We start from the raw sequence: 72,089 nt of genomic DNA, 5'->3' as shown, positions 1-72,089 counted from the left end.
TTAGAGATACCAAGACCCACCAGAGTTGTGCTGCACTAATACCCGGGGTACAGGACCTTCTACAGTATTCTTAGAGATGAAGAGTCCAATCCGGACTCCAACTGCCCAGGAAGCAAGCACCCATAGAAGGACATTGAGACCCCTGAGACCCACTTTGTGAGGGGCCCAGCTGTCCCAGAATGGCCTCTCCAAGCTGCCTGCTCTTTACCGCGAGGACATCTTGACACACTCCACCCGGCTGACCTATCTGCTCTGCACCCGGCCCGCCCGGCCTTGATAATGACAATCCAGCTGTGCTTCTAGCTCCTGTGCATTTGCAACCTGCTCCCTTGAGTAGGACCTCTCGCACTTACCTCTAAGTCACTTTGTGCAGTGTGTTTTCAAGTGGACTCCTTCTTCATAGCGTACCAGCTACCAGTAACCTCAGCACCCTCCGCCCGGACGAATTTGTGACGCTCCTGAGAATCCGCTGGTGGAACATTGGGTCTGGCATTGCTACGTACTTAAATTCCAAAGGTGAACCTTGAAATCCAACTGTGGGATTTTATATGCATTTTCCTCTTTTCTCCCATTGACTTCAATGGTGTGTGATTGCGCACAAAAGTAATTCATTTTCCGAACTTGAAAAATTCATAACTTAAAAATTACTTACTGTAGAACAAAGTTCTTGGTCTGAATGATTACATAAAAATAAGTGTTATTTTTATAAATTGGTCTCAGATTTATTCTTGAGTGTGTGTCTCATTTATTTCCTCTGCAAGTAAAACAAATGCTTAGCACTAGCCTCTTATAAGCCTAACTGCTCGCCCACACTACCACAAATAGAGCATTAGTATTATCTACTTTTGCCTTTGTAAATGAAATACCAGTATTTGTAAAGCGCACAGCTACCTCCAAAATGGTGTCCCGGCGCTGGGGGCCGTTGGGAAGATTAAAGAGCTATTGCCCTGAGTCACAAGGTGCTGGGCTAACCTGCCGCTGGCACCGGGGATCGAACCGTGAACCCCATAGTCTGGAGTCAGGAACCCTGGCCTCTGCGCCACACCTCTTCCACATCTACCAATCTAGGTCTCACTGGACTCTCTGCACAGTGTACTTCATTTTAGTGCACTATATAGAGAGCCAACACACTACATTGGTGGATCAGAGGGGGTGTCTACAACTTTGCATTTGCTTATACCGCTCTGTCAATAAGTGACAACACAGATAAATACAAAAATTGCCTTTAGCCAGTTGTTTTTTTCGATTGGTCTATTTTTCTAAATTTTAAAATTAAGTATTAGGGCCTTGTACTCAGTTTTGAGAATTTTCAAATATTACTTTTGTTCGGACAAAAGAAAAGTGTTAAGGTTTTTTTAACTTTATAAAATGGTCCCAAATTTAAGTGCAATAATGGATATCCTGCAGGCTCAGGAGCCCAATCTGACACTATACACGAAGTTGTCATACAGCCCGCTATCGGTCTTCTGTAGAGGTTTTGGTGTTAAAGTTGGAGCTTGTGCTACAGAAGAAAAGCTTATGAAGCTTTTGCCAGAACATGAGAGAGATCATTCAGTAAGTGAAAATGATTCCCAGAAGAATCACACAGCAGAAGAAGATGCTGAGGAGGTAGTGGAGACCCCTGCCTCAGAAGTGGACGCTACCTCAGAAAGATTGCCCAGGAGTTCAACTTAGAAGCTCATCTCCTGGACATAGAGAAGCAAAGAAAAGAGATGGGCCTAGGACCTATCTCTAGTGGCAGCAATATCATATTCATAATACCTAAAGAGAGAGAGGAATCTTTTGACCCTAAACTCCCCAAAGGAGTCATCCCTAAATATTCAGAAGGCGATGACATCGCCAAATGGTTTACTTCTTTTGAGAGAGCCTGCATTAGTAGAAGAGCCTTTAAATTTAAGAAAGGAGTTAGTTCCTCTATGAGGCAGATGTACTGTGAGCCACTAACTGCCTACTGTTTGAGTCGCTGGGGGATCTCTATTTCAGATCGTAATGCCCTCACACACCTGTTAGGTTGTCATGCTTCATCATAGGGCGCTCCTCGTCAGACCGGCGCTGCAATGTCTGACGGGCCTGGTGGCATCTTTGGCGGAGTTCTTTTGATCTGAGAATGCTGTATGTGAATGGTGTGTGTGGGCTAAAAATAAGTGAATAGTGGTGTGTGTAAAGTGACTCAGTGATTTAAAATAGGCACCAGACCTATGAACGTTTTAATTCAGGGATAGGCCCGGGACTAAGTAAAAGCAGTGGTGCTACCAGAAGGTCTTGAGGTACCAGGGTAGCTCTTATGTGTATGTGGTCAACATGTTTCGTGCCATTAGGGCTCCAAAATCCAGCGGCACTTCTTCAGGACCAAAAATCTATAAGTGTGGTCCCCAAGATGAGGACCTAGAGTTGAATATGTGAATGCGTGGTCCCAAAATTTAGGAACCCGCAGTGTCTCTCCACCTCACTCGGTGGGTAGTATTACTTCATAGATGTAGGGGAGGAGCCCGACCACTGGAAGGGGCCAATGGGTCGTGGTTGCGGGCAGTGCCGGTATTCCAATGCGTCTCCCCGACGTCTGGATATTTGTAGAAGAGCACCCAAAAAGAATTGTGGTTCTAAGGTGAATGCAGGGATAGACTCCTGACATTGCATGAGTAAAATGCTGAGTTTTATGATCTCATAAAGGGTACCCTGATTGAGGGCTCTGGACTCACCACTGAAGAAAACAGGATAAAATTAAGGGAGGTTCGAAAAATCCAGAGTCTGTCCTGGGTTGAATTCGTAGGCTTTTCAGTGAAAACACAAGGTGGTTGGTTAGCAAGTAACAATGTGCATGACTATGCTGGTTTTTACAATTTAATTATGAAATATGAAAGAACATCTTTTGAGTAATTGTTGCAATGAGAAGTTACATCAGAACATGGTAGACCTAGTTCCAGTTTCTCCTCCAGAGTTGGGGAAGAAGGCAGACCACTGGGTCAAAACAAGGGTAACCAAGACAGCCACTGGTGGAGGTGACCAAATGAAAGAGGCCAAAAAGACCCCCGGGGAAAGATGGCAACCAAAAAGATAAAAATAAAAACGTGTTTTCTACAGGACCCCTAAAATCTGGACAGGAGGGTGAGCCCAGAAACTCTTCACAGCCCAAGTGCTTGTACCAGGGTAAGAACTGGAATCCCAAAAATGCTTGGTGTCATGACTGTAGGGCCCTTGGACACGGAACTGGAGAACCTAGCTTTAAAAACAAAAATAATGCCTCTAGCGCATGTGAAGTAAATGCAGTAGTGAGTGTCCAGATGGGAAATTTCGGAACCATGTTGGTAACACGGTCCTACCCTGCCGATTTTGGTATCAGCGAACCGCAAATGACTAATGCGGTATGTATGAGTGTTTTCTTCATGTTTCACCGATGAATTCACCGTGTATACGATACTACATGTCGAACATTCGGGTTCCATTTTAACCCCTTCAGTGCCCATGACGAGCTGGACTCGTCATGGGCCGCGGTGGCGCTGTGCCCATGACGAGTCCAGCTCGTCATAGACCCCGCCCGCTAATACAACGGCCGGCACAGGGCGGGGAAAGGGGCGGGCACTGAAGGGGTTAAAAGGGTAACCATTTTGTGGTTGCCCTCACATAGGCTGTGCATCGAGGCCATGCCCAGGCCTAAAGGACACGCAATCCTCCTTTTGTTTCTGTGTGACCTATGCAAACTGACACCGCTGCCCGAGGTCAGTCCTGCCCGGCCGGTTCCTTTTACTGCTGCCAAATGGGATTAGCAACAGGGCCCAACACATCATAAAATCGTGTATCCCACGTGACTCCTGACTAATCCCTTTCACACTCTACTCTGTTTCCTACTTTATGGCTTGTTTTACGAGTAGGAGGTGTCCGTTTTATTGGGGTCTGCTGATATCTGATGAGGGTTCTGAGCCTCGCTGGGTAAATAACCATGTGCTGACCGAGCTGAAATGTGGGATTATCAACATGACTGTGCTCTTCCTTTGAAGTGAAAATATGTGAACGACCACTTGTAAAACAGGGGTGGTGTTGCCCAGAGCGTAATATTCTGTATATAAGAAAAGACTGGTTTTTGGTTGGGAGCAGTCTCCTGAGAACATACACTGTGTTGTACTTCTCGGATACCTGTGATTGGTCTGCAGCCAATAAATACGATCTTTGACTTCACCTAGAAGACTGTGTTTCTGTGGTCCGAAACAGGAAGAACTCGAAGTCTTCGGGTGTGTCCCCTGGCACCGCTGGGTTGGTTCTGAAAAACCCAGTACTTCAGTTGGCGCCCAACGTTGTGCGATTTCAGCGGTACCGGTCCAAGCCAGAGGTTCGTGAGGAGCTTCGAGTGAAAATTCTGGAGGAAGGCCGTCACTTCATCGACCCCTGCATGTCGACGTGGTCCGAAAGTCTTTGCTGCGAGGTTCTCCGCGTCCCGACGGCTACAAAGGACTGCTGCCCTGACTATCGCCCTGTTTTGGACCCTTGATGATTTGGTAGAGCGAAACGATTTAACGAGTCTTCTGGTGACGTCATCGATACCTCAGTTAAGTATAAGTGGAGCGTCTCCCAGTCCTTAGTTTGGTTTGGTATCCCTTTGGGATCGCTTTGATTTGGAACTTGCAAGTGCCAAAGCCGAAGGACTCGTGTATTCACGAGGCTATCGTATTCGATAATCCTTTGAAGTTTGAAACTAGACTAGTGAGCAACGATGCCTGGTTCTAGTATATTTGGAAATTTGTTTTGTTTGGGTTGTAATAGGGACTCCCGATTAGAGGATTCGTGTCCGGTTCCTCCAATTGGAACTCCAACGTATGAGCTTTATGTGAAACATGGCGTGGGCCCCATTGTGTATAATGAAGTATGGATCCGATACACCAGGAAGGATGGTGTTTTAAAATGGCCCCAAAATGGTAGTTTCGACACAGAAATCCTAGATAACTTAGAAGTTAAATTATTTAAAAAGAAAGCCCGGCCGGCGATGTTTGATTCTTTCCGCCTATGGCGAAAGGAAGCCAAGCAGAAAGAAATCAAATTAGCCAAGAAAAATAAAAGAGAGAAAGGTATGTCGATAATGCAAGCAGCCTTGCAGTTTAAAGATAATGAAGAAGAGCAAATGAATGAGCAGCTGCACAGGCAACGTAAATTAGTGATTGATAAATGCTACCCAGTTTTGCCGCCCCTTCAGCAAGATGCGTCAGAAGAAAAGGAGAAAGATCCCCTAATGTCACATTTGCTGAGTTCGCCACCCCCGTATGCGCAGAGTGCTACAGCGCCTCCGCAGCCTTTAAATGTACGGCCTCCAGTAAATTTGCCGCAAGCTTTCCCGCAGCCGCCAGCTCCTCCTCACCCGGCTCCTATGCCTACGGCGCAGCCCTCTCAAGGGCCGCCGGTTTCGCTGCCTATCTCTTCTGCGCTCCCTGCGACTTTACCTAGTACATCAGCTGCCTCCCTCGGCGCTCTTCCTGATACGACCCCTGTACCTGTATCTGCACCCGTTTTTCTTCCCTCTGTCTTTCCCCCTGTTCTTGCCTCAACTTCTCCTTCTACACGACAACGAATAGCTAGTGCGGTCAGTAGTTTTATATCGCCTCTCTTTGGGTCATCTAGTACGACCCCTGGTTCACAACGTACGCAGTTGCGTAGTCAGCTGCCAGGTTCTGAAGAGAAAGAAGTATTAGCCTGCATGGCATATAAATGGATTGTTTTTCCTTCAAGATATGATGTAGAGTCTGTTGTAAATGTTTTTCATCAATGGGAAGCACCAAAACAGAGATACGTTTTCGAGAAAACGTGTGTATTCCTCTGTGAGGAATTGGAAGATCATGGTTTGGACTTAAGCCCGCAGAAATTGTGTCATGTACGGTTTGAATTTGGAAAAGGTACGATTGTGGGTCCCGATGTTGAGAAGGCAGTTGCGACATTGTTGTCTTTTAGGATCGAGGGTCCTTCTCAGTCACTGTTTGAACGTGACTCTTCTGATAGGAAGGTTAGACAATACCCCATGAGAGAAGTCCCTCCGGTATGGAAAGACGCGGTTGCGGCTGATGCCGCTAACGGTATTGCTGCTATGCCAGCTCATTTCCAACGTGTTTGGGTACATGTTCCTTGGAAGCGATCAGAAGTTTTAGCCCTTAAGCAGACATTGCCTGACCCCCGTAAAAACCCCGCAGGATATTATAAGGAGTTATCACAGACTGCAGAATCGTGTGTCATGAACCTAGCTGACATAGATATGTTGTTCGGGAATGTCGTTCCGCAGCCTTTATGGGGGTTGATTCGTAATACAGATCATGCTGCAGAATTAGGTGGCACATGGGCTAATATCACTGCTACAGATACTAGACAAGTTGGTGGTGCGAAACCTGAGCCCTTAGTAGCAGAACTCCCTGGTAGAATTATTACCTACATGAAGACTTTAATGCCAGCGATGCGTGTGAATTGGGATAAATTATCCGCATGCAAACAAAAGAAAGACGAAACAGTGTCTGATTTCTTCACCAGGTTTGAAGAAACATTTATCGACCACAGTGGTCAAGACATGAGTACGGAAGGTGGGCAACGGTTATTTGTTGATAAATTTGTGCATAATTTGCTTCCCGAGTTGTGTAAGAAATTAAAAGATTCAGAGAGTTCTTGGGCTGTTTCCTCATCAGCGCAAATACTGGCTACTGCACAGTATTACGAAAATAGGGATAAAGATGAGAAGGGTAGAGCAGACAAGAAAACAAAAGAATTAAAGACGAAGGTTCTTTTACAGCAGGCTTACCCGCCACGTGGAGATCAGAATAACTATAAGCAAGGTCAGAGTAACTATCAACAACCCCAACAGTTTCAGAGTAACTCGCAAAGGTTCAGGTATTCCCAACCGCGTGTTCCTGTGGGTCCCAATCAGTGTTCGTATTGCAAACGAGAAGGTCATTTTAAGTATAGTTGTCCTATATTGTTGCAGCGCACGAATAATGCTTATGGCGCGAGAGGTAGAGGTGGTCAGCAAGCTCCTAGAGGTAGAGGGCGTGGGAATGTTCCCCAGAACGCGCGTCCTCTTCCGCCTCAAAATACGATGAACAGTTGTGATCAGCAGGCCAATGTAACTGGTGGGACAGCTCAGTACTATAATAACGACTATTATGTAGAAGATGGAAATGCGGAAGGTGATGATTACTAGGACAGCCATAGACAGAGAGAGGGAGTTGTTTCAGTACCAGTGGACCAGAGTGGACCGTATGTCAAGGTGACTACAGCGGGTGTATCAGAGCCTTTTCTATTGGATACTGGTGCTGCAAAGAGTTCAATTATGCACTCAAAACTCCCTTGCGCGCCTTTGTCTGGCGAAATGAATGTTTCAGTAGGTTTTTCTGGCGCCCCGGTTAGGAACCCGATCTCTAGTCCTATGCCCCTTTCTGTCGGACCTTGTGAGCTGAAAGCACCCCTTATCCTAACGACAGGTTGTGGTGAAAATCTGTTAGGATTGGATTTGTTAAAGAGATTACATACGACATTATATTGTTCCCCCTCGGGAGTACAACTTACGCTGGGTAGGGAGGTGATTTCTCCAATGTATTTGTCGAAGAATAAACTGCCAGCTGAATTGTCGTCTCTTCCGGATGTCCTTTGGGCTACTGGTCCTAACGATGTGGGTCGCTTGGAAATACCGCCATATGTGGTCACTTTGAAAGCCAGTGTTAAATTGCCACGCATTCCCCAGTACAAGATCTCTAATGAAGGTGAGAAAGCGTTGTTAGCGATCATCTATGACTTGATTGAAAAGGATGTAATTGAAGAGACAAGAGGCAACGTTTGCAATAGTCCTGTTTTGCCTGTTTTAAAACGTACTGACCCTTCTCAGCCACCTGTTTACAGATTTGTGATCGATCTTAGAGAGGTAAATAAGATAGTTGTGCCACAGTTTCCAGTTGTCCCTGATATAACTGCCTTGTTAACTATGATCCCAGCTTCCGCTGCTTGGTTCTCAGTGATTGATTTAAAGAACGCTTTCTTTAGCATTCCGATTGCAGAGGAAAGCAGGGATATTTTTGGTTTTAGTTTAGGAGGTCGCAGCTTCCGCTTTAAACGCGCCCCGCAGGGCTACTGTGAAAGTCCATCAATATACAGTCAGGCTTTAAAAGCGCAGCTTGATACAATTGTCTTACCTAGCGGTGCTACCCTTATTCAGTATGTTGACGATTTACTAATCGCCGCGGATACTGAAGAGATTTGTAGAGAAGCTACATTGTCATTGTTGCGTCATTTGTCGGCCTTTCATCACAAAGTGTCTCTCTCAAAACTGCAATATTGTCGACAAGAAGTGACCTACTTAGGAGGGAAGGAAACTGACCCCAGAAAGAATTCAGGCCATTGCACAATTGAGCGTGCCAAGAACACAGAGAGAAGTGCGTGCTTTCTTGGGGATTACTTCATACTGTAGGCAGTGGATCCCGAGTTTTTCTTTGCTGGCAAAACCTTTGATAGCATTAACATGCAAAGATACACCGAATCCCGTCCCATGGTCTGAAGAGTGTCAGAAAAGTTTTTCAGAATTACGTAAGGCATTATGTTCGGCTCCTGTATTAGGTACCCCCGACTACAGTAAACCTTTTACATTGTATGTTCACGAGAAAGAAGGTTGTGCGTTGTCAGTGCTGACACAGTCTTTTAGAGACAGACAGCGTCCATGCGCGTATTTTTCGTCGACTTTGGATCCGGTAGCCAAGGCATTGCCAAGTTGTTTGAGAGGCACAGCGGCAGCACCTGTTTCTATTCGACAGTCTGCGGGGTTAGTAATGAAAAACACGTTGATTGTGATGGTGCCACACGCAGTGGACACGTTATTAAACAGGACCAAGACACAGCACTTAACTAGTGCTCGATTGTCAGGTTATGAGTTGACACTGCTAGCGAGTCATGTGCACATAAAGAGGTGCAACACGTTGAACCCAGCTACTTTACTGCCGATTTCAGCAGACACAGATGAGATTGAACAGCATGATTGTCTGTTCAGAACAGAAGAAGAAACAAAAGGGAGAGTGGATCTTAAAGATACTCCCCTGGTTGAGTGTGATGGTACCTTATGGGTGGATGGTTCGTGTTTCAAGCTTCCGAATGGTGATACGACTGCTGCATATGCTGTCACGACTTTGCACACGATTGTTGAAACTGCACGTATACCACATAATTCGGCTCAAGCAGCGGAATTAATTGCACTTACAAGAGCATGCGTGTTGTCGAAAGGAATGAAAGTGAACATATATACTGACAGTCAGTATGCCTTTGGCGTGGCCCATAGTTTTGGGCGCTTGTGGAAAGAACGTGGGTTCCTGACTTCGCATGGAACTAAGATTCAGAATGGTCAGTTGGTGAAGGATCTCCTTGAGTCGTTGACCTTGCCATTACAGGTTGCGATTGTGAAATGCAGTGCACACAAGAAGGTTATTGATGATGTTGGTCGTGGTAATGTATTTGCTGACGAAATCGCGAAAGAAACAGCAAAAGATGTGACAAATCGAATGTATGTTACAGGCCCTGCAAGATGGATGGGTGATGTTGGAATGTGTGAAGACACGATAGAGAGTGTGAAGTCCCTTCAAGCTGAAGCCACAGTGAAAGAATTGAGCATGTGGAAAGAAAGTAAGGGTAAATTGGATGAAAATGGTTGTTGGATTGATCTGTCAGAACACCGGCGATGGTTGTTACCTGATGCATATGTGCTTCCAGTGGTCACGATGGCACATGGAATGGCGCATATCAGTGTGAAAGGGATTTGTAAGTTGTTGGCTCCAGTATGGCAGAACGCTGGAATTCTCAAGTGTGCAGAGAATGTGGTCAAAAATTGCATGGTATGTTTGAAATACAATCCTGGTAGGGGAACCCCAACTCCAGCTGGCCATTTTGCGCCTCCAACGTATCCGTTTCAGGTTTTGCAGCTAGATTTCATCCACATGGAAAGGTGCAACAATTTGAAATATGTACTTGTTGTTGTCTGCGCTTTTTCAAGGTGGATAGAAGCATATCCCCTAAAAGACAATACTGCCTTATCCACAGCTAAAGCCCTTGTCAAAGAATTCTTCCCTAGGTTTGGAATGCCAAGAATGGTATGGAGTGATAATGGGAGTGAATTTGTGGGACGAGTGATGAAGAATGTATGTGAGGGACTAGGTATAAAGCAGAAATTCCACTCTGCAAATCACCCCCAATCAGCTGGACTAGTAGAGTGTTACAATGGCACATTGAAGCGCAAATTAGCCAAGATCCAAGTGAGTTCTGGTCTAAAATGGCCTGACGCTCTGCACTTAGCACTCCTATCAACAAGAATGACTGTGCATTCACGGATGGGACTTAGTCCCTATGAAATCGTGTTTGGCCGCCCGGCCAATATATGGGGAGTGCCAAGGCCTACAAAATTCAGCGAGATCGAACACCCAATACTGCTTGATTATTTGTATGAATTGACGGCTAAATTGCGTGTTTTACACCAACAGGTGCATGATACTCTGCCCCAGGTCTCTGAAGCTCCAGGACACCCTATCAATCCTGGATCATGGGTGCTGGTAAATTTTTTTCAAAAGAACAAAGAATGATGAGCCCCGTTGGACCGGCCCCCATCTCGTCCTTCTTTCCGCGAGATCGGCTGTTCGAGTAAAAGGGAAAAAGAACTGGGTACACGGCGTTCACTGCAAAAGGATCCCTTTGCCTTTGCCTTACGACCAGTGGGTCCAGAAAGGAATCGCTGACTCAGAGACTGAGACTGTGCCTCGTTTCCTGCCGTTTAGCGATGCACGAGTAAAAGGAACGCTTTCTGAGAAGGAAAGCGATGACATCTTGCAAGAAACTGTGCCACCGTCAATTCAATTGGACACTACAGAGCCTGAACTCTTGTTTCAAGACCAAACAGTACCTACAAGAAGTCGCTACAATCTGAGGCAGAGAACTATGGACAAATAAAAATTCTTTTTTCCTTTGATATATATATTTTTTTTTGAGAAGTGCAGCTCTCTCTTCCATCTGAAAAACGTTCTTATTTTTGCTTTTTCGAACCGCCATCCGGGTTCAGCTGCAGGGTCGCGGTGCCAAGACTTCGGGGTACAAGCCGGAGACGTTAGGTCAACGGTCTGGTTGGTCTAGGGCGTTCCCTGGACTGACAGGTGTACTCCTTAGCAGAAGACACTCACCCGCCGCGAACAGCACGATTAGAGTATTGAGTTTTTCGAGATGAAGAGACCCGCTGAGGAAATAAATTTTAAGAGCAGAATGTGTAAAGTAATGAATAGCATACGTTTTGTAATATTATGTCTGTTTGTCCTATTTAGCATGATGATGTTTTCTGTAGGTTATGTATTATTGTCTTTTCAAGTGCCGTCTGCACCCACTATACAGCCCATACCTCTTCCTACTGTTTCCTCACACTCTTTCCACCCTCTGCCTGAACACGAACAAGCTAGATGTTCTGAGTTCGTAAACAATCCGTTTATTCAACTTCTGCACCAGCACCAACTAGTTATGAATACGACGAATTGCTGGGTGTGTGGTTTGATGCCGCATACCATTAATAAAGGTATCCCATATCTAGTGCTGCCGTTTAGCTATAATGGGTCATCATGGGCATTCCAGACTATGTTTCTTTTTGCACTTGAGACCTATTCCCCACGACCACCGCGTTCCATTAGACCTAGCATGAACAATAAAGCCTTGATGAGAGGAGTTGCTGACATGAGCAGAGATATCGATGCATATTCATCTATTCCCAAGGATGGGTTGCGAGCTTATGTGGGTTGGAACGCGACGGGGTATAGCATTAGTCTGGGCGAGAAACAGCGTAAAAGTTCATCCCCGATTTGGGTCGTACCCCACATAGGTCGGTTCTGTTTACAAGGTAATGATCAAAATCCAAGAGCTCAGTTAGGGAAGAGTGACTGTGCTGAAACGTACATTTTCCCATCACAGTTTTCCCCTGCGTTTTTGGCAGCCAAGGGTACATATTTTGTTTGTAATGATCAAGTATATACATGGTTGCCCCCTGATTTCTCGGGCACGTGTTATGTTGCAAATTTGCTACCGCCGACATTTACTCCCGCCTCTGATTATCACAAGACCAGAGTTGTGAGAGGCGTTGTTAGTAAGGAGGATACTGCCGGTCAGGAAGCGGGAGACTTTCTCCTGGGTTTCCTGCCATTTTGGGGACCAATGGTCAATAGTAGGAACCTGAGACAACTGACTCGTGTAGTTGAAACCACTGTTAATGTAACGGCTGGTGCCCTTGGTAACTTGACAGCTGAGCTCCAAGCGGATCGCCTCATGACGTTGCAGAACCGTATGGTTCTAGATGCCATACTTGCAGACCGTGGTGGGGTATGCAAGGTTATCCAATCAAGCTGTTGTATTTTCATACCAGATAGCGCTCCGACAGTCTATCAAGCCATCTCCAAACTGCATAAGATTTCCGAATCCATTCATGTGGATAAAGGAGACTGGTCGATGATGGGGTGGTTCTGGGGACTGATATCAGCTTGGGGATGGAAGATTCTAATAGTCATTGGGACGATCTTAGCCATCCTTTTCCTGTTCTGTCTATGTGTACAGTGTGCTCCTGTAGTGTGTAGCCTCTGTGTTACATCATGTGTAAGGAGACCTGTATCAAGGGACGAACTAAGCAATAGGATGATGCTACAGCAACATCTTCATGACTTTATGAATATAGACCTGGACTCAGATTATTATGAGTATAGTTATTGCCTATGTAAGGGCAAAAGGAGGGTCTGTGGTACTGTAAATTTCGGAACCATGTTGGTAACACGGTCCTACCCTGCCGATTTTGGTATCAGCGAACCGCAAATGACTAATGCGGTATGTATGAGTGTTTTTGTCATGTTTCACCGATGAATTCACCGTGTATACGATACTACATGTCGAATCTTCGGGTTCCATTTTAAAAGGGTAACCATTTTGTGGTTGCCCTCACATAGGCTGTGCATCGAGGCCATGCCCAGGCCTAAAGGACACGCAATCCTCCTTTTCTGTGTGACCTATGCAAACTGACACCGCTGCCCGAGGTCAGTCCTGCCCGGCCGGTTCCTTTTACTGCGGCCAAATGGGATTAGCAACAGGGCCCAACACATCATAAAATCGTGTATCCCACGCGACTCCTGACTAATCCCTTTCACACTCTACTCTGTTTCCTACTTTATGGCTTGTTTTACGAGTAGGAGGTGTCCGTTTTATTGGGGTCTGCTGATATCTGATGAGGGTTCTGAGCCTCGCTGGGTAAATAACCATGTGCTGACCGAGCTGAAATGTGGGATTATCATCATGACTGTGCTCTTCCTTTGAAGTGAAAATATGTGAACGACCACTTGTAAAACAGGGGCGGTGTTGCCCAGAGCGTAATATTCTGTATATAAGAAAAGACTGGTTTTTGGTTGGGAGCAGTCTCCTGAGAACATACACTGTGTTGTACTTCTCGGATACCTGTGATTGGTCTGCAGCCAATAAATACGATCTTTGACTTCACCTAGAAGGCTCTGTGTTTCTGTGGTCCGAAACAGGAAGAACTCGAAGTCTTCGGGTGTGTCCCCTGGCACCGCTGGGTTGGTTCTGAAAAACCCAGTACTTCACCTGACCATGTCATTGTGCTCACTGAGGCAACTCTAGTCTCAGAGGGAGAGGTGGATGTAGTTACCCTGGCTGTCTGGCCCAGTAATCTGGAGATACAGGTGAGAGGCAAATATCATTGGGGTTAGAGTGGAAGCCCTGAGAGGCACTGATGCCAGTATCACCATGGTGACTAAGCAGCTAGTGTCCTCAGACCACTATTTGCTTGGAGAGTCCTATACAGTCCTCAGTGCTGACAATCAGGCTAAGATGCATCCAATGGCGTCGGTGTCCATAGATGGGGTAGTGGTTTCTTCTTCTATCCTTATACAGTGTTAACTTGGCAATGATTTGAAGTACTCAGCACTGTTCCAGTCTGCTGCTACCTGCCACGCAGCCTACCTGCTCTCTGTGAGGACGCCCACACCTGCACACTACAGCGTCTCCCTGCCGCCGCCGTATCTCCCACCTACACGGTCGCTGTGCGCAGGGAGACTACTGCTCCCAGCAACCCTTGCGGGAGGAACCCGCCCACGCAAGCAGAGCGCGCTGAAGGCGCATAAAGCCAGCGAGAGCCCCGGCAGAGCGGGGGTCACTGTTCCAGTCTGCTGCTACCTGCCACGCAGCCTACCTGCTCTCTGTGAGGACGCCCACACCTGCACACTACAGCGTCTCCCTGCCGCCGCCGTATCTCCCACCTACACGGTCGCTGTGCGCAGGGAGACTACTGCTCCCAGCAACCCTTGCGGGAGGAACCCGCCCACGCAAGCAGAGCGCGCTGAAGGCGCATAAAGCCAGCGAGAGCCCCGGCAGAGCGGGGGTCACTGTTCCAGTCTGCTGCTACCTGCCACGCAGCCTACCTGCTCTCTGTGAGGACGCCCACACCTGCACACTACAGCGTCTCCCTGCCGCCGCCGTATCTCCCACCTACACGGTCGCTGTGCGCAGGGAGACTACTGCTCCCAGCAACCCTTGCGGGAGGAACCCGCCCACGCAAGCAGAGCGCGCTGAAGGCGCATAAAGCCAGCGAGAGCCCCCGTGACGCGGGATCGCGCGCGGGTCGGCGCCGGGCTAAGCCCGGGCAAAGGGCGGGCCCTCTGAGGCCCTCAGAGGTCAACAGTGGTCGGGCGGGCCATCCATCTAAGCTGCCTTCACGGGGATCACCAGGTGAGAGAAACGAAAAATGCCTATCAGTGGGAGGTGCCCTGTAAATCAAACCGGCAAATCGATAATGACACATCCTATCATACCTTCATCATTAGAAAGCATGCTGGATAATGCCTTTAATATGGTCGCAAATGAAATCGCGAGTACCGAGAGACGGATGTCATTGGGGCTCTTACGTACACACCCGGAACCCGGGGACTCCAGTACAGAACACACCTTACCCCTATCTCCAACTGTGATAGTTACCAAGCCCAACACGTGTCATCCACCGACTATCACCCCCGAGGAGGAAGGTGACACTATCATCCTTGACTCTCAGCTTGACGTTACTGAATATGTCCCTATTCCCCAGGCACCCTCGAAAACTAAACCCACTGGAGGGACAAGGAAAAAAGGCCCAATAAAACAGTCAACTAACAAAAGGAAACCAGCCACATGCAACAAGGATCAACCCACACCACAGAGCATGTGGACTAGAGGGAAACAAAAAACAACAGAGGGTAGTAACGCCAGGACTGAACAAGCACACTTGGCTGAAGGACCATTGAATACTACCCCCCCAGAGATGGTATAAACTGTATTTGCACACAGACTGATCCAGTTAGTGAAAGTTCCACACTTAACAAGTCAAATGCTAATTTTATGGAAACCATTGTGGACACCATTTTTAAACAGCTAGAATCTCAAATGATCAAACAGTTTAATAATGTTTTTAAAAGACTAGATCGTATTGAAACCATGATCAAAAACGAAGATGCAAAAAGGAAGGGGGCTATTAGTCTTGACTTAACAAGGGGTGAGCGCTTCATTAAAGATCTAGAAGCAGCAAATAGGGGCACTCTGATTGAAAGACAAAATGCTCCTAATAAAACGACCACCCCTAGTACCATACCCAGAGGTGTTAACAAAGCTACAGAATCAACACCACATATTAGTCAGGTCAGCAATACGATAAACGATGCTTCCACTTTGTCATCTTTAGGGAGGAAGGCAGAACCAATACGCCATACCAGTCAGGCTAATAATATGCCAAATGATGCCCCCACTTTGTTACCCACTGGGAGGAAGGTATCTGCTCCCATTGGATTAGATAAGGGCCATACACTTACTATTAGGCCAACAACGCATCCTGGGCCTGTCCTTCATCTGCCCCCCGACGCCTGCCCCTATGTAATAATTTTGGCAGGCGTACCACAGTTAAGAGAGGGGCAGAGCGAGTCATGGATGCAACTAAACAACAAATGCACAGACTGGCTATGTAAACACAAAGGAGTAGGCCCCAACATTATGAGAGAAATTCTAACCACCAGACGGGTGAGTTGGGTTGGGCCATCACCCAAGAATATAGAAGGGGACTGTATTGTCATCAACTTCAGAAATCCCTCTATAGTTAAATATATCCTTGGCAGTACTAACATGCGCTTCCCCCTTCCGAGTGACATAATTTCTCTGCAATTGGGCTATTTTTATAGACCGCATCATAGATTACTTAGCCCTTCTTTATCATCTCTTCCCTTACACAATAGGTTTAGTGCATTGTCTGACTTGGGTACTCTGGACTGACCATCAACTATCTCCTTTGACCCACTGGGTAGAAATCAATCCAATATACTTGACCCAGCAGGGGATCTATCCTTGGACCCAACTAAAACGACTGCTAATGCTTCTAAGGCGGTCAAGGACAGGAGTTATGTCCCCCCCTCGGTAACATCTATCAATAACTTGACAATCCTGAGCTGGAATATAGCAGGTTTAAATACTAAAGTAACAAATGGGGATTGGGTGGACTGGGTCTCTAAAATTGATATCCTGATGTTTCAGGAAACCTGGTGCACCACTCCTTTGTTTTTTGATGGATACCGTTGTTTTAACCAAACCGCACCAATTCCTGCGTTAGGCAGACCAAGTGGGGGACTATCCATATGGGTTAAAATAGGCGCAGATATTAAAATTGAACCATTGGCAACACACGACAGGAACTTCCAGGCTTTGCTCCACATCAGTAGCGTTAGAATATGTTTAATAAATTTTTATAACAATGATTTTAAAACACATCCCAATATGAATTTTATTAGGTTGTTTAATTTTATCGACGACATTTTAGAGGGACAAAAATTCGGGAAACTTGATGGGATATGTGTAGGAGGAGATTTTAACGCACACATTCACCGACAAATCCCTCCTTGCAAAAGAGGTAAAGAATTATCTAACCATTTGGCCACAAGGGACTTAATTAATGTTATGGAAAAGGCCAACACTATGGAAAATAAACGTCCCGTGGCTACTTATGTCGGGCATGGGAGTGCATCCACAATTGATTATGTATTCGTGACCTCCGCACTTGTGGACCTTTTATTAGAGGCCAAAGTAGTTAGGTCTGTACACAGTGACCATCACCCGATTCTATCCACTCTGAAACTCCCCCTTAAGAGGGTGAACCGGATAGAAATAGGGGCAAAAAACCTAGTCGCATCGACAGACAAACTTAGGGTGGTCTGGAAGGGGATTGACAACAAGGGGGTGTTAGCCCGAGTCATCAAATCCGAACCAAGATTAGTACTCACCTGTTTATCTTTTGAGTGCCCAGATCATGCGATCATTGAAGCATTCACGGAGCTGTGTAGGACCATAAAAAAGGAGATATCTAAGCCAGTTAAAATCAACTCTGATATTAACCCTAGATGGTTCGATAACTCCTGTTCTAGAGCAAACAGAGATCTGAGAGCTGCCCTAAAAGTCGATCCACCCAACCAAACATTGGTGAGGTCCCTGAGGATCAGTTATAAACGTACTCTAAGAAGACGATCTGAAGAGTTATTAAAAACTCATTGGGAATCACTCGTACGTACTGCAGCAACAAAGGATGCTGCTGGGTTTTGGAAAGAGGTTAAAAACCTGAAAACGTTTGGTTCCAATATTACCCCTACAAATTGCAGTATATCAGGGGACGTATGGGTGAAGCACTTCACTAACATTTATATGGCATCGACTCCTCCCACTGAAAACCGCCAACCTTTTAAGCTTCCAAACATTTTAATAACAGAAGTGGAGGATGCAATCTCTCAGAGCGCAGGAAATAAGGCGCCTGGGCCTGATGGAGTATCCATCGATTTAATAAAATCAGAGCCCGACCTATGGTCCCCATTACTGTGTAATGTTTTTAACAACTTGTCCATTACCTCATTGCCCGATACCTGGTCAAATAGTACAATCGTCCCTATTTTTAAAAAAGGCGATAGACTTGACCCTGGCTGTTATCGCCCAATATCCCTGATTGACAATACATTGAAGATTTTGGGCAGGGTCATTTTTAATAAGATCAGCACTTGGGCCGAGGAAAACAAAATCTTACACCCTTGCCAGCTAGGCTTTAGAAATAACGTAGGGACGGTTGAGCAGTGCTTGAACCTAAACCTAGTTTTAGATAAATATATTAGAGCAAAAAAATCCCCACTTTATCTAGGTTTTATTGATTTAAGCTCTGCTTTCGACTTTGTCAACCGATCTCGCCTATGGACTGCTTTGCTGAGCTATGGTTTAGATGAATCTCTGGTCCAATTTCTGGCTTATCTACACAGAGATTTAAAGGCCCGTGTTCGCATCAATAATGACGGTGAGGTTTCGGACGAGATTTTAATTGGTAGGGGTGTAAGACAGGGTTGCGTCCTGGCTCCCCTACTTTTTATTTTATATATAAATGAATTAAGTTCATCAATAGATAAACTAACCACTGATGTCCCGCTCGTCAATGGCAATCCTTTACCCGTACTTCTTTATGCCGACGATGCGGTACTCATAGGCCGTACACCTAATGCACTTCGCACTTTAATTTCAGGCTTTGTTTCTTTTATGGCCGACCTGGACTTATGTACAAATTTTAAAAAATCTTATATAATGTCCTGTGGGCCAAAGAAACATAAAATTCGACATATAATGGCAGGGAATAATATCCTAGACAGCACTTGCACCTTCCCTTATTTGGGCCTGTTGTTTTCTGATTTTGGATCCTGGCAACCACATGTTGCCAGAGGGAGGAACAAACTGGGTAAAGCCATTAATTCTTTAATTACTTTACGCCAACCAAGGCACGCCGAGGTCACCTTATCTTTACTACAAATCTATAAAACCCAGTGCGTCCCTACAGGAACGTATGGCGCTGAGGTGTGGGGATACTCGAGCTGCACCAATCTTCAGGCAGAAGAAAATAAGTTCTGTAGGAAGGTACTGGGGGGAGTCTTCTCGGCTCCGTCATACGTATGCCACAGAGAATTGAACCTCCCCTACATAGAGGATTTCATAAAATCAAGACCCGCCCTATTCTGGTTAAAAATCTGGCGCAACCAAGCTGCCTCATTGACCCGCGATATAATTTCAGATTGTTTAAAATGTGAGCGGGTAAATTACATCCCTTGGCTTAAAGCGGTACAGGCGAGCTTAGAAAGCGTAGAAATGGGGCATCTTTTCTCAGCACCTGACACAATAAACCCATCACATAAGCTTATAGTGAAAAGGGCCTTATTCGACTTATATCGAACAAATAGAGAAAATATTGAATTTAGAAAGCCAGCCATCCTTGGTTACCTACACATACAAGAACATTGTATTAGGCCATCTACCAAACCCCAAGGTTATTTGTGTAAGGAATTGGGCAGATGGAATAGGAGCCTGTTGTTTAGATTTAGGGACGGGAGCGTGGTAAATTTACTTTGTTTCCCCCTAGGTTACTCCCATAACTTAAGAAACTTACCCTGTCCTTGTAACCAAGGTGGCAAGCAAAGTTTGATGCATTTTACACTGTTTTGTGGCTTTTATAAAAAATATACTAAATATTTTCTCATCCCTTATTTTAAAGTCAATGCCCTGACAGACTTTAAAGAGGCCTTTAGAACTTTGCGGACACTAAGCAATGAGGATGTAATTTATAGAGTCAGTCATTTTCTCCAAACTGCTGTCCGCTCCCGTGCCTCAATGAATACGACTTGAATTATGTCTATTATTTTAGATTTTTGTATAACGGCTTGTATATTATTTGTATGTTGCATTCCTGTCCTTTAGGTGTACGACAATACGTGTTGAACATATATTTTAACTTTTTAAATTATTCATTGGGATGATCTTTTTATAAATTTTAAAGATGTATTTATTGAGCTTCTGATGTGAACAAACTGGACCTGGCCTGTTAGCTTTAGAAGTATCCTTTGCATATTTTACACTTTGACTTTGCACTTTTGTATGAGAACATATGGAATAATTTTTATGTACTTTTATGGATGTTTTTAACATATCCGAATAAAGATCATTTGATTGATTGAGTACTCAGCATGGGCTGAGGTAGCAAAGAAAACCCATGCAGAAATCCTGGGAATGCCTGAATTGGTGTGTGAAAACCACAGCACAGTGCAGAATCCAGGGTGAAAAAGAAGTGCTGGAGCCTGAAATTATAGACCAGACTTCAAGAGAAAGGGCAAGAAGTCTGGGAAACCGACTTCTATTCAGACACCAGATCAAGTCCCCCTCCTCAGGGAAAAGACTTATCAGCCCCAGAGGGAACTGAGCTCCAGGAGCTCTTGCTTTACAATGCAGAGCTTGTGGGCCCGAGGGAACACTTTGGGGAAGATCTGTGCCAGGGGCAGAGAACCTGTCCCACTCTTGAAAGCCTGAGGCAGTAAGCTGCTGACCAGGAAAAGGGAAGTGTCAGTGGTTCCTATTGGGAGGAGGGACTACTTTACACTGAAGCCAGAGAGCCCAAACCTGGTGCCACCAGGCAAGTAGTAGTGCCTCAACCGTTTAGAGAGTTTCTCCTAACATTGACCCATGACATTCCCCCACCTGGGCATCTTGGCCAGACCAAATCTTGGAGTAGTTTGGCGAACCACTTTGACTGGCCAGAAATGTCCCAGAAGGTAAAGGAGGTTTATAACTCCTGTGCCACCTGTCAAGCTAATGACAAGACAGGTAGCCACCTGACGGCCCCCTTAATCATACTCCCACTGGTTGGGGCATCCTTTGAGAGGGTTGAGTTTTACATTGTTGGTCCTCTTAACCCTTAAGCAGCATCAGGAAAATCATTTATACTAGTGGTAGTAGATCATGCCACTAGGTATTCTGAGGCAATTTCCCTGAGGACTGCCACTGCTCCTGCAGTGGCTAAGGCCTTGTTTAGAATTTTTACCAGGGTTGGTTTTCCAAAGGAGGCAGTGTCAGACAGAGGTACAAACTTCAGATCTGCATACTTGAAACACATGTGGACTGAGTGTGGAATGATATAAGTTCACTACACCGTGCCATCCTCAGTCAAATGGACGTGTTGAAAGATTTAACTAAACCCTTAAAGGTATGATTGGGGGACTCCCTAAAAAGCTCAGAAGGAGATGGGATGTCTGACTACCATACCTACATTTTGCTTATAGAGAGATGGCACAAAAGGGAGTAGGGTTTTCCCACTTTGAGCTTTTGTTTGGACACACAATAGGGGGATCGTTGTGTCTTGTGAAGGAAGGATGGGAGAGACCTCTCAAAGAACCTAAGTAGGATATTTTGGATTATGTGCTTGGCCTTTATTCCAGGATGCCTGAGTACATGAAAAAAGCAAATAAAAATGTCGAGACCAGCCAAGAGTTCAAACCGGGGCAGAAGGTATGGGTTTTGGAGCCTGTGGCTCCTAAGGCCCTCCAGGACAAATGGACTGGGCTCTACCCTAGCCTTGAGATAAAAAAGGGAAGTCACTTACTTAGTGGACCTTGGCACTTGCAGGAACCCCAAGAGGGTCATCCATGTGAACCACCGCAAACCCTATAATGACAGGCTGACAGTACCATGCTCATGGTCCCAGATGAGGATCGGGAAGCAGAAAGTGAACCTCTCCCTGACCTCCTCTCAAACAACCCTGAAGATGGTTCAGTTGAAGGAGTGGTTTTGCTAGAAACCCTCACTGCCCAATAGCAGACTGATTGCAGGCAAGTCCTAAATCTCCTTGACCTCTGAGCAGACTAACCTGGATAAATATGATGTGGACACTGGTGACAGCCTACCATAAAAAATAAAATCTACAGGCAGTCTGATCATGTCAAAGAGAACATCAAGGCTGAATTAAGGAAGATGCTGGAATTGGGTGTCATTGAACCCTCAGAGAGTCCCTGGGCCAGCTCAGTTGTGTTAGTCCCCAAATCTCACTCCCAGGGTAGAAAAAAAGAAATGAGATTTTGTGTGGAATACAGAGGCCTAAATGCTATGAAAAAAACGAATGCAGATCCAATTCCTAGGGCTGATGAATTAATTGACAGGTTAAGGGCTGCCAAATATCTCAGTACTTTTGATCTCACATCAGGGTACTGGCAGATACATTTGACCTCTGGAGCCAAAGAGAAATTCGCGTTCTCATCCCCAGATGGGCACTATCAGTTAACTGTGATTCCTTCTGAACTAAAGAATGCCCCTGCCACCTTCCAAAGGCTGGTGAACAAAGTCATTTCTGGGTGAAGTCCATTAGCGCAGCATATCTTGAGGATAGTACCGTCTTGAGCTCCACCTGGCAGGATCACCTAATCCACCATGGGAGATCGTGAAGGCTCCTCAGAGTACAGGCCTCACTATCAAGGCAAGCAAGTGCCAGATAGGGCAGGGCACAGTTGTATACTTGGGCCACCTTGTAGGTGGAGGCCAAGTTTAACCTCTACAACCCAAGATCCAGACCATTCTGGACTGGGTAGCTCCAATCACCCAGACTCAAGTCAGGGCATTCCTTGGCCTGACTGGATACTACAGGAGGTTTGTGAGAGGATATAGGTCCATTGTGGCCCCACTCACAGTAGTAACCTCCAAGAAAATGCCCAAAAGGTTAACTGGACAGGGAGCTGTCAATAAGCCTTTGACACCCTGAAAGAAGTAATGTGCTCAGTACCCATTCTAAAAACTCCAGGTTATATCAAGCAGCTCATAGTGCAGACAGATTCCTCTGAACATGAGATAGAAGCAATCCTCCTCCACATTTCAGCTAACCCCGCATACCCTATGCCCATGGGTTGGAGATACACAACCCCCCCCCTCTCCCCGATACTGGGCCGAATGCGGTCGGAGTCACACTTAGTCAGGGTCCCAAGGAAGAAGGTGGGGGTAGGCAGCAGGACTAATTAGGAAGCAGTTGACAAATGGGGGTTTGGCCACGACCTTTGAGAAGTTCACCCACGGGATCCAAAGCAGAAGCTGGCTGAGGGCGACAGTTGTTCATTTAAAGGATTCCACAATGTGCTTTCCGGCACCAGCCCAATTATGTGGAGAAAGGGGGTCACGCAGTCTCTTGACCTGTATCCGATGCCTCTTGGAAGCGTTCCTCAGCCCAGTGATTTACTCTCACCACTCGGGCCCAATCCGGGCAATACTACTGGGCAACATCTAGTCGTTGGGCCGGGTGAGAAGAGGGCAGTTGATATGCCTCACTGATGGCACAAAAGGAACAACTGATGAAAGAGGGGAATGTGGCAGGGTACCCTCTCAGAAGAAGGAGGTAACCCTTCAGACACACGTCGATCAAAGTAGCACCCGGGCAATCTGGGCACAATGGAACACGAATCCGACGTATGGTGCACGTTGATACCAGTCGCTCCAGACAGTTCTGGTCACACACAATGAAGAGCCGCAAACTAGTACAGTACCTCCCTGGAAATGAGGCACAACATCTGGTGCCCGTTAATCTGAGTCACACCAGACAGTTGCGGTAACATACAACAAAGAGTTGCAAATTCTGTACCTCCCTGTAAATGCGGCAAAACCTCTGGTGTTCAATGATACGGGTCGCACCAGACAATACAGGTCCCACACAACAATGAGTTACAAATTCTGTGCCTCCCTGGAAATGAGGCACAGCGTCTTTGTGCGTTGATACGGGTCACACCAGACAATACCAGTCACACACAATGAAGAGTTGCAAATTCCATACCTCCCTAGAAATGAGGCACAACATCTGGTGCACGTTGATATGGGTCGCACCAGTCAATTCCAGTAACATACAGGCACAAGTTTAGCAGTGCCACGTGAGGTAGAACGAGGCACTACTACGGGTATGCCCTCCCTCCGAGGGTCGCAACCTGTGAATTGGACACCACATATAATGAGCATGTAGTCGGTGTGTCGCACAAGAGAGATGTGGCACCATTGACGTAGTGGGTCACGTTGGATCCGGCAACTGGGGAATCTGCTGTGACTGCTCAGATCCAGAAGACCCTCATTGTGACAATTCCTATTACTATCTTCCCCAAGTTATACCAGTTTGGGAGTGTATACCCTATTATAACAGCCCAGACTGTAACTGTTTCCGCCGTGACTACACAACCACAACAGCTAAGATTCCCATTATTTCAGGTGCGATGGCTGGAGCACCTGTAAACATCTTGGTTCCCATGACTCAAAATTCACAAGTAGTCATATGGAATCCCATCCCGCTAACAGGAGCTATAGCCTCAGAACGTACTCTAGTGAACATAACACCAATTGCTCAGGGTGCTACTGGAGTCTTTGATTAAGGAGCACAACCGTGAAGTGAGGAAGTATCTCCTAAGATGGGGAAACAGAAGAGCTAGATGATAGTCCACTGGCTCAAATTACTTTAAGACCTATAGATGTTCCTGGATTGGTTGTGGATTTGGATTAACTCCTTAAAGGAAATTTGAATACAACATGTCTGGATATGCATCATGAAAATGAGCTCCAATTTTTAAGTAAAGAAATAACCTACCATGCTGTAAAGACACATGAGAAATTGTCAGAATTTGCAAATAAGTATAATATTGATATATCCAAGAGTCCTGCTTTGCAAATAAGTTTCTGTGTTCATGTTGATGAAGAGATAATGATCACTATGAGGACTTCTAGAATGAAGATCCACATTAGAAAGTTGGTGGTAAGCATACATAAATGGAGTAATTTACATAAGATAGGAGACAGGTGGCTTAGAAAGGAACCGAAAAGGAAGAAGAAGGAAACAATTGGGGGGGACAAAGAAAGTGACCCCTACAAGAGGACACCAGTACGGGTGGTACTGAAAACCCCAAAAGAGGAAATATTAGCAATGTTAAGTTGCAGTTTGTTCTTGGGTTATGTCCGGAAATTAGCTTGCACGTTCAGCAGAATGTGATATATTGACAAAGCAAGCCTTTGGGTGAGTTACTTTGCTATGTTAGGTATTGCATTGAGATGAAACAGAAGAAGCTCAAAGAGAAGTTTATGCTGGCACAGAGTACTCTTGCACAGAAGGGATGTCAGAGTGGGCCCTATATAGGAAATGGTGCTGGAATGAGGAATACAGGGAGTTGGATCTCAGGCAGGGTGGAAATGGTATTCTACAAGGTAGAGGTTGTATTGTTCCAAAATACCCAAACCTTGGAATAAATGTGGTGATGTTGAAGCCGTCAAATCCTTGTCATTGGGCCACTGGAAGAAGGAGTGTAGGCTCAACCATAATCAAATGTCTGGTGATGGTCAAATGCAGTGTAAACCCAATGTAAATGCAAAATGTACAGATGCTGAGACCTCAGAATCCGAACATGTCTCAAGTCCCCATGATGCAAGCACCCAAAGCCCCGATGACCCCACAGAATATTGGAAACTCAAGTTTCAATGAAGACTAGGTTCCAAGAGCTAATCCGAATTCCTTTGAGAATCAAGCCAGTTTCCAGCAGTTCCTAATCTTAAATACTTCTGAAGACTATGGGTTTGATCAATCACAATGAGAGAACACAAGAGAGGAGGAAGATTGCATACTTGGTGCAGTCTTGGATGTATACCAAAGTGGCCATTCGTAGAACGAGAGGTGATTAGTCACCAAATGTTCATTTTGGTCCACATCAGCACTACCCGTTTCACTGTCAGATCAGGGGATGTCCAAAACCTACCTCTCTTGGGAAAACAGATCCAAGTTGTAGGAGTTGCAAACAAACAGATTGGAAACACTGTGTCTGAAAAAGTCCTGGTCAAAACCGGTTCCTATGAAGAATACCACCAGTTTGTGGTTTATGATTCTAGTAAGGTAAAATTGTTAGGCAGAGACCTATTATGCAAGTTAAATTGTATAGTTTACAGTACATCGGAGGGTGTGTTGAATTCCAAATGCATGATGAAGATGTGGATTTTAAATTAGGGAAACAAGGGATAGCCATTGGGCTGTTTCCCTTGATGACTGTGGACAATTTGCCTCTTGATCTGAAAAACACTGTAAAGTTGGAAGTCTGGGATTTCTCAGGCAAGGTTATTGGACTCATAACAGGTGTAGAACCTCTGGATTACTGTCATACCAAATGCTGAATATCCCCTAACACCCCAATAAAATCTTCCACCAGAGAGAGAGGCTGGAATTGCCCCTGTGATAGAGTCCATGATACAGCAAGGGATCTTGAAAGAGATTTTGGGAAGTCCACGTAATTCCCCTGTTGTGAACCTGCAGAAGTCCAGTGGCAAAGACTGCATAATGCAGGACCTTAGAAAAGTTAATAATATTGTTGTTCCATGTTGCCATGTGATACCAAATACTGCAGGGATATGTTTCAAATAAACTGTGAAGCTGAGTGGCTCACAGTGATTGAGTTGTGTTAGGCATTCTTTTCCATTCCCTTGCACAAAGAGAGTTCATTTCTCTTCGCGTTCCGGTTCCAAAATAGAATTTTGGCATGGTGCAGAGTTCCACGAAGGAATACAGATAGTCCCTTGATTTTTAACCCGATCTTGAAAAAGAAACTGGAGACTTTGAAGCTACTGTGCAAGTCAGTCCTGGTCCAGTAAACTGACGACCTATTGGTGCGTCAATGTTGAAAGATGCCTGTAAGCAAGACACCATTGCATTGTTAAACCATCTGGCTGAAAATAAACATAAGGCGTCCACGATTAAATTGTAATATCCTCTTATAGCATGCTCCCTCATTCGGTGGAGATACTTCTCATTCTCACAAGATCCCTAGCACTGACCAGTAGCAGATTAACAAAATATGAGCAGATCATACTGCCAGCTGACAATATAGCACTGAGATGCTGCTCCAGTTCAAACACTAAAGACACACAGCTGATGGACAGAATGCAGAGCAAATCAAACACTCTCCCCCAATCAACAGATCTGGGTTAAATCCAGCGTTCTTTAGCTCACCATGCCACCCCAATTTAGACCCAGCAATATGCAAATCAGTCTTGACCCTGTGCGTCATGGGAACAGTCCAGACCGAACTGCCAAGCCAGGTCCTCCCTGGACTGGAAACAAGCATCCTGGTATCGGTTTTGGGCATCACATCAGCGAGGCTAGCTTGAATCCAGTGGCACAGTGAGCCCGGGACCCACATCTGGGCATACCCGACGCACTTAGGACGAGAAAGCAAAAGACACACAATTGATGGACGGAATGCAGAACCAATCAAAACATTCACCCCAGTCAAAAGATCTGGGTTAAATCCATCAATCTTTTGCTCACAATGCCACCCCAGTTTAGACCTGGCCATATGCAAATCAGTCTTGACCCTGTGCCTCATGGGAACAGTCCAGCCCGAACTGCCAAGCCAGGTCCTCCCTGGACCAGAAACAAGCATCCTGGGACTGGTTTCAGGGTATGTCACCCTTCTTCAGCCAGGCTAGCTTGAATCAAGTGGTTTTGGGGTTTCTCCCCTATTCAGCCAGCAAAGCTTGATTCCAGTGGCACAATGAGCCCGGGACCCACATCTGGGCATACCCGGGGCACTTAGGGCGAGAAAGCAAAAGACAAACAATTGATGGACGGAATGCAGAACCAATCAAAACATTCACCCCAGTCAAAATATCTGGGTTAAATCCATCATTCTTTTGCTCACCATACCACCCCAGTTTAGACCTCGCCATATGCAAATCAGTCTTGACCCTGTGCCTCATGGGAACAGTCCAGACCGAACTGCCAAGCCAGGTTCTCCCTGGACCGGAAACAAGCATCCTGGGACTGGTTTTGGGCATCACCCCTCATCAGCCAGTATAGCTTGAATCCAGTGGCACAGTGAGTTGGGGACCCACGTCTTGGCATACCCAGCGCACTTAGGGCGAGAAAGCAAAAGACACACAGATGATGGACGGAACATCAAACACTGTCACGCTGTTGCCGTTGCCTGAAAGTGAGGATGGTGGTGACAGAGTCTGAGCATGGCATTCTTGATGTAACTGAACTATGCACCAAGCCAAGACCTAACAGTAAAGCTGGACCCTTTGCAGAGCCTGATTGTGTATTGTTTGTTGATGACTGATGCCTAAGAGATGAAGGGGGACGTTTGAGACCTTTATGCTGTTTTCACCTTGAAAGGTATAGTAGAAGTCTCCAGGCTCCATGATGTAACTTCTGCCCAAGTGGCTGAATTGGATGTGCTTACTAAAGCTTGCTGTGTCTCAGACCAATTGAACAATGCCATTTTTACCGTTAGTCAGTATGGCTTTGGTGTTGTTCATGACTTCAGACAGCTGTGGTCAGAGAAAGAGTTTATGGCATCTTCTGGGTCTCCCATCCAAAATGGCAGTTATATTTTGAAACTATTGAGGAGCTGGAGATGCCTCTGGAAATGGCTGTTGTTAAATGTGCAGCACACAAGAGCAGCAATGATTATGTAACAGCTGGAAATAGCTACGCCAATGAAATTACCCGGTACTATACTCATGGGTCCTGTGCATTTTTCAGGGAATATAGAATGAACCTGAGAATGAGACAAATTTCAATCTGTTATTGACTGTTGCTAATACTTGAAAAAAAGTCAAGAGATTACAGGAAGAACTGCCAGAGGTTAAACAGGAGCGCAGGGTCAGAGCTGCTTGTGGGAAAATGGAGGTGAGATATAGGTTTCAGCAGATGGAAGACCGGTATTGCCAGACACTTTGTTGTCCCCAATGGTTAGACATGTTCATGTCTCACACACATAGGGAGAGATGCCATGTTGTGATTGATCAGGCAGCACTGGTTTAATCCCTGTTTTAGAGTAATGGCAGAGAACCTTTGCCACTGTTTCATTACCTGCTGGCAAATAAAAGTAGGAAGGAGAACCATAGTGGCTATGAGTCATAGAGTAAGATCAGGAGATCCCTTTAATAAGATGCAGTAGGATTTTATCACAATGCCCATGTAGAAAGGGTTGCAATTTGTCTTGGTTGTGGTGTGTATCTTCTCCCATTGGGTATAACCCTACCCCTACTAGAAGGAATGACAGTCTTACTGTGGTCAAGTTATTACTGTGGGAATTGGTTCCCCACTTTGTATTTCTGGTTTCTCTTGAGTCAGACCATGGAGCACATTTCAATAATGAGATTCTAAGAATTAGCTGTGCTAAGCTTTGCAGGTTGAACAACATATGCACTGTAGTTATTGACTAGAAACATCTGGCATCTTTGAACAAGTGACTCGGACTATGAAGTCCTGCCTGGCTAAAGTGTGCGCTTCTACCTCTTTAGAGTGGCCAGATGTTTTTCTTTTGGTGTTGATGAGTCTCAGACATACTCCTGATCCCAAACTGGATTTTCACCCCATGAGATCTTCATTGGGTGGGACCATGACGTTTCCTGCTCTGCCTGATAACACACATGTGAACATTTGAGATTTTATGGTTCTTTACTACTGCAAAGGACTGGCTGATGTGGTGCATTCTGTCTCTCATCAGGTTTACTTTTTAACTGCGCTTCTGAATCAGGACCAGTGCTACAACCTCAGTCCTGGTGATTGAGTCTTGGTGCAGAAAAATGTCAGAAAGTCGTGCTTGTAGCCAAGTTGGCTTGACCCTTTCCAGGTGATCGTGTTCACCGACACAGCTGTCAATTGTGGTAACCTGCCTAACTGGGTACATGCCTCCCATGCACAGCAAGTGAAAGGTCCTGAGGAAGATGTGGTGACATCAACCACTGAGTCGCAAAGCCAGATACCTGATCATCCTGAAGTTGCATAGGGGGGCGAAGAGAGCACCCATGCACCTCAGAGTCAACCAGTGATTTAAATTCCAGGAGTGACACGGAGTCAAACGGAGACAAATTCTGAGCCTGTGGTAAGGGAGCCAAGGGTAGCCACAGTGAGCCAGTATAATGCACAAGTGAATGATGACTCTGATCCTGGAAAAGGACCGAGTAGTGTGACCTGGAAGGGAAGTGTGGCCAAGAAGTTGTGAGAGACTGAGACCATTTTTTCTGTGGAACACATCCCACAAACTTTAACTGAGGAGACTGAGTTGAGCAGATTAAGTGACAGTGAAGATGAACAGCCAGTAATCAGGAGATCAAAGATAAAGACAGCGCCCAATCGGAGGTACTCAGCTCCAGAGTGGAGATATTTTGTTGACAGTGAACTGGACCCAATCAATTACAAACACAATGACTGATGGACAGTGTCTGCAGAACCACCATTATTAGGAGCTACCATATCAATGGTTGGACAAAATGACAGACCCAGTTTTAATAGAGAGTCCTCCTCAGGTTTTAGGGTTCTGGAGGACAGGTTGACAATAAATCTGTCTTCTGTGGTTATTTGTGCATTAATCCAAGATATCGGTATATATGTATTTCTGCCCCCTCTTCTTGTTATTCTTTGCATTTCTTTGTACCCTTTCTTCTTCCTATTCCTTGTCCTTTGCCTCTTACTCTTCTTCTTGTTGGAGTCTGATTGTGTAAGGCCTGTTCCTTCTATTGTTTCAGTAGTTGGAATTCTTGAATGGAAGTTAGGGTAGTATTCCTAAAGGGATACCTGGGGTCTGTCCTTCTGTGTCTGAACTTAGATCTTAACTGGAATCAGTAGATAGCAGTTCTTGTTGTCTTTGTAGTTGAATCACTTGGAGAACTTGTTGGGCCCAATCAAAGCCTTTGGCATATGTTAAGATTTTACCTTCCGCATAGTCTTTTTTCTCTCTCAAAACTTGCATTGTTTTTTGTGTTTTATTGCATCCTCATAGATTTTCAGGTGGCCATCGAGGGCTTTCAAAAATTCATTTACTATGGTGTCTTCCTTGTATTTTTCCAATTCTTGTCTGACTGCTTGTAAGTCTTGTTGTGTTTTTCCAGATCGATTTTGGCATATTTAACTAAGAGTGTCTTTGCCATATACATTTTGTTTTACCTTTGATTCCAAAAATGTTGTTGTGATGCCCCTTTTTGGTTAGTATTTGACTAGTGTAAGCACAAGTCCTCCGGGCATGCTGGAGGTAGATATGATAAGGATGAGGTATATTTTTTTTATGTATTTTTATTGCCCACAATGTTATACAATGTACTGGTGCCATTGCCGCTGTCATAGCCACTGGCACCAGAAGGCAAGTTGCACGGCGTTTGCCAGTGAAAATCTTGAATTCTCTATGTAATACACCGTTCCACCCACCCCAGCTCTGCCTTTGTCAGGTTTCAAATCTGCTAAGAAGTTACGCATAAGCGGTAAGTGAGGGGTATGTGGGGTTCATGAGTGACCCGTGTTTTTCACAAGTCAGAGAGCTCTGTGGATGTGATTGCCCCCATTACCCGTCCACATTCTCACCATCGCTCCCTGGAAGACATACTTCATTTGTCTAGATTTAGTGCACCATGGCTGTATTGACAAACAGCCTGTGGCTCCTCGGTGCACGTCGCCACGTTATTGTGCTTTAGAAGACATGAGTACATGAGAGACAGAGAGGCAAGCTGCCGCACTCTCCCTGTTTAATGAAGACTTAGATACTAGTCAAATGCCAACCAAAACAGGAATCACAATGATTTTGGAATCAAGAGTGAAACAAAATTTGAATTTGTTAGAAAAATTCGTCAAACTTGAGCTCAACAGGTGGTGGGAGGTGACATCCATAACTAACTACATAGAAGTGGGTCGGGTCCCAAGAGGATTAAGGGTTTCTATTGTACTCACCTACAAAATACTAACCTAGAACTGCTAAAAGACTGTGCCATATATATGGGAAAAACATGTAAGGGCATGCTTGATTTCATAGTTAAATATGCCAAAATCGATCTGTAAAAAACACAATGAGATTTACAAGCAGTCAGACAAGAATTGGAAAAACACAAGGAAAACACCACGATAATTGAATTTTTGAAAGCCCTCAATGGCCAACTGAAAATCTATAAGGACGCAATAAAGCACAAGAAATAACACAAGTTTTTGAGAGATAAAAAAGGACTATGCGGAAGGTAGAATTTTAAGATATGCCAACGCTTTGATTGGGCCCAACGACAACGAGCTCTCAAAGTGATTCAACAACAAAGACAACAAGAACTGCTATCCACTGATTCCAGTTCACATCTAAGTTCAGACACAGAAGAGCAGACCCCAGGGATCCCTTTAGGAATACACCCCCTAACTTTAATTTACAAATTCCAACTACTGAAACAAAAGAAGGGACAGGCCTCAAACAATCAGACCCCAACAAGAGAAAAAGGTAGAGGCAACGGACAAGGAAGAGAAAGGGGTACAAAGAAAAGCAAGAGGAGGGGGCAGAAATAAATATATACCAATATCTAGGATTAATGCACAAATAACCACAGAAGATAAATCTATTGTCAAACTGTCCACCTGAACCTTAACACCCAAGGAGGAATCTCTATTAAAACTGGGTCTGTCATTTTGTCCAACTATTGAAAGGAACTATGTGAATATGAGAATAGATATATTCCTCTATGTAAGAAAAATGAAACTAATGAAGATACACAAAGTGAGGACATATCATGGCAATGTCAGAAGAAAAATGTTATTAAATATGTCAACTAAAAAATCCACTGACATTACTTTGCAGGATATTGATTCCATTCTAACAATCCATGAATTAGAACTGGACCAAGAGGTTGTTGCTAGCAACAATGTGATTGAAATGTTAAGGGCTCTGGGCCTTATGTCTGATATGACACAGAGTAGTGGTTTCATACCCATATTTAGATGTAATCCCTAAGTGTCATTTGACAATATTGAGGCTTTCCATGCCATCATGATATAGGAATTGTTAAAACTACGTAACAAGCACAACTATAAAGTTAGAGATAACTTAACTAAAGAGAAAAGGACCGCTCTTACAAATTTAGTGGATGATCCCACCCTAGTCATAACGCCCTAGAACAAAGGAGGCAACAAATTCCTTATGAATATCAATGATTATAAAATGAATGCTATAAAGCAATTGAATAATTCTGTCTGCTGTGAAGTGATTAATTGAGAAACGTATGAATCATCGATACATAAGTACCATTGAATGTTGAAAGAGTGGTGAAGTGTTGGCATGTTAGATGAAGATGATTATCGATGTCTCAGAACAGACAATCCATGGATACCCTGTCTGTACCTTTTACTGAAGGTACGCAAACTACCCACCAGACCCCCAGGGAGATCGATTGTATCTGCCAATGGTGGTCGATTGTAAAACACATCTATCATTTTTGATCATTTTCTAGCTCAGATTGGCACAAATCTGAGATTGTACTATTGCGACAGCACAGATTCTCTAAGAAGGATATATGATATAAAATAGGAAAGTACATTTTGTATGATATCTCTGGATGTCTGTTATTTTTACACGAGCATTGATCAGAGAAAGGGAGTGGATGCGTGCATGTATTTCTTTCAGAACAGCCCCATATCAATGTTGGATCACACCAACATGTTGAAATCAATGATGAAATACTGTTTGGAACAAAACATTTTCCTCTTTGATAAGACAGTGTATTGACAGATATCTGGAATAGCAATGGGTACCTCCTTCGCCCCTAGGCTGACAAATCTTTTCTTGGGTTGATGGGAGGAGCAGGTGGTCTGGATTGAAGCCAATGAAAAACATACTGAACATATCTCTCAATGGATTCGATACATCAATTTTCTTTTTCTCATTTGGTATAGGCAAGAAAATCTGGCTCTTGAATTTATCCATACTCTACCACATGACCTGAATCTCAATTTTACCCATAAGATCTGTGATACTGTTATATGGTCATTGTCGACATTGCTAAGTTAGCATGAGCTCTGCTGCCATGATGCTGCTTTTGCGCACGTTACTACATGACTTTATATTGCAAGACTCTGTTTTGCCTTTCACATGAGGACTGTCTGCTTTCTGCGTTCTCTGCCTGTTCCTGGAGTTTAGCCAGAACACAATGTGCAAAGTCAATAAACAATGCCCCTTGTTATTCTGTTCTGGTCAGTCCCTAGCACCTAGACAAAACATGCTAACACAGCTGCTGAAGACTCATGCTTTGATATTACGGGGATGCATGTCGTTCTTAAACACACTTGGAGAGGGACCTTTCCAGAGAGAAGAGCTATGATGTTGCTATGAGGTAAAACTACCATCTAGGCACTAAGGTATGGGGTCTACTGACAAAGCCCAGAGATCTTCCTTTATATAATAAAACCTCTTATAATCAAGGGGAGGGTGGTTAGGCCTTATAGTCCTTTATCCACTGTCTGTATACGATGACATCCCCCTTTATGATATAGGGAATTGCAACAATGCTAACTGCTAAGTTTATGCATCTTCCTGCTGGTAGTGGCTCGTATACTGCATTATAGAACACTATAGTTAAAATAAACATTTTTAACTATAACAGTGACTCTGTCAATTCTTATTGTGGACAAGTACGAGTGAGTGAGTGAAAGAAAGTGTCTTGCTACCATGATTCCTGAGAGAGTCAGGAGTGTTGTGTTCTGGGTTGTCTAATCATTTGTAGCTTCATGATTATGTAGGAGAACAAATGAGACACTATAGCTAGTCGGTTTGGGGATTTTGGGTACTGAAGTGGTAGGACGGTTCAGCCCCTATACACTGAGGTCCTGTTTTCCTGCCCATAGTTCTGTGTATGTGCAGAATCCCCGCAACATAGCGCCGCCAACGTTTGGTCTGGTACTTATCTGCGAGACCCCTGAGTAGTGCTTGAGCTTGTCCACAATCTCCTCACATCTGTTTCCGGAGACAGTTGAGACGGTGTAGCCTCCTATATTGTAAAGTTATAGGTTTTTCAAGCTTGAATTCTAAAAGGTCTTTCTCTAACCCAGTGTTGCACTGCCACGAGTAGGTTGTTTCATATTTTTCTTTCATTACGTCACCACTTATTTGACTCAATATGGAGTCCCTAATGGTGGTTCTGATCTTATTTTTGTTGTTGAGGTGGATGCAGTGCTCTGCTTCAAGGTGTTTTATTCTTGGGTAAAGTTACCGGCAGCGGATGGCACAGATAACTTCTTTCACGAGTATACTGCTACCGCGTTAGCGCCGGATTATCAACCTTATCGATCTCTTGAAGTTCCGTTAACAGCTTGACAACACACTATATGGTGTAATGGCCCCCTCCCTCACCCTATGACAGCGGTCCATGTAGGCCCCTTATCGATTGATGGGGCCATGTGGCCTGTTTTGGCTGGGTATACCCCACACACAAATTATCTTAATGCTACAGTCGCAGAGCTACGCATATTGCATACTTCGTTAATACGTGTACATAGAGCTGTTATACAGTTCATGTCGAGCAGCATGCAGGTGGGACCACCTGGAGTTGCTGCACAACCACCGGGACCCGGTGGTGTAGTTATCAGTCCTATCATGATTAATTCAGTGATGTGAAAGCGTCCACAAAATAAGGACGAGCTTCCTTATTGGCTTGCCGAAAAATTTGGGCAACTCAAAGCTGTTTTTCCAAATACCACACCTGTGAAGAAGCACAGGATTCTGACCGTGAGCTTACCTAAAGGCATTGTTCCTGAGTTGGCTGATTGTAACACTTGGGGGTAGAGTGTTTACAGCGGTATATTCGATGTGCTTTGGCACTCCCTCAATGACCGTTCTCCCTTATGTGATAAAACGTGTTCAGGATGAACATGGGGCCGAAGCTGCCCTGGAGTTGGGAATGAGACTTGTGGGAGTGTTCAATATAGTTTGCGATATGATCCTTGCTAATGTGAAGGGTGAAACTGTAAGCTTAAAAGTAGCACAACGCTAGGAGATGTGGTAACACAGGACATACATTCCGATGATTGGGATGTACAATTAGTATATTCATTGTTTTCTAATTTATAGTATTATGGTGCCTTTGATGCAGATTTATATTTAAATTCTGCCAATTATGATGACTTATTCTGTTATCAACATTATGGCCATAATTTCTTACACAAAACAAACACATCAAGACCTGTTTTTAATTACACGCAGTGGGAACATTGTCCAACTCACTTACGGGGCAGTTCTAAAACACTTCGAAATAAGTTCACCTGTTTCACAGATTATAACACGTCCAATCCAGAATCCTATTTCTTTAAATTGACATCGCCATCTCAATCTAAATTTATTCTTACACACACAAAATTGATATATTCAAATTCATTTAGGACTGATTGGGCCACACAGGGTTATGATCACTGGAGAGATACCATTGATTTAAAATCTATTTGGGGCATTAAGGCTTGGCAGGTACAGGGAACTGAATCTCTGCATCATGCATGCCTAATTCCGACTCAAATATTATTTTTAAATGACACGGTGCACCAAACTACTTGTGCTGGACTGGCAACTGCCCAACATTTAAACATACATCCATTCTGTCATTGGCGGAGTATGATAATTGGAGTACACACACAAATTATATGATCAATGTATTACAAGCTCGGTTTCGAAATGACACTTTCAATGTCTCTGATGTTGACCCGTCCGGATGGTTGTTGTGGCAAATCAATTCAAATGCATGTCAACTGCGTTTTTATAATGCAACACCTGGTTTCACACAGACTAGATCAGATCCTCGTTACCCACATTCACATTCGGTCACCACATATTCAGTGGGAAAATGGTGCCAACAGTGGTTGGAACACTCCACTCTGTCGTCAGTAAAACGACAAATGTCTCTCTTGTCGAGCAAAATCAATTTGGCTGATTTTATCTTAGGTCCTAGGATTCCTAGAACAAAGAGATTCATCTATGCAGCTTATAATGAAGTATGGAAACTTTCGCAGATGGAAGCAGCCAAATTGACAAAGCAAATTTAGAAAACGTCCTTGCAGTAGTCGACAATAGCATAAATACACTGTCTTCCCGCATCTATACTTTAGATAATATTGTTTCATCTGTTATTGATATTGTTCAAAGTGATGTATCTGTTTTATATCATGGTCAAAATCAATTACGATCTGTGATGCAGTTTGCATGGACGTTACAGACTGTCAAAATGGAAAAAGTACCTTGGGATTTATTTGAATGCTTCTGCTTTGTTTTTACCATTTAATTTAGCTGATAAACAGAGATTTATGTCCATGAAGTACGCTACATGCACGCTATTACACATTGAACAATTAGAACACTTGCCATTTTCTGTGGCAGAGACAAATTTAGCTGTATGGTTAATTCATGGTGTTATCTCTCTCCATTTTTTGTTGTTTCAGTTTAAATCTTGCATGAAACATTTCCCAGTAGGCCGTTTTGAACCCCTGGGTAGTCCGTTTCTGTTAGACGGACCGGGAGGGTCGGCCGAGGACAAGGGGAGAGGTCTCCGGGGAGAGCCGTCTCCAGCGATCGTACAGATAAATAACTTCCCCCCCACAGACAGACACCACACAAGGAGAAGATTTAGCGTTCTTTATAGGCAATTTCTTACGGTACGATGGAAAGTACAAGGAGGTCTGGACTCAGGGGTCCCCTCGATTCAAGTCTCTCAAGGTGGGGAAAGGGGGTAGCGGGACAGTCTGGTTACCAGTCTTGGTAGTTGAGGTGGTATGGTGGATAGCTCACAATCCTCGAGCTCGGTGTTCTAGCTGGGACGGGCCGCGGCAGCGCCAGCAGGTCCCGGTGAAGATGGTTGATACACGGTCCGCGGCAGCGCCAGCAGGGCCCGGAGAGATGGTCGATGTACGGTCCGCGGCAGCGCCAGCAGGTCCCGGTGAGGATGGTCGTTACAACGGGCCGCGGCAGCGCCAGCAGGTCCCGACGAGGATGGATGTTGCAGAAGGCCGCGGCAGCGCCAGCAGGCAGGACGATAGTTCACAAGATAGGGCTACGGCAGCGCCAGTAGTCCGTCAAGGCTGAGTTCTCTCGGTGTCTCTCGACTCCAGGATACAACTGCCGTCCTGCTCCGGAGCTGCCCTAGTTATAGGTCTGGCGCCCTTTGATGTCCGGACCCTCGCACTTGGAGGTCGGAGGGTCCGGGATGAAGGTGTCCAGACACCCAGCAGGGGGTGGAGCCAGCGCCTGGGGGAGCTGGAGGCGATCGGCACCTGGCGGGGGAGAGCCCTTGACGCTTCGTTCTCCCATTGACCTGCCAAGTGGTCCGCTCACCTCCTGGGTGGAAGGTGGTGCCGGGATGCCGGGGCCGGCCAGGCCCAGGGTTAGGGTCGGGTGGAGGCCACGCGGCCTCGTGGCGCAGGGCCCAAGATGGCGGCTTGATCCGGCCGGGGGAGCCGGTGGTGGCTCGGTCCCGTGATACATGGAGGTCCGGGGGCAGGAGTTCCGTCGGGAGACGGGGTGCAGGCGATTCGTGTGGGTCACGCCTGGCGGGCCGGGGCTTAGGCCCTGTCATGCGGGGAGGGAGCAAGCCCTTCGTGTGGCCTGTCCAACATGCGTCCCCCCCAGCTGAAGGCGGGGAGAGTCACCCATCTTCCTGGGGACTCTCCTCGTCGAGGCGGAAGAAACGTGACAGGCCATCTGCGTTGGCGTGGTCTTGGCCCGGTCGGTGTTCCACGGTGAAGTCCATTCCCTGCAGGGAGATGGACCAGCGCAATAGTTTTGGGTTCTCCCCCCGCATCTGCATCAGCCACTGCAGGGGTCGATGGTCGATTTGTACCCGGAAGTGGGTACCGAAGAGATAGGGCCGGAGCTTTTTGAGGGCCCACACCACTGCGAAGGCCTCCCTCTCGATTGTGCTCCAGCGCTGTTCTCGGGCCAGGAGGCGCCTGCTGATGAAGGCCACCGGCTGGTCATGGCCCTCGGGGTTCAGTTGGGAAAGAACCGCTCCGATGCCGTGGTCGGAGGCGTCTGTCTGTACAATGAATTCCCGACTGTAATCTGGGGCCTGGAGCACAGGGGCGGTGCACAGGGCGGCCTTCAGCTTTTCGAAGGCCGCTTGACAGTCGGTGGTCCAATTAATCCGCTTCGGCTGGTTTTTGGACGTGAGACCCGTGAGGGGCCCCACAATGCTGCCGTAGTCCCTCACGAACCGCCAGTAGTAGCCGGTGAGTCCCAAGAAGGCTCGGACCTCGGTCTGGGTGACGGGGGGCTGCCAGGACTGGATGGCAGCAATTTTAGGTTGCAGCGGGGCCACCAGTCCGCTTCCCACCTGGTGCCCGAGGTAGGTCACGGACCCTTGACCAATTTGGCATTTGCCAGCCTTAATCGTGAGGCCGGCCCGCTGGAGGGCCTGCAGGACCTCTTGGAGGTGGAGGAGGTGGTCGGACCAGTGGCGGCTGTACACCGCGATATCGTCCAGGTAGGCCGCGCTGAACTCCTCGAGCCCCGCCAAGACCTGGTTCACTAGACGTTGAAAAGTAGCGGGGGCATTCTTCATGCCGAAGGGCATGACCTTGAAGTGGTAGTGGCCATCGGGGGTAGAGAAGGCAGACCGTTCCTGAGCCCGGGGTGTGAGACCGATCTGCCAGTATCCCGCTGTTAGGTCGAAGATGCTGAGATAGCGGGCGGCCCCCAGCCGGTCGATCAATTCATCTGCTCGGGGGATAGGATGAGCGTCGGTCCGGGTGACAGCGTTCAAGCCCCGGTAGTCGACGCAGAATCTCAGTTCAGGCGTGGTGCCGGGGGCAGCGGCTTTGGGGACCAGTACAACTGGGCTGGCCCAGGGGCTGTCCGAGGGCTCGATGACCCCGATCGTGAGCATTTTGGCCACTTCCTCTTGGATGCAGGCCCGTACCCGATCTGGCACGCGGTAGGCCCGGTGTCGGACAGGGGGACTGTCCCCGGTGTCCACGTCGTGCAAGCACCACGGGGTGATCCCGGGGGTGAGGGAGAACAGTGTAGCGAACCGCAGTAGGAGGTCCCGGCAGCTCTGGCGTTGCTCTGGGGTGAGGGCATCGGAGAGCCGGACCCCGTCCACGGAACCGTCGTTCTCCTGAGTCCTCAGGAGATCCAGGAGGGGTTCGGAGTCTTCCTCCACCCCACTGTCCGTAGCCATCAGTAGGCTGAGTTCTGAGCGCACAAAGTGTGGTTTGAGTCTGTTGGTGTGGAGGACCCGAAGGGGGTTCCGGGGGGTCCCCATGTCGATGAGGTAAGTGACGGGGCTTTTGCGCTCGACCACTTTGAAGGGCCCCGTCCACTTATCTTGCAAGGCACATGGTTCTGTGGGGGACATCACCCACACTTGTTGACCAGGTTCGAACTCGACGGAGGAGGCATTGTGATCGTACCATTTTTTCATGTCCTCCTGACTGGCCTCGAGGTTCGCCTTTGCCATCTTCCTGAAGCGTCGGGTCTGATTGCGGAGGGCCAGGAGGTACTTGAAGACGTCTGGAGGGGTCTTTAGGGGGGCCATCTCCCAACCTTCTTTGACTAGGCTGAGGGGCCCTCGCACAGGGTGCCCGTACAGGAGTTCGAAAGGGCTGAAGCCGAGGGACTTCTGGGGAACTTCTCGATAGGCGAAGAGGAGGCACGGGAGTAGTACATCCCACTGGCGACGGAGGGGCTCTTCCAATCCCCCAATCATCCCCTTGAGGGTGCGGTTGAATCGCTCCACTAGTCCGTTCCCTTGGGGGTGATAGGGGGTCGTGAATCGGTAGGTGACCCCGCACTGTTGCCAGAGGGACTTCATATATTTCGAGATAAAGTTCGTGCCTCGGTCGCTGACGACTTCTCGGGGGAAGCCTACTCGGGAGAAGATCCCCATTAGGGCCCGGCCAACCACCGGGGCTGTTACAGTTCGTAGGGGCACCGCCTCGGGGTAGCGGGTGGCGTGGTCCACCAGTACCAGGATGAACCTATGTCCTTGTGCCGTGCGGGGGTCCAGGGGCCCCACAATGTCTATTCCTACCCTCTCGAACGGGGTGGTGACCACTGGGAAGGGTTGCAGAGGGGCTTTCAGCTTACGGCCGCTCTTCCCACTGGCTTGGCACGTGGGGCAGGACCGGCAGTGGTGAAGGACGTCGTTCCGCATCTTCGGCCAGAAAAAGTGAGTCACTAGGCGACTGTAGGTTTTGTCCTGGCCCAGGTGTCCAGCCAGGGGGACATCGTGGGCCAGATTTAGTAGGAAGCCTCTGAAGCGGAGAGGCACCACCAGCACTCGACTGGCCCCTAGTTCTGCGATTCTTTGTTCGCTGTATAGCAGGTCGTTATCCCAATAGACCCAATGAGTTCCGGTGGAGTCCCCTGCGCTCTGGGCGCTGGCTTGCTGGCGGAGCCCCTCGAGGGAGGGGCAGGTCTTTTGCTCCTGGCGGAACTGCTCTTGGGTGGGCCCCCCTTCTTGACGCCACTGAGCCAGGCCGGGAAGGTCCTGGGGTTGCGCGACCCCTTCGGCCGTTGGTTCTGGGGGGTTGGTCTCGTCGTGGTCCTCTACTGGGGCGACCGGGGGCGGAGGTGCTGGCCATTCTGGATCTTCTGATCGGGGGACGGCACGGGCGGCCATGGACCGGGTGGTTACGCAGGCCCAGTCCGGGAGGCCCAGCATCCCCAGGTGCTCTCTTCTTTCGACGGTGGCCCACGGGGAACTCTCAAGGTCATTCCCCAGGAGGCAGTCCACGGGTGCATCATCCCGGACTGTCACCTTCAACAGGCCGGAGACCCCTCCCCATTCGAAGGGGACGCAGGCCATTTGACACAGACTCTCGGAATTGTCGGCTGAGCGGACGGGGCAGAGAATGTTCGGCAGGATCTGCTCGGGCTTCACCAGGTGACAGCGGACGGCCGTCACACTGGCGCCTGTGTCCCGTAAGGCCTCGGCCCGACGTCCATTAATGGTCACCCATTGGCCATATTTACGGGTGTTGGCGGGTAGGGGGGCCCGCGGAACCATGTCCTTTCCCCCTAGGCATGCTAGAACCATGGCGGCCGGTTCCCACTCTTGCTGGGCCGGCTCATATTCTTCCTGTTCCTCTGACAGTCGTTCTTCCCCCAGGGCGGCGGCCGCTACCTGGCGGGGCTTTAGTGTTTGGTTCTGCGGGCAGCTCGGGTCATTGGCGTAGTGGCCGACTCGCTGGCATCGGTGGCACGTAACGTTGGCTCGGAACCCCGGGCGCATCGGGGGGTTGCCCCGCCCGGCCGGGGGCGGGGTGCTGGCCACGGGTGTTGCCGGGATGGTGTCTCTCCCTCGCCCCTGGCCTCCTCCTCCTCCCCGGGGACGGTGCTGGCCTTAGTTGTTTCGGTTTTGCTCGTGCGGTCCTCTCCGGCCCACTCGGGTGCTTTCCCATCGGTCAGCTTCGGCGGCGAGTTGCCGGGGGTCAGTCAATTTACTGTCGAGGAGGTGCTGCCTGAGCTCGACGAAACAGTTGTTCGACAGGTGCTCCCATACCATAAGGTTAAACAGTTGCTCGTAGGTCGTTACATGGCTCCCCTTGATCCAACCCTCGAAGGCTCGGCTGAAATAGTTGACGTACTTCACCCAAGTTGTACCCGGGATCCGGGTGCAGTCTCTGAACCTCTGGCGGTTCATCTTGGGCGTGAGGCCGTAGCGGGTGAGGAGGGCAGCCTTCATGTGGTCGTAGGACGACATCTGGTGATCTGGGAGCTGCAATAGGGCATCGCGGCCTTCGTTGACGAACCTCCCCCATAGTCCGGCTCCCCAATCACTCCGGTCGATCCAGTGGGAGGTCATGGCGATCTCGTAGGCTTTGAACCATTGTTGTATGTCGTCCTCTCGGACATATTCTCGGACAACATCCTTGGGGATGTGGACTTTTCTCTCGGTTGCTCCCGGGGTGTGCGGTCGCTCAGGCACCCCCGGTTCTTTGTTCTGTTTCCGGAGTTCTATCTCCGCCAGTTTGCGCTCGTGTTCGAGTGTTATTCTTTTTCCCTCGAGCTCTCTCTGTCTCTGTTTTTCTTCTCGCTCTTCTCGGAGCCGCAGATGTTCTAGATTTAGCTTCTGCTCGGCTAACTTTAGTTCCCCGTCCATCTTGAGTCGTGCCATTTCCAACTCATGTAATCTGGTTCTTTCTCTTTCTTGGATCTCCTCCTGCGAGAGGCCCGTTCCCCGCTCCTCGGGAGCCGTGGCGTTCCCCTCTGGTGCGACACTGTTTTGGTCGGGTGATCCGGTGACCCCAGTTTCTGCCCACGACTCAAGGGCGCGCTTCAAATCGTCTTTGGTACTCAGGCCGGTGGTAGCAATGCCTAGTTCCATGCAGAATTGTTTAAGTTCGCGGTGGCTATATTCTTCCAACTTATCCATTTGGAACTTTTCAGTGGAACCGCTATCTTTGGCTGACATCGTGGTTTTGTCGTGGGGTGAGCTACTCTCTGTACGATTACGCGTTGATTCGGATCGCGCCGCTGGCCACCAATGTTAGACGGACCGGGAGGGTCGGCCGAGGACAAGGGGAGAGGTCTCCGGGGAGAGCCGTCTCCAGCGATCGTACAGATAAATAACTTCCCCCCCACAGACAGACACCACACAAGGAGAAGATTTAGCGTTCTTTATAGGCAATTTCTTACGGTACGATGGAAAGTACAAGGAGGTCTGGACTCAGGGGTCCCCTCGATTCAAGTCTCTCAAGGTGGGGAAAGGGGGTAGCGGGACAGTCTGGTTACCAGTCTTGGTAGTTGAGGTGGTATGGTGGATAGCTCACAATCCTCGAGCTCAGTGTTCTAGCTGGGACGGGCCGCGGCAGCGCCAGCAGGTCCCGGTGAAGATGGTTGATACACGGTCCGCGGCAGCGCCAGCAGGGCCCGGAGAGATGGTCGATGTACGGTCCGCGGCAGCGCCAGCAGGTCCCGGTGAGGATGGTCGTTACAACGGGCTGCGGCAGCGCCAGCAGGTCCCGACGAGGATGGATGTTGCAGAAGGCCGCGGCAGCGCCAGCAGGCAGGACGATAGTTCACAAGATAGGGCTACGGCAGCGCCAGTAGTCCGTCAAGGCTGAGTTCTCTCGGTGTCTCTCGACTCCAGGATACAACTGCCGTCCTGCTCCGGAGCTGCCCTAGTTATAGGTCTGGCGCCCTTTGATGTCCGGACCCTCGCACTTGGAGGTCGGAGGGTCCGGGATGAAGGTGTCCAGACACCCAGCAGGGGGTGGAGCCAGCGCCTGGGGGAGCTGGAGGCGATCGGCACCTGGCGGGGGAGAGCCCTTGACGCTTCGTTCTCCCATTGACCTGCCAAGTGGTCCGCTCACCTCCTGGGTGGAAGGTGGTGCCGGGATGCCGGGGCCGGCCAGGCCCAGGGTTAGGGTCGGGTGGAGGCCACGCGGCCTCGTGGCGCAGGGCCCAAGATGGCGGCTTGATCCGGCCGGGGGAGCCGGTGGTGGCTCGGTCCCGTGATACATGGAGGTCCGGGGGCAGGAGTTCCGTCGGGAGACGGGGTGCAGGCGATTCGTGTGGGTCACGCCTGGCGGGCCGGGGCTTAGGCCCTGTCATGCGGGGAGGGAGCAAGCCCTTCGTGTGGCCTGTCCAACAGTTTCTCCATGAATTATGGTCCCTACCTTTCACCTACAGATGTCAACGGGAGGATAAGGAAGTTTTCCTAACAGGGGTGGACTGCGATTCCACAGTAGGACATTCCCTAGTTTATAAACACGTTAAGTTGCACGGCGCTTGTAATGTGTCCGCGCCTAATCGTGCTTGTTTTATTAAAGGAACTCCCGTCCCAGCAATAACTCCCACTCTAACATTGCTTTCTAATGGCAGTTATCTTATTTTGAATAACCACGACTGCTGTGGTTTATGGGCAGGAATCCTGTATATTTAGTAACAGTTTCACAAAGTGTTACTTGTTGTAGCAATGTGCTTTTTCTGCTCCCACATGGGAATGTAGATAGTTACATCTGGCCTTCCATTCCGACTTTGAAAACAGATTTCAACAAATTAAGCAGACTCAAAGTGCTATTGTTTCAACAAGAAGTGGCTCTCAATTCGGCTCAAGAGACCTTCCAATTTCAGGTGGCTAGAACATCTAGTGAGATTCAGTCACTTCTGAACACGAATCTCCTACTGCATTTTGGGGAACTGATACATCAAAAATTTAATGAGTCTGACACAGAAGGCATTGTTCATTTTTTTGAACTTGTGGGATCCGGCCAAGTGGCTTTGGATTTATGCCTCTCCAATACGTCATGTTTGGACCCGGATTATGACCAGTTGATGGGTCCCCTATTGGCCCATGAGCAGGCCTGTTCTCGGGATGGCGTATGGCGCGTCCGGCTACACTTGGAGTCTTAGCTGAGTGAAATATCTGTGCGGCTGCGCAGAACCTCTTGTGACGGAGTTTCATTGAATATCACGCAAGTTGCCCGGATATGCTCTTGGAAGCATCGGATTATGAGGAGCACATCTGTTCCTTCGGCCTACTTGATTGGATGGCATCCCTTTTTTCTACTAATGATAAGGATGGCCTTTCGGAACAAATTGCATTCCTAAGTTCACATACTTTGATGGATTTTCTATCTCCATATTAATCACGTTTCCTGTGAAACTACAAAATATTTTTGGGAATTTTTCCAATATGTTTTTTTAGTGCGCTTCTGGACTCTGCTTACCTTTAACTCTGTTTGGATTTTTGTCTATATACTACGACCTTACCAAGGGGAGGTAACATTGCTAAGTTCGGATGAGCTCTGCTGCCATGATGTGGCTTTTGCTAAAGTTACTACATGACTTTATTCTGCAAGACTCTGTGCCTTTCACATGAGAACTGTCTGCTTTCTGCGTTCTCTGCCTGTTTCTGGAGTTCAGTCTGAACGAACAAGTTACTTACCTTCGGTACTGATATATCTGTAAGAAACATTAGTTAATTATAGATTCCTTACCTTAGAATTACCCCCAGGCGTCTGATTGGATCCGGAAAGTTTTTTCTCAGCAGTACCGCTGCGAGTTGGAAAGTGGCGTCAGTCGGCTCTGCGTTTGTCGTTGGTGCCGTGTCGCCGGGATGACATCACGGTAGATACTTAGACGCCGCCCTCGCACGCTGACGTCAGTTCTGTTCACAACTTTCCGCACCAGAAACGCAGACCCATGCAAGACACTGATCACTATTGCACAAAACTAGGGCCCTGAAAGGATATCCTTAACCCTAGAAATCAGTTCTCAGAACGGGGAGGATGGGTGGGGGGGTAAGGAATCTATAACTAACCTATGTTTCTTACAGATATATTGTTGCCGAAGGTAAGTAACTTGTTCATCTGAAAGAAACACGTTAGTTATAGATTCTTTACCTTAGAATAGATACCCCAGCAATACCAACCCCGGAGGTGGGTCTGCGAACTAATATTACACCAGAAAATCCTGGAGAACAGAACGGCCAAAGAAGCCGTCTCTCCGGACTTGGCTGTCCAGGCAGTAGTGTTTTGTAAAGGTGTGCAACGATGACCACGTAGCTGCCTGACAGATGTCATTCAGAGGGACTCCTCGCCCTTTAGCAGTAGTGGTTGCCGTCGCCCTGATGGAATGGGCGCGCATCCCCACTGGAGGCTTCTTCTTGGCCAGAGAATAACAGGCCTTGATACACAAAACGACCCATCGAGAAATAGTCAGTTTGTGTACGGCCCGACCTTTTTTGGCATGCACATAGCCAACAAAGAGTTGGTCATCCACCCGGAACTGTTTTGTGCGGTCCAGATAAAAAGACAGCACACTTTTTGGGTCCAGACAGTGGAGCCCATCTTTCTCTTTGGACGGATGTGGAGGCGGAAAGAAGGTGGGCAAATTGATGGTCTGCCAAATGTGAAAGGCAATGACAACCTTTGGAAGAAAGGATGGACGGGTCCTGAGGACAACTTTGTCCGGATGCACAGAAAGAAAAGGAGGTTTTGAAGAAAGAGCCTGAAGCTCGCTCACTCGTCTGGCAGAGGTGATGGCTTCCAGGAAGGTAGTTTTGAGAGTTAAAAGCCTCAAAGGACAGTTGTGAAGCGACTTGAAGGGAGCGCTCATTAAATAAGTTAAAACCAGGTTCAAGTCCCACTGAGGCATAACGAAAGAAATAGGAGGAAAGAGATGAGTTATTCCTTTCAAGGAACGATTAACAACCGGGGACTTGAAAAGACAAGGCTGATCTGGAAGCTGAAGGAAGGTAGAAATGGCTGAGAGATAGCCCTTGATAGTGCCCAGAGCAGAGCCCTGCTGGGCCAAAGAAAGGAGGAACAAGAGAACCTCAGAAAGAGGGGCAGAAAGGGGATCCATAGCCTTTGCTGTGCCCCATGCCACAAATTTGTTCTACCGACAGGCGTATACCGTCTTAGTGGAGGGACGCCTGGCTGCCAAGATTACATTGCAGACTTTGGGAGGCAGGTCAAACGACATCAACTGCCGCCGCTCAATCTCCACGCAAGGAGGTGGAGGCTGGACAGGTTTAGGTGGACGACCGTCCCCTGCTGCTGCGGCAGAAGATCCTCCCGCAGAGGCAGTCGGATCGGAGGATCAATGGCCATGTTGAGCAGCTCGGGATACCAGACTCTTCGTGCCCAATCTGGAGCCAAAATAATGACTTTGGCCCGGTCGCGCCTGATCTCCTTCAGCACTCTGGGCAGAAGTGGCATATAGAAGACCGTAAGTCCACTCGCAACGAAAAGCGTCACCTAGCGAGTGCCGCCTTGGAAATTCCAATGCGTAGAACTACTGACATTGCCCGTTCTCTTCAGTGGCAAATAGATCTAACCAAGGCTCTCCCCACTGATGAAAGAGACTTTGCACCATCTCCGAGTAAAGACGCCATTCATGATCCATCATGCACCTGCGGCTGAGTTCGTCCGCCCTGGCCTTCAGGGAACCTGGCATGAATTGAACCACCAGGAAAATGCCCTGATGTTTCAGCCATGTCCAGAGGGGCAGGGCCTCCCGACAAAGGGTCCACGACCCCACCCGCCCTGTTTGTTGCAGTACCACATGGCGGTGTTGTTGTCCGTTAACACCTGCACTACTCTTCCCCGAAGGAAAGGAATGCCTTCAGTGCAAGACGAATCTCCCAGAGATCCAGAAGTTTGATGTGGAGCCCGGACTCCGCCGTAGACCAGAGGCCTCTGATCTCAGCCTCTCTCATATGGCCGTCCAATCCCAGAAGGGACGCATCCGTCACGGTTTGGTAGGGGAAGGGAGAGGGATCTGCTGTTGACCCAATCCTGGTTCGTGAGCCACCACTGCAATTGACGTGCAGTGCCCTCCGAGATCTGGACACAATCGAACAGATTACCCTGATGCTGCGCCCACTGGAGCTTCAGGTCCCACTGCAGAGCCTGCATATGCCACCTGGCATGATCGACCAGCAGGATGCAGGAGGCCATGAGGCCCAGCAGCCTCAGGGTCATTCTGACCGAAACCCGGGACAGAGGCTGAAAGATCGGAATCATAGCCTGAATATCCCGGACTCGCTGTTCGGGAGGATAGACCCGAAACCGCGTTGTGTCCAGAACCGCTCTGATGAAGAAAAGCTTCTGAGAGGGAATCAGGTGTGACTTCGGGCACATCGATGGTAGCCCCCAGCGAATGCAGGAGGTCTGCCGTAGTCTGGAGGTGGGAGACGACTGCCCAGGGGCGAGCCCACCTTCAACAGCCAGTCATCGAGCTAGGGGAAGACCGAAACTCCTGATCTGCGCAGATGAGCTGCGACCACCGCCATCACTTTTGTGAACGCCCGAGGGGCGCTGGTAAGGCTAAAGGGGAGCACGGTAAACTGAAAATGTTCGTGGTCTACTGTGAACCGTAGGTAACACCAGTGGGCCGGCAGGACGGGGATGTGAAAATAAGCGTGCGGCAAGTCCAACGCTACCATCCAGTCTTCCGGGTCGATAGCAGACAAGACCTGAGCAAGCGTCAACATCTTGAACTTCTCCTTCCGGAGGAAGCAATTGATATCCCTGAGATCCTAGATAGGACGTAGGCCCTTGTCCTTCTTAGGGGCCAGAAAGTAGTGGGAATAATAACCACAACCTACTTCTGGGACAAGAATGCGCTCGATGGCTCCCTTGGCCGTAACTTCCTTTTGGAGAAGGGCCAGATGATCCTCCGACATGCAGTGGTATCGAGGTGAAATGGCTGGAGGGGTAGTCTCGAAGGCGAGGGACTATTTGCACAACCCACCTGTCCGACATGATGGTGCGCCAGTGGAGGAGGTGATGGCGAATCCTGCCACCCACTAGCATTTGGGCCTGAAAGGTCGGACTAGGAGGGTTTGGAGGCTGCTGCAGAGGGGGGGATTGTTGGATTGGCATGCCCGCTGGCCCCCTGAACCACAACGTTCGTTCCCTCGTTCCCAGCCGCATGAAGGTTGGCCAACCTGCTGCAGCCTGTGGCTCTGGGTGGGACGTGGGGGGGGCACCTACGTAGCCACCCGTAGCCACAAAAGGGGCAAAAAGCAGACTGCGCTGGGGGGCTGGAGAGGCCCAAGGAATTGGCCATAGCCCGTGAGTCCTTGAAACACCCTAGAGCGTTTTCCGCTTAGTCGCCAAAAGGGCGACGGCCATCAAAGGGCATGTCCATCAAAGTGTTCTGAACATCCCCTGAAAAGCCAGTCGATCTTATCCAGGCATAGCGGCAAAGTGCTACTGACGTTGAAATTGTCCGGCCCAGAGAGTCTGCGGTATCCAGCCCACAACGGATGGTAGACTTGGCTACATCCCTCCCGGCGGCGACAGCCTGGGAGAGCACTGTCCGGGCCTCACCTGCGCAACCGTATCCCACATAGAGTGGGAATAACGGCCCAAGAGACATGCGGTGTTTACCGACCGCAATCTCAAGCTGGCGGAAGAGAAAATGTTCTTCCCAAGATGGTCCAGCTTCTTGGATTCCCTTTCCGGGGAGCGGTAGAGAATACGTTCTTGGAAGTGGAGGTTTGGACCACCAAGCTCTCCAGGGTGGGGTGTTGGGAGATAACAGTGGGGTCGCCCGGAGCCGGGCGATGGCGTCGGGCAATCATCTTATCCACGGGTGCCCCGGTGTTGGGCCTGGACCACGTGCCCAAAAGGACGTCTGTAAGGGCCTCATTAAACGGCAGCAGGGACTTTCCGGATCTAGTCTGACGCCTGGGGGTAATTCTAGGGTAAGGAATCTATAACTAACGTGTTTCTTTCAGATACAATGTGCAAGGTCCATAAACAATGCCCCTTGCTATTCTGTTCTGGTCAGTCCCTAGCACCTAGACAAAACATGCTAACACAGCTGCTGAAAACTCGTGTTTTGATATTGGGGGGATGCATGTTGTTCTAAAACACACTTGGAGAGGGACCTTTCCAGGGAGAAGAGCTATGCTGTTCCTATGATGTAAAACTACCATCTAGGCACTAAGGTATGGGGTCAGCTGACAAAGCACAGAGATCTTCCTTTATAAAATAAAACTTCTTCTAGCCAAAGGGGGGGGGGGTGGTTAGGCCTTATAGTCCTTCATCCACTGTCTGTATATGATGACATTCCCCTTTATAATCTATGTAATTGCAACAATGCAAACTGTGTCAAGTGTATGCGTTTTGCTGCTAGTAGTGGCTCGTATATCGCATTATAGAGCACTATAGTTAAAATAAATAATTTGAACTATAACAGTGAGTCAATTCATATTGTGGACAAGTACGAGTGAGTGAGCGAAAGGGTGTGTCTTGCTACCGCGATTCCTGAGAGAGTCGGGAGTGTTGTGTTCTGGGTTGTCTAATCATTTGTAGCTTCATGATTATGTAGGAGAACGAATGAGACAATATAGTTAGTTGGTTTTGGGATTCTGGGTACTAAGGTGGTAGGAAGGTTCAGCCCCTATACACCGAGGTCCTGTGCATAGTTCTGTGTATGCGCAGAATCCCCGCACCAATACTTATTACGAATATCTGGATGTTGCGATTACTATCAAAAACAACAAATTGACTACCTCATTGTTTAGCTGCCGGGGCCTATGCAGGTAAGAGCGGTGGGGCTGGGGGGGATTCTGACAGACGATGACAAAGGAAAAGTAAATAAATAATTCATTTTCCCTCGTCATCATTCGTTGAAATGCCCCCCCCCCCCCCCTCCCCCCAGCCGGCTCACCGCTCTTACCTGCACGGGCCACGGCTGTTTAGAAAGGAGACTGTGGGTAATAGCATATTGCATGCCCACAGCCATCTTCCCACCTCACTCACTAACAGCATACCATTTGGTGTGCCTTTGAGAGCACAACGAAATTGCAGTATGGAGTAGGGTTTTGCTGATGAACAGAACGTCATAACGCAGAGGTTCAGGGAAATAGGATATTCTAATAAGGTTCTATCTTTGGCTAAGTGCAAACTGAAAAACACAAAACAGGAGGATGTTCTGTTAAAAAATGTCCTTACCCATATGAATAAACAAACTGACTCAGTACCCAGAGTGATTACTACATATAATAAGAAGTCCTACAAATTAGCAACCCTGGGGTCTAACTAAAGCAGATCCAGTGATAGGCAAAACCATAGGCAATTCACCCTTGGTCACATACAGGAGAGCCAAGTCAATCAAGGATAAGCTTGTTCGTAGTTTTCAGGAGAACCCCCACTCCCACCACTTGGTTGGGATCACATGCAATTCTTGTAAAGCATGCAAACAAAGCCATAGCTGCAAGGATTTTCTGACTTATGATGGCAGAATGAAACATATCAGAACATTTATTACCTGCACCACAGACATTGTGGTATATGTTCTGGAGTCTACACAACAAATCTTTCACATGAAGGGGGGTCCGAGGGATATGTTTAGAGACCACCTACAGTATAAATCCCCGAGTCAACATACAATATACAAACAATACTGTGGGTCTAATGTTCAATGTGAAAAGTAACACTGATGTGACAGAAAAAGTAAAGAGAACCAAAGTAATCGGGTGAAGCCTCCCGGAAGGGTTAAGTTCCCATCACCCACCAGAGGTGGCTTATCATCATCTGGGAACTATGGACAATACCATAAATACCAACCACTATGATGATTGTGGTGGTTCCACGGTAGTCCCAGGCGTGAATGCAAACGGCATTGCAGTCGGTGGGGTGATGGTTGCAGTGCACAAAATAGTGAAAACAGTGCAGTTAAAAATGGCTAACAAGACACTATAAATTTTATTCTGGTGCTGTCTTGGTGCCACCTCCCCTTCCAGCTCAGTTGTCAGAGCGGGGTACCGACGGAGAGAGCGGTGCCTCATGTCCTGAGCGGATGCCAGGTGAGGCGAGGTGCGTACCCGCAGTTTTACGGGTTTCTTTTACCAAGTATTACCTGTAAACAGTTCAACCGGGACACACAGGACCAATCAGGTTGTATTGGATACCAACCTAGTAATCTCTTTATTTATTATTTTTACACATTTATTGCAGTAGCGTCAACATGGTCCTGATGAGAGCTTGGACTCTTATGTCCAGAAGCCGAAACATGTAGACCGACATTCTGACAGTTATTTGTTAAGCTGTCGATACACTGTTTTTAGAGTGGCACCAAGACAGCGCCAGAATAAAATTTATAGTGTCTTGTTAGCCATTTTTAACTGCACTGTTTTCACTATTTTTTGCACTGCAACCATCACCCCACCGACTGCAATGCCGTTTGCATTCACGCCTGGGACTACCGTGGAACCACCACAATCATCATAGTGGTTGGTATTTATGGTATTGTCCATAGTTCCCAGATGATGATAAGCCACCTCTGGTGGGTGATGGGAACTTAACCCTTCCGGGAGGCTTCACACGATTACTTTGGTTCTCTTTACTTTTTCTGTCACATCAGTGTTACTTTTCACATTGAACATTAGACCCACAGTATTGTTTGTATATCTTCTGGAATGCCCTTGTGGCCTCAGATACATAGGCAGTGTAGGACCGGGGGTCACCAGGCCCTATGGGGGTAGCGTGGCGCGAGCAGGTACGCATCCAAAGGCTTACGTGTAAAGTGACCATACAGCACACACATCCACTGAGACAGGAAACGCACGCAATAATTGACACCACAATAGTAGGTTGAATAAAACCAATCAGTTTTATCTAGATCAACATTAGGATCAAAAGCATTTCATTAGGAATAGATTGGCAGTTCATTAAAGCATCAAAACCTGGCATTAAATCAAAGCGCGGCACCTGGCGATCCGGGGGAGCATCACCGCCAGCATTTACGCAGAGCGCTGCACATAGCAATTCAATAGCGCTTTAAAACATGGCATTTAACATAGCGCTGCACATAGCAATTCAATAGCGCTTTAAACAGGGCATTTAACATAGCGCTGCACAGAGCAACTCAAAAGCGCTTCAGATAGGGCCCTCAAGCATAGCGTTGCACTTGGTAAATCAATAGCGCTTCGGATATGGCCCTCAAGCATAGCGTTGCACTTAGTAAATCAATAGCGCTTCAGATATGGCCTTTACTTGGAGCACTACCCCGTCATCCAGGAGTATAAGTTAACCTGTGTCTCCCAAAATATCCTGTCCCTCAGGCAATCCTTAGCCCTTCACCGGGCGCAAGTCAAGTGGGGGCCATGAGCCGGCCCAGTCCCCTCTCCGGGGTAGTTGGAGGGCCAAGCGGGCCCGACGATAGAATTCCCCGGGGGAGGGGCGAGTCTAGGGCCTCTCCTCGGCCTACCGCCCGCCTCCCCCAGGGGTTACCTTGGTCTACGACCCCTCGCGGGTCACTTTCGACGATCCTCGGCTGTGCGGGGGCTCACTTGCTCTAGAGCCTCTCCTGCCAGCCGCGCGCGCCGCCCGGTGGTGTCCGGGCTGAAGGCTGCCTGTGGTTCAGGGAATTCTTCCGCCGGAGGTCAGGGCCCAGCACACCCGCAGCCGCCGATGACAGCGCGGCCTGTGGGGGGCCGGCCCACTCGGTGAATAGCAAAGCTGTGGGGGCGGCATTTGGCAGTCCGCCCCCGTCAGGTGGTGTAGGCCTCGGCTTCAGAGGCTCGCGCCTGCAGCCGCCAATAACAGCGCGGCCTGCTGGGGCACGGGCCACTCGACAAATAGTACAGCGGCGGGGGGGGCGTTTGGCAGTCCGCCCCCATCAGGTGATGCAGGCCTCGGCTTCAGGCCTACGCGGCCTCGATCGAATGGCTCGGCCTCACGAGGCCTTCCCGGGGATTCTGGCGGCTCTCTCCTTGCGGAGGGCCGCGTCGCAGGGTCGGCGACAACAGCGACGGGTCCCCGGTCTTCCCCGCGGGCCCCGGAGATGCCTCAGGCCGCAGCGGTGAGTGTTCCCTTCTCGGGATCCCCGACGGGGGTGGGAGAAATTAAAAGGGGGCCTGCAGCTTGGGGGGTGGCGATGGGTTTGGCGCCCAGCGCCCCGTTTTCCCCCCAGAGATGCCCCAGCTCAGGGCAGGTAGGCTGGGAGGTGGCAGGCCACACGCCAGTGGCAGAACAAGCTAGAGAGGGGCCCAGGTTAAGTCAGGGAGCTCAGGAGGGGCACAGCGCAGGCACCTGGTCGATCCCCCAGCAGTTCTGTGGTAAGTTTCTGTGGTAAGTTCTTTGGTAGTTCTTTGGTAAGTTTCTTGGCGCTGGTTGTATCTGGCGCCCTCAGCAGTTTGGTTCCTTGGGGGGGGGGGGGGGGTAGGATGAGTTGGTGACTGAAGGGAGTTCTCAGTCAGGCTTGGTAGATTGTCCCTGGGTTCCCTCCCGCTGAGCCAGATCAGTGGGCTAGTTCAGGATCCCTCACTCAACTTAAAAGGCAGCACCTAAGCCCTGTCACTTTCAGTGGCATAGGTCCCTGACTAGGCCCTACCGCCTAAAACTCCTGCGTAGGTTCCCCCAGGTCTGCGTCTCCCCAAATGACTAAAAATGTTCCCTCCTTTCCTTAAGTATCCCTTGGTCAGGTGACCACCCTCTAAGGCGGCAAAAGTAAAGCCCACCCTTCTTCTAGAAGGTTCCAGCAAGTTCCAGGAGCTTCCCCACTCTAGCTATAGGACAAAAAGGCGGGCTGGTGTCGCAACAATGTTGTAGGGTCCCAGCCAGCTCCTGGCAACTAGGGTGCTACTAAAAAGGCCACTCCGCAGTAGCAGGGGCCTGTGGCAGCCATATTGGGGGAAGAGAGCACCTGCACCTTAACACTGATTAACAATGGAAAGGCGCTCGGAGACCTAAGGCCAACGAAAAAGAGGGTGGAAAAAAATGAGGCAAGGGCAAAAATACAGGGAAAGACCACCCTAGGGCTGACAGGTCTAACAGGCAGTACCAAACTACCACTAAAGAGAAGAATCCTTGAGCATCAATGGTCTATTACCAATCGGGGCTTTAATATCCTGTGGCAAGACGCTTTCATAGCACACACAGTTGCAACAATAAACTAATGAAGTTTTTGGCATAGATCATATTATGAAGCACACCAGGGGAGATGACAGGGAAAAGCAATTGTGCATCCTTGAGTCACTCTACATAATTGACTTGAAAACCAAGATACTTAAAGGAATGAACAGTGAAGAAGAATTAACACACACCAGGGTATAGCATCACCTACCCTCTTAAGTCATTGTCCTTTTAACCATTTACTACCACATATATTTAAATCTCACTGTACATTTTAATTTTCACAGATTGTCACAATTGGGAGTATACAAATGATGGAGATTTATGAGGGAGGCTTTATGGCACATATTGTTCAGGGTATTGAATATTTATGAATGGGCCATTGCCCTTCTATTAATACGGCTTGAAACCATGAATATTTTGTGTCCATTTGGCCTAGACCAGGATAAAGGTGTTTTGCGTATGATAAATATAGAGAAGGTTTTCTTATTGTATAGAAAACAAAGTGTTTCAATCACTATATGGAGAGCCACTTCTATTTCCTCCCGCTTTCTCAATGACATGATGTATTACACCCCTTTGAAATGATGGAAGGATTAGATAGTTAATGAATGGGCACTTGCACACAATGTTATAAAATATAAATCCTCCTTATCATATGTACCGCCTTCATGCGGGTGGATTTGTGCTTATGCTTACCTTTAATTAAAATCATGTGGTTTTCTTAAACATCTCACATAGATTGCACTTTTATATTGGGGTGATGAAGATGGAATGGAAGTTGCTCCCATTTGCAGCACTTAATCAATTATGTGGATTATATAGGATTTAAAGTTCTCCATGTGATGATCAAAATGACTACCAAAGTTTACAAAGATATAATGAATTAGAATTTCTAATCACGGCCTAGATAGTGTGTCTACTATGTTCTTTGGAAAATAATTTAATTCAAACTGATTCTTGCCTCTAAAATTATGAAGAATGTATTATCTATTTAGATGCATTTATCTCTTAAAAGAGAATTGTTTGAAATCTTTTCAATTTGAAGGAATACTTCTTTCTATGATATTTGCATTGAATTTCCAGAGTGCGTGAATCACTTCATGTAACTTGACAAAGGCTGTCTCGGCCGAAACACATTGTTTTATCAATAAACACTCATGTATCTGCTTGGCTGTGCTGCTTCCTTATGCTCTTTGGACTGGATTCTTGTTTGAATATATATATATACACATGTGTATATAAACACTCACACACATATATACTTACATTATCAATACTCACCAAGCGTGATATAGACGTCTATGTGGTACAGGCATGCACGGTATAGGCATCTGTGTGGTACAGGCATGTGTTGTATAGGCATTGCTTGGTGAAGGCTTTGTTGTACAGGCTATTTCCTGTTATGTGCCTGGGTTAGGCCCAAGTAACGGAGGTACACATTTTTCTTACATTGTCCTAATTTTGCACAATAACATTTCTGCGATTACCTTTTGCACATATTTGGGTGCGTGACAATGTTGGATTAGTTTCTCTGAAACTACTTTGTTTACACATCTAGCTTCGCATTACATTATCATTATGCCTTGAACATCATGTACAAGGCCTCTTGATGCACTATGTACAAATGTCGTTCTATTTTCATCCACGGGGTGACTGCTATCTACATATCCATAACAACGAAAATCTATACGCACATAGACAAGGATGTTTTCTATTATAAATAATGAGTATCCGAAAAGATTAGCAAGGGAGGCACTTCATCTGACACCGAGGGTCCCTGCATGCTGAGACTTCACCACGCAGCAGTCTAACATCTCTGTGAGGGGGTGTCTAGTTCTTGACCAAGACGGGCTCTTGCACTCTCTCCTGCCAGGTAATCGGGTAGATCGTCCATTGTGGGATTCTTGGCTGCACACCTACACATTTTCTAGGTACACGTAGAGTAGGGCTTGCATAGTAGGAGTACCCCTGATTACTGCCTTGTTTATATGTCTGCATATATACACTGTTTTAGTACCGTGGTAGAACTATATCTACTATTCACTTATTTGGTGCTTGTAATCACTTTCATCTGCTTCTATTTACTGACTATACTTAAACAGAAATGGGGTGATCCTGTGTCCCTCAGAACCTGGGTATAGATTAGTAAACAAGAAGTGGTTCTGTCGGGTATGAGTCAATTTCTTTTCAGCGCACCTAATGTCACACGCAAATGTTGATTGTATGTTTGTTGGACAACATAAACTTTGAGTGAGGTGCCTAGACTGATTCTAAGCACCCTCGCAGGATATGTTGGCCTAGAGACCAGCTAGCTCACAGTGCCACCAAAAGCCCCCTAACCTTACCAGAGAGCGAATGGGTTCTGGGTTGTCCAACAAACATGCAGGTCCTATGGATTAGTGGTTACTACACAACACGCCCTTTGAAATATTAGCTATGGGACTGAGACCCTTGAAAAAATATACAAGCTCTCATATAACAGAATATCTAATTCACAACACAATGTTACCAACTAGACATGACAACCTTAGGGTATAATGAACAGATTACTCCCGGGTAACTGGTAACCTTTGTTACTCTGAGTTTGGCCCTCCTCATCACCATCCTTAGGCTTGAGGTGAATTCTCAACTAGGAAATATGCAAGTCACTTGGTTCTGCACAAACTTTTATTTTTTTATACTCCACCCGCTTCACTCAGGTATAATGACATGCAGGCCTAAGATTACACCCTATAGCCCCTAAGCAAGTGACCCAAGGAGGCAACAGCTGAGAAGGAGAGTAATGAACAGAAATTGACGAGGCAGGCTAGACTCTAGGTATTGAAGATTATTTGTAAGTAATTAGGATAGCATCACCTTGTCCAATTCCTTGTCACAAACGTGGCGCAGAATCCAAAGTAATGAAATATACCAAGCCATACCCAAAGACCCAAGAGCAGCAACCATCTCCTCAAAACCACAGATTACCCCATAAGGAGAAAGGAATAACCCATGGAGACATACAACAAAACCCATAAAATCCATTAGACCACAAGTGGACCACTGTATGAAAAGGTCAGGAGAAAACCCCTGAAACAAAGGAAGGTACCAACGTGGGGGTAAAAGAGAATAGACAGAGTCTTAGCTTATTTGTTGGCTAGCAGAGTGTGTAAAGTTTTGTACAAACAGCATTGCTGCATGTGTGCAATGATTGGTGGTTGCATCTGGTGTTTCTATTGGATTAGGGTTATTGTTCTCATTGGTTGGCTATTTGAGGGTTGGTTCCTGGGTCAGTGATTCTATTTATGTAGGGCTTAGGGCTAGTGATCTGATTGGTGGATAGGTTTAGGGTTTCGGATTGGTTCGTGGGGCTGGGCTTTTTTCTATTGGACATGGGGTTTAGGGTTTCCTGTATGATTGGCTGCTCGTACTAGGGCTGGGGTTACGCTTTCTATTGGACGTAGGATTTAGGGTTTCCTGTATGGCTGCTGGGACTAGGGTTGGGACTATGCCTGGGGTTAGGATTTTTATTGGATGTAAGGTTTATAGTTTCCTGTATGATAGGCTACTGGGAATAGGGTTGGGATTAGGGCTGGGGTTAGTTTTTCTATTGGACGTAGGGTTTAGGGTTCATGCCTGATTGTATGCTGGGACTAGAGCTGTGATTGGCTGTAAGAGGCTTGTCTCCTATTGGTCCTAGGGCTAGTGTTGTGACCGGTTAGGGCTAGGGTTCCCATTTTGCAGAAGGGGTCACCTGATTGCCAATGCTATTTAAGGCCAGGGTTAAGGGCATTGAGGCTAATGGCAGAGAGGACAAGGGCAATTGCCTAATGTAGCCTGTTCAATACTGTTCTGGACTAGGGCCAGAAATGCTGCACAATTTCATATAAACCAACACCCACTCTACCCCATCTACAACCAGAGTGACACACTCACAGCACATGTACTCTACTCATTCACTACAAACTAACCCAAGACAAGGTTCAGTGTCTCAGCACCCAATACAAAACTCCAGAAATCAAACCTATACACCCTTCTTTCTCAGCTACCGCACATTTCCACCATCAGCTACAAACAGTACATAACTCTACTGTCCACTCATCACTAACACAACCCAAATCCACACCATACTTAACTACATCGCATCCAGACATACTCTCCCTGCTCTAATTACTCCTAACAAACCGATACGCAGCCTTACATAATTTTTCCAACCAACTCCCTCCTCTTCTTTCTACCACAATAACACAACCGCACAACACTCACACTCCACTGCACCATACTTATTACGTTTTGCAGAAATCAAGTCTAAGACAAACACTCATAACTCTACTACATCCCCTATTACACACAGCATACACTCTACTCTCAAACACATCACCACCCCCTTTACCTTACGACTTCCTCTTACAAACAATACTAGACTAACAAATACATTTCATAAAACAAATACATCGCAGCACCCTTCACTACTCCTGAAAAAAATAACACACACACCAGCACAACAAAATCTCTCAAGCGCAGCACCTCATAATATTTTCCATCACAAACTACAAACAGATACACACCTTTCAGACTACACAAATGAACAAACTCCCATTCCAGGCTTGCACTCTTCCACCCCACTTAACACATATACAGCAACACAGTAACTCTCTTTTGATCGCCTCTGATCCATTAGATAATTTCGACCCTTACTACATGACCCACATGCTGCACCACCACCCTTAACTCATACACCTTCCGCCCTAAACAGATGCAAACAAAATAAGCAATGTGCCACACTTCACAACTTTGCTTCTCCATGTCTACTGCACAAGGTGACACTGCAAAAACAACACAGCACACCAACTCCCTCTCAATCACTGTCTCCACCACCTGCAAACGCAGACGCATCAAAATGCCTTCTTAGCCTGCTCGATGAGGAATATGATCATCCAGCTAATTCCAACACTAAGGACACACCTGCTGCAAGCCCACAAAATAATGCTCACTCTTCTACACAACAAAATCACACTATCGCCAAAGCATATTCTCTAAACTGTCTATTAATAAATGCTTGATCGCTCTCTAAAAACGAACATCACGTCTACGACTTTCTCACTAACACAAAACCTAACATACTCTTCATAACTGAATCATAGTTGGGAGATGAAATGGCCCCAGTCTTGCATGAAGCCGTTCCTGTAGGCTAGCAAACTATTACCCAAAATCATATGGGCAAAAAAGGAGGTGGCCTAGCTGTTGTGTTCAGGCAAACATTACATATCACTTAAGCTGACGGCGTCTCCATAAAAGTTTGTGAGGCCCTTTTCTCCAGATGCAATCCTACACCGTCTCCCTCCTGTAACTTCCTGCTCCTTTACAGACCTCCACCTAGCAATGCAACATTCCCAGACACACTTCTAGACACAGTTTCAAACCTGACAACACTACACTCCAACCTATGCATTCTGGGTGACCTCAACATTTGGTTTGACACACCCAATGTGCTCCATCCCAAAACAATCATCGCTGGCCTAGATGCACTGAACCTGCATCAGATCGTCAACAAAGCCACACACATCGCTGGACACATCCTAGATGTCATTTTTGCAAATACACCACTAGTTAACTTTCAAACAATGACTCCGGTCAAATGGTCAGACCACCATTTGCTTGCTTTCTAACATAAAACAGCACTAAACAACACACCAAAAACCACCTTACATGCATCTACCTATCGAGTGTGCAACAAACTCACTTTAGAACACTTAGAAACACAACTAACATCCAGTACAAATCTAAACACAATAAATGATGTTAAAAAACGATATGCGGAAGCCTTTGATATCCTGATACCACTAAAAACCACACAACAGAACAACAACAAAACAAGCACCTTGGAGAAATACAGAGATAAAAGAGATAAAACAGCAAATTAGAAAGGTGCAATGTGCCTGGCTCAAAACAAACACCAATCAAGACAAACTTTACCTACAGAAAATTAACAGATTATACAAGTCAGCTATCGAAAAAATTAAATAAAAAATAATAGTCAGACAGAATTCAAAATGCTAAATGTGCAAATAAAGAATTCTATAAAATTCTCAATGAATTCCGGAAACCAAATTTCCTAGAAAGAGTTAATCTTGTTACTTAAGATTTCACAGACAAACTGGCAAAGCATTACGTGTCCAAAGCAGACACGTTGGACTCATACTTAAAACAAAGACAAAACACCAGCGCTGACCCTTTTCTAAAACAACAATGTAAGAATACTCTAACCCAGCCACCCCGTTCCTTTCAACACACTTTACACAATGGAATTATTGACCTGGTAAAAGTAAGAAGACCTGCCAGCAGCCCTTCTGACGTGTGTCCACTGCAAACCTTCAAGACTATTCTTCTAACAACATCTGTGCCACTCCAGCAAGAAGAAACATCAACAATTCCTTAACTACTGGTATATTTCCAGAAGAACTCAAAAAGTCATACATACGCCCATTACTGTAGAAAACAAACTTGGACCAGCTGAACCCTGACATCTACAGACCAATTAGAAATGGAACTTTCCTGGGCAAACTGATAGAAAAAGCAGCATTCGCCCAGATGTCACAATTCATTGAAGATAATGCCACACTTTCAGACTTACAAACGGGATTCCGTCCAGGAAGAGGCACAGAATCTGCCCAGCTGGGATGACCTGAAGAACACAGTTGACCGCAACATGGTTGCTGCTCTACTTCTCTTGGACTCTCGGCTGCCTTTGACATGGTTGACCATTACACTCTGATACAAAGACTCTACAAAGCCAGCATAGAGGGGACTTCTCTAGACTGGATCACATTCTACCTTTGCAACAGAACTAATGTCATCCATAGCCCCCCCCTTCCTCATCCAAACTGTACTTCACAAAAGAAGGTGTCCCTCAAGGCTCAATCATCTTGCCCATGCTTTTCAACATCCACATAAAGTCATTACCGGCACTGATGAACAAGTTACTTACCTTCGGTAGTGCTTTTTCTGGTGGATACACTATCAGCCTGTGGATTCCTCACCTTTTGATTTACCCCTTGGAAAGCATTCCTAGGAAACTTTTTTTCATAGCTCTCCCATGTTGACGAGGACGTCACAATGGAACAGCTCTACTCGCGACACCGCGTGATGTCATCAAAGTCATAAGAAGACCTCGTCGGTGTGCTGAAGTCAGTTCCACCCATTTTTTCTGTGCATTCGAGGCGAACAGGTGAATCAACAACTTTTCACAAGTATACACAGTATACAACATATGCAGTATACGATGCAAAGAAAAAAAGAAAACTGGAAATTCTAAAATATAGCAGACATTTCCTAGTGACAAGCATCATATTATTTAGACTAACAATGACACACAAGAATTTCATATCTAAAAATCTTTTCGGTATAAGTAGACAGGCAACGGGGAGGCGGGTGGGTCAGTGAGGAATCTACAGGCAGATACTGTATCCACCAGAAAAAGCGTTACCCAAGGTAAGTAACTTGTTCTTCTGATGGATACATCTGCCTGTGGATTCCTCACCTTTTGGATTGAATCCCCAAGCAGTCCCGTTCCCGTAGGAGGGTGCCTAGCTACTTATACAAAAAAATCCTGCAGCACAGAACGTGCAGAGTGGCCGTCCTTCCTCACCTCTGAGTCTAAGCAGTAATGCTTTGCAAAAGTGTCGAGGGAGACCCAAGTTGCCGCCTTGCAGAAGTCTACAACAGGGACACCTCTAGATAAAGCTGAAGAAGAAGACTTAGCTCTGGTGGAATGAGCTGGAATACCTTCAGGAGGCTCCTTCTTGGCCAAGGCGGAGCATATCATGATGCTGAGGATGATCCACCTGGACAGAGCTAGCTTGTGGACAGCCTTGCCCTTCATTTTCCAAACGTAACCAATGAAGAGTTGGTCGTTCAGCCTGTAGTCTTTTGATTTGTCCAGGTAGAAGCTGATTGCCCTCTTAGGGTCCATGTGATGAAGTCCCTCCTTCTCCTTAGATGCCCCTATGAACGGGTTGCACTGAGAGGGCACCAGGTGAGATTTGGGTACATATATCGAAAACCTAAAGTCAAACAACAGCTGCGTTGTCACTTGCAGATGATGCATCACCACTTCACTTTGAGCAGCCTTGAGCAGCCAGTTGTCCAGATAGGGGAAAACAGGAATCACCAACCTCCTGAGATGTGCGGCTACCACCGCCATCACCTTTGTGAAAATCCGTGGTGTGGATGTAAGATTGAACGGAAGGACAGCAAATTGGTAATGTTGGGATCCCACCGTAAAACGGAGATATTTCCGATGCAACTTCAGGATGGGAATGTGAAAATACGTATCCTGTAAATTGATCGACACCATCCAGTCTTCCTGCTGCAGCGCCAGAAGAACCTGAGCTATGGTCAACATCTTGAATTTCTCCTGTTTGAGGTAAAAATTCAAGTTCCTGAGGTCTAGGATTGGTCTCAATCGTCCATCCTTTTTGGGGACCAGGAAATACCAGAAGTAGCATCCCTGAGCCCTTCCCTGCTCCGGAACTACCTTTATCGCACCTTTCTGTAGCAAAGATAGAACCTCCTGCTGCAGAAGCAACAGATGGTCCTCCGAACACCAACCCTGACGAGATGGAAAAGCAGGGGGAAACCATCCATTTTCTATGTGATCCAAACCCAGGGATCTGATGTAATAGATTTCCAGTTTCACAGAAAATGGGACACCCGACTTCCTATGGGACCAATGTGCTCTAAGATGGGGGATCTTGAGCTGTTTCCCTGCGGAATCAGTTGGGGGAATAGAATAGGAAGAGAAGGAGACTTGTTGGTGAGCTGAGCCTCGCAGGTGACCTCGACCTTTCCCTCTGTATGTTCTATACAGAGGGTTTATAGGCTGCTGTTACTACTGTTGCTGCTGTCAGGCTTGAAATGGATTAGCCTTTCCAAAGCCTTGAAATCTTTGGTAGCCAAAGCCCCTAGGTTGAGACTGCAGGCCTAGTGATCTAGCGGTGGCTCTACTGTATTTAAAGCGCTGTAGCGCTGAGTCCACCTTGGATCTGAAAAGTTTAGAGGCATCAAAAGATAAATCCAAAAGTGTGCACTGAACCCCCTTAGCCAGACCCCATCAGACAGGCGTACCTCCTAGTAGCCACTGGTGAACCCAACACTCTAGCAACAGAGTCAGCTGTGTCAAGCCTAGATTGAAAAACCTGACTGTCTGCAGCTTGAGTGCCCAACAGCACCTCTGCAAAATAGCCCTGAACATCCTCTGGGAGCTTAGGAATCTCCTCTTTAGCTGAATCCATCAATGCATGGATGTAAAGTCCCAGTAGGCACGTAGCATTTGTCGACTTTAAAGCCATACTGGCAGATGAAAACATCTTTTTTGCCGACTGCTCCCTCTTTTCTGAACCCCTATCTTCAGGAGTGGATGGGAAAGAGCCAGAAGATTGCCTCGAAGAGCATGATGCCACCAAGCTCTCAGGAGACAGGTGTGCAGAAAAAAAAGCTGGATCCCCAGGCGCAGCTTTGTACCGCCTTACCACCAATTTGTACACAGCTGGGGCAGACATAGGCCTTTGTCATACTTCTACAATGAGCTCTGTCAAAGTTTCATTAAATCGGAGCAGAGGCTCTATCACCGATGAAGGAGAGTGAAGAACCTCTGTTAAGATGTTTGATTTAATCTCCGCAGTAGGCAAATGCAAGTCTAAAAGATCAGCCGCCTTCCTGATGACTGAGTAGTGGAGGAGACCTCCTGTGAAGGAAGACTCTTAGGAGAAGAAAGCTCCCACTCTGGCGACGTGTCAAGCCCATTAGCTTCCTGAAGTCTTTCAAACTTGTGCATGAGATCTACTATTTCCCCTTCCTCAGCCTCTTCCTGCTGCTCCTGGAATTCTCCCTCCTCCAGAAGCCTCTGTGCCACCCTTCTTGACCTTATCTTGGGTATCGGCGGCGGCAGACGCAGCGCCGGTGACTTCGGAGCCGGTATCGGTGGAGGCCCTTCAGGAATGGCTGGAGACGCCGCACGGAGCTGTCACACGTGGACTTGGATACGGATGGCTAATTGTCCAGCATTATGAAGACCCAGGCTTATTTGGGCTCTTGCTGGAATGGACACATATATATATATATATTGGCCATTGACTTCCCTTTTGTGTGATATGCTATATAATTCTCATTGCATATCATTGCGTGGATATTAACTGTGGAGTTTCATGTGGGAAATAATATTTTCACAGATTGTGGTCCTTGGGCTCCGATGACTAGGATGTGAATCTTTCATTTCCATGGATTTAACCATTTGTACATTGACTACTTATTGGAGCCTTGAAAAAGTCGTCGAATATGACGAAACATGTTCCGGCTGTTGTTCAAACTGAACTGTATAAAGAAATGGGATAACTCATTAAAACGAATGGAATCGTCAATCTCTTGTCTGTGTTACAATTATGGACCTGTCTAATTGATGGACTATTTACAATTTATATGGTGGTGCTCTGGACATCCAATACATACCTCATCAGGTATAGCAAGCGATATATAAATGCAAACCTTTTCCCTATTCTATCCCTCCACTATCCTTCTCAATCCAAATAACCGACTAACATATACACTCAAATTTCTTTTGTATTTCACTATACTAAATCACCACTAATCCTTTATGGGTTCCGGAGTAGGGTGCTACTCACCGAAAAAGCGCTTCAGTACCTCATCAGGAGTAGCAAGCGCTATATAAATGCAAACCTTTTTCCCTCTTCTATCCCTCCCCTATCCTTCCCAATCCACATAACTGACTAACATATCCACCACTAAAATTACTTTCATATTTCACCATACTAATTCACCACTAATCCTTTATGGGTTCCGGAGTATATTGCTGCTCGGCGAAAGAGCTCTTCAACAACCCATGATGGGTAGCAAGCAAGTGCTTAATTTGAGCCAGTGGTTTCCGGTGCTCTGCACCAGCACTTATTTGTCATCACCACCCTTATGACACTCTGTCACATGGTGGCGCTGCTCATCTAATTTAGAGCTGAGCAGAACAACAGTTATTTATAAATACAATATACATTAAAAAATACTAATACCTGCTTCCCCAGCCGTTCCTTTAGCTTTGGGGACCTGGAATATTCTGAACTATCACACTTGCAGGTGAGAGAGATGGTTAGTAGTAGGTTTGGTAATGTCACTGGCAGCAATGCCAGGGCATTGGGAGGTGTAAACTGCAGAGTCTGCCTGTTCAGGGCCCTGGCACCTATTATTTTACAAATTAAGCATTCTAGCAAGCGCAATATAAATGCAAACCTTTTTCCCTCTTCTAACCCTCCACTATGCTTCTCAATCCAAATAACTAACACATCTGCCACTCAAATTACTTTCGCTTTTCACTCTACTGATTCACCACTAATCCTTTATGGGTTCCGGAGTAGCATGCTACTCGTCAAAAAAGCGCTTCGACGCCTCATCAGGGGTAGTAACCGCTATATAAATGCAATTACTATACAATACAATACAATACCAAACCATTGGACATAGAGGTACCAAAAAACAATTCCGACACCCCAAATATGTAAACAAAACAAGTTGAAGACAGACAGGATTTGAGGCACTGGAATGCAAACCTACATTATATGGAAACTGGCAGATAGAACATGATCCAAGGTAGCAGGGTCTTTGGCCAAAAACCACCAGACCAAGAATCAAAGTCAATAGAAAAGCCAGACCCAAAATTCAGAGGAAAGTGTTAGACAGCACCAAAAACAAAGCTTAAACTATCATTTACCTGACAGTGGCACAAAGAGACACCCAGGGGCTTATTTACAAGCCCCTTGTGCGGCCAGTATGTCACTTTGTCCCATAATACAAGTGACAAACCTGCGGCGCAAGTGGCTTGTAAATAAGCCTCCTGTCTCTAGAGGAGGTAGAAAAATTGGATGTGATAATAAGCTAACACGATGTTATCAAACATTCAAAAGGTAATGGGAGGAATGACTGCAAATAGTCTAACTACTGGCAATCGCTAAGGGTAACATTTCAACCCATTGTTTTTTTGCCCACTATGTCACCTCCGATTAGACTCAGTCATGTGCAAATCAGCCTTGCTCCAATAGGAACAGTCCAGCCCGAACAGCAAAGCCAGGTCCTCTCAGAACCAGAAAACAAGCAGCCCAGGACCAGTTTTGGCCTTGTTGGATCTCTTCAGTTGGGCCTGGGGCGGGCCTTTTTTCCAGAGTGGCACAATGGGCAAAAAATGCTGGGTTGGAATGCTATTTACAAGCATTATTCCCATTACCTTTGTTGAATTTTATGTTACCCCCTTAGCGGCCAAGGGTATGTCCGGACGTGGGTCCCTTGCTCATTGTGACTTAGGATCCAAGCAATAACTCACTCATGAGGCCTAACCAGGCTGAGACGGGTTTAGGCTTGCTTTTGGTCCCTTCTGGAAGGGGCCTCGCCTCACAGTTCAGAAAGAACTGTTCCCATAAATTCAGGATCAGTACTGATTTGCATAAGGGAGTCATTTGACTAGAGTGGCACAATAGGTTATAAATAATGGTCTGGAATGCAAGTTATACCCGAAAAAAATGGCAGTATTAGGGGGGGGGGGGGGGGATGGTATAGATACAAGACATTTTTCCTATCTTCTTGTTGAAATGTCATCTCTTACACAAGGACAGGTGATACTTTATTCCTGCGATCCCCCATTACTTTTTTTTTCCAACCACAGGGGCTCCGAACATTTTGATTAACAATAAGAGGTACTGCTGAACAACGAAACATCTACGTAGGGAACAGAGTATCTATATAAACAATGTTACTAGATGTTTTATGGCTACTAGTTCAGCTACTGAGTCTTTATTCCAATGAATACAGAATTTGATGGAGGGTCCCAAAATAACATAAAAAATCCTAAATTATACTCAACTGTAGATCTTCAAAAGTAACTGCACTAGGATCACAGCCCCGTCAATATTTTTTAACACATGAATTGAGAGAAATTACCCTTTTGTATATGCACCCCTCTCAGAAAACCTGTTATAGTAGCTCCGACCTGGAAAAATGTGAAATAATGATTTCGAGTTGGGACATATGACCTTCCTAATGCAAAATCCACAACGATATTGTTTCAATAGATACCGCCATGCCTTCAGAAGACCACCACTAAGCAGCAAAAAAGTGTTTATCCATGTGATGCTCATCCATCCCTAAGATTTAATAACTTAGGGCTCGTAGTACTAATTGATTATGCAGTTGTAAAGGCAGGAACATGCAAAATCATAGGTTTTGTAACTGCTGAACCCCAACTCGCTATGCTCCAAAGGCAGATAGATTGCAAGTCAGCTATGAGTATGCAATTTTCCTTGGTGAATCGTAATTCAGAAGGAGGTGAGGGCATTAAAAGAGTTCTCCTTCCGAATCGCGATGCTATGTTTCGAGGTTTTCCAACTGTAGTAGTAAATTATTGTTTGGATACTGACACCCAAAAGGACATGGCACCCATTTGCAAAGTGGAAGCTGTCCAATAGCAAAAACATATTAGTGATTTGTTCTTTATACTAATGGAATTTAAAGCCTGTTATGGCTAGGTACACTACACCTAATTGTTGTATTGGGTAAAGGAAGTCCAGGTAGTCGCAGAGTAGGTTTGTAGAAGATGAATTTTTTAAGCTTAGTCACACGGTAAGTTCCAGGTAAGTAAGTAGATTATAGTAGATAGGCCCACGAGGAGCAGCTTCCCTGCTGCTCAGCCTGCACACTCCAACTGGCACTCAGCACATCACCAGGCACTAATGCATTATATAAAATCACCACACATTTAGCATTTCACTCATCAACAAGCAGTCCAGCACTCACACTGGCTGAGCAGTAGGGATGGTAAGCCAAGGAAAAGTTATGGCAACACTTAAGTCACAACACTAATGCTCGACCAAGACCACTCAAATGGCATCGTATGACACCAATAAGAATGACTGATATCATATATGAAACCACCCTTGACGTCTGTGGTTACAGCATCACTGAGGCATTCCATATGCAGATTAAAAGGCTGCAGTTCCACTGACATCGAAGATTTTATCTTAGACAATCCAGAGAGAATAGAGGGACATATTATCAAGGAACGGCGATAACATTATCGGCGCTTTAGCGGCAGGAAACTGCCGCTAAAGCGGCGATAATGGGCTTGATAATATGCCCTTGTGAATTCCGATAGAAGCCCAGGTTCACACCAGAACCTGGGCTTCTATGTTATCACCGTTCCTTGATAATATGGCCCAGGGTTTTCTCTTCTTCCCACAGCCAACAGATGTCTTCACAGAGAGTCAAAGGAGATTATATGTTGTGGTTCAGCTGACAGTTAACAGACAGGCTACCCTCTCATTCCCAGACATTATTTGGAAGCATTAGGCTGCAGATTCACTGACTCCCACCAGATGTCCTCACAGACATCCCACACAGAAAAAAAGTGAGTTAAGGAAAATCATAGTCTCTGCTTCCACTGACAGCCAACAGTACCGTCACAAGTGATATATATGCTAAAGAAATGCTGCAACGTCTCCAAAAGGGTTTTCTTGAAAAAGTGTTACCACTTGGCCTAAAAGGATCCAGTGGCGGCTCCTCCTCAATGGGGAAGGAGTGTCGCCCCACTTCCTGGCTCAGAGCCAGCAAGTGTAAAATAAAACGATGTTCTTGCATTGTTTTGATTTACATTTGCCGTCTCTTAGCCAGCGGTGTTGGGAGGGGTGGGCCGAGGCATGGAAGGGGGAGGAGGAGTGCTAGTGCACTTCACTCCCTAAGTGCTCATGTGTGTTTGGCCGGCTGTCTCAGGCTGACCAAAACACACAGCAGCAGCTGCTGGCAGCAAAGGGTACGTTTTATTTTTTTTATATTGTATTCCCCCAGCGTGACGCCTCCCATGCGACCGTACCCACCACCCTTCGTTTATGGCAGCAGCTGCTAAAAGCATCACTGCATTAACACTAACCATCATAATCAATAAGCATGATGTTATACCTGTGAGATGTTGTTTCATGCTATATTCCCTTAAAGTGTCATCATAGACAAATACAATTCCATTACATACCACAGTAGTTAATGCACATGCTTATATAGCCAATCATATGTGAGAAGAACAAGTTACTTGCCTTCTGTAGTAGTTTACCTGGTAGAGACTCTATCTAGTCATAGATTCCATACCTTACAATTTTCCCCAGACGTTATACTGGATGTGGAATTTTTTAGTGAACAGTATCCGGGCATGCTGATAGTTTGGCTCAATGTGGCATCGTCCACGCTGGAAATGAAGAGTGTGGTGCTTACATAGGCGACGTCAGGAGCGGGGAGCCACAAAGAACACTGACCACTTGTGTTTGGAACTAGGGTTCTGAAAAGGGAGTAGCCCTGTACCCAGTGACGTAACGAAACCTGAGGGGGCCCCCCTGCAAGATACATGGAGGGGCCCCCCACCGGGCCCAATCAGGAGCTCTCAGGCCAGGGAACTGTCCAGAGCAGGAGCTGCAGGGGCCTATGTCATGCCACTGGGATGTTGGGTTGAACGAATATCGTGTGATGTTCCTACAGCAGGCTTCTTCAAACTAGGGGACGGGTCCTCAAGTGATCCGAGGAGGGGGGCAGGCTCTGGCCAAAAGAAGAATTATGCTGAAAGCAGTGCTTTGTTTTAGGCGGTGGGGAAAACTGAGCTGCACTCAGCCGCTGTGTAATGGGCGATCACTAGCTTCTTTTGCCATTTATATCCTAGCTGTCAAAAAGGTAGCAGAATTTGACTTCAATGTTTGAATAGGTCTTGTGTTTAAATAAGTCGAGACATATTTAAACATTGCCAATTTAATAGAATAATTGTGATAAATCTGAGGGGGGCCAATTAATTTTATTTCTTTACTGGGGGGGTGTGCAGGATTAAAAAGTTTGAAGACCACTATCCTACAGTGTGTTGGCTGGGCGAGGTCTTGCTCGCCCTGCAAACATACGCTTGGCCTGTGATGAAATAGCGGTGGGAGTGGTGGGTGTTCATTTCGTGGTACGGATTCCCTTTTGGATGTTGTTTACAATGGCCCAGGGTGTGTCTGGAGCGGTGCCATTAAAGTAAATGACCAGGGACGCGGCCGGTCTATAGACACAATGAAAGATCGGTGTGTCACTTATCTTTGCAACTACTCTTGGCCATTGGGATAGGCGGGCTGGGGCTTACGGAAGGAGCAACCATGTTGGAGCGTGTAGTTGGCTTTTACAATTGCTTTTTTCAGACCTGCATGAGTCCGGTCTCCACTGATTTTATTTACGTGGACCCAAGAGAGAAGCAAGGGCGTTTACTGTCAGCCGTGATGTGTACTGGCAGGAGATTGAGGAATTGAAGAAAAGAACCGCGCAGCAGGATTTTACCAATGGCCCAGAAGAGCAAGCAAGTCGGCTCCCCTTAAATCAAGCATTTTGCTTTGCTGCCCCTCCCTACCATGATCCCTGTCCTGCCAGCCTCCAACCGCAGTGCCAGACTGAGCCGCCCGCACTGCCACTGCAGCTACCACAGACTATAGAGGAAAACTCCCTCTGAGCTCAACCAGTGTAGCTACACCACGTCTCTAATCGGCCCCTCCCTCCCTCATATTATCATGCAAATTAAAGTACGTTTTATTACGTTTATTGTGCGAAATCATTTTTTACTGATATAAAGGAGTCTGCAGAGCTTGACTAAAGGAAGGTTTTGAACGTGCATGTTATTTTCAGAACTGTCCGAGCTCGAAAAAGACAGTTCTGCACTCAACTTTTCAAGAAACTAAAAATTCAAACACAAACAAGGCCTACTGTGTAGACGTGGGCAAGCCACTGTGATGTCTCTAAGTAGGTACAGCTGTTGTCCCTATCATTTAACATTGATCTACCAGGTTCGAATCCAGGCCTCAACTCAGCATTTTCTTTTTCCTGGAAAATATCTCTTCGTTCTGTGAGTGTTGTGAAGCACGCATATGTCGTTGGGCAAGGTTTGCACTATATAAAACTGCAGAAAATGGAGATTCCACCTGTCACCCATGCTATAATCTCGTCCTCCAAGAAATAAGGGCAAAGCATTGATTAACTTTTGAGGTCAGATAATATACCTGTCTAGTGGCTGAATTGTACAGTGTGAAACAGAAAA

Source organism: Triturus cristatus, chromosome 4_1, assembly GCF_964204655.1.
Source record: "Triturus cristatus chromosome 4_1, aTriCri1.1, whole genome shotgun sequence".
Taxonomy (NCBI): Eukaryota; Metazoa; Chordata; class Amphibia; order Caudata; family Salamandridae; genus Triturus; species Triturus cristatus.
The sequence above is the reverse complement of the archived record's forward strand: the minus strand, read 5'-3'. Positions refer to the sequence as shown.